Source organism: Pieris brassicae, chromosome 10, assembly GCF_905147105.1.
Source record: "Pieris brassicae chromosome 10, ilPieBrab1.1, whole genome shotgun sequence".
Taxonomy (NCBI): domain Eukaryota; kingdom Metazoa; phylum Arthropoda; class Insecta; order Lepidoptera; family Pieridae; genus Pieris; species Pieris brassicae.
Window position 1 is genome coordinate 9,206,847 of NC_059674.1, and position 72,089 is coordinate 9,278,935.

The window sequence follows — 72,089 nt, forward strand, 5'->3', positions numbered from 1 at the left end:
CAAAAGTCACTTAAATAATGGAGGCAATAAAAATTCTAAATCAATCATTCGTATAGGTAACAGAATGTATGTATGTAATGTAACTTATGAACAAGAAATATATATGAAATGTTTCTAATTTTACATTTACTGCCATTTCTCAAATCAAGGGCGGAGAACGACAACAACTAGCACATTCTCCGCCACTCTTTTTAATCGCCAAGTGTTTTGTTTTACACATCGTTTGTAAGGAGGTGCAACCATTACACCATGTTCCACATGGCATCTTAAGTGTTTAATAATAATATAATAAATTAAAAACAAAGATTTGTCCTCTATCATCAGGAGGCATGGTGAAATAGGAGCACGCACTTACAGTCTCGCGGGAACAACCCTCAAATATCTCTCACCTTGAGATGGTACCATAAATAGATTAATAATATAAAAGATAGAAAATATGATACCACTTCTACTCTTTCTTTCTTATTATCATGAGTGGTCGAGTCAAAAGTATTGGGAATCTTTTAGGTTTTATGTAAAGATTACTAAATGATACGTTTTTGGTATTGAAAGTGTTACAAGACTTTATGAATTAAAACAATTATTTACAATTTTTTAATCTACATTGTAATAATAATATTTAAAAATGTATAAATGGAAAATTAAAATAAATTTAAAAAGTTTGGTCCCTGTGGTAGTATACCTTTAACGCTGGCAGCATTTATTAGCTGTATTGCGATACTTATTCCGTACTATCTTAAGGCGCAACTTAACACCTGTTTGGATTTAACTTTATACTTTAATTTTAGTAATGTTTGGCAATTTAGGTCACGTGTCAAACTCGAAACATTTATTATTTTGCCGAGAATCCTACCTGGACCTTCGGGTTATATGCATTAATCACTCAAGTACGAAAAAGGTGTGTCTAAGAATGGTATAAATAGAATATCGTACAAAAACAAAACAGCACTCCTATAACGACCAAAGCAGTAGAGAAACTAAAAAAAACTTTATATCAATTGCACAATACCGTTACAAACGCAAGATTCAATAATTACTATTGGTTTACGTCAAAAGAATTTTAGGGCGAGGCTCTCGAAATTGCGACTAGTAAACACTTTCCATTTAATTGTCCAAAGGGCCCCGAAACCACCATTCAAAAGCGAACCTTATTTCCCGTGATTAAACTCGAATATTCCTCGATGGCCATTCAACATTTTCAACGGGTTACAAAGCCTTTTCCCACGGCGGTCATCCAAGTATATTTCTTGTTGTAACATACAACCAATTAGCTGTTTTATATATATCGTAACAAGAATGAAATTAGTTTGAATGGCGTGAGTTTTCACTGTGTTCATTTCTCGTAGACAAGCACTAGGTACCTTGTATGGGCGTAGGTAATTAATGGTTGGCCGTGCTCCGAACTGGCATTTCATGCACGGTTTGATGAGAAATTTTCTATACAGTCTGTCACTTCTTATTATGAAAAAGTTGCTAAATGGTTTGTTTAGCCTATGGCAGAGCTACGGTACATATTTGTAAAGTTGTATTCGAAAGGTAATATGGAAAACAAAAAGGTATGCATGATGATTTTCTCGTTTACGGCTGCTTTGTAAAAAGGGTATTAATTAATTCTGTGCGTAATGAGGTAGCCATGCTTCACTACTATATGGTATTACGAGATTGTATTAGTATAAACTCAAACTCAAAATTAAATTTATTCATACAGGTAAACAAGTACACTTATGAATGTCAGAAAATTCATTGTACATTTACTACCAGTTCGCAAGTCAAGGGCGTAGAGCGAGCAAGAAATATATAGTTTGGAAAGACAACTTTACAATCTTGCCTCTAAAGATTTATTATTTTTTGTTTTATTCCCCGACTGTAATGTCGGTGGAGGTTAAATTTATATATAGCAAAATAGCGTTTGGAACTATGTAAGTACTACTTATTTCTGTTAACAACTTGCTTGATTTTATTTGCAAGGAAGGTTACTTTGAAGAAATAATAATCAAAGTATAGTATGTCACATTATTGAATCGAATGATTTATAACGTAATTCGTATCACCTCGACGTCCGTCGTTCCACAACTGAGCGTTTCTTAAGGAGGTTTTTGCCACCGTTCACCACCATTCTCACTCTACTCCATTGAGGCCGAGCTTCACTCGCCAAAAAAAGGAGTTAGTTTCACAAGCCCCTTATTAATCAGTTGGACTGAAGTATTTGTTTTGATAACTTATGGGAATCGAAATAAGCTGAATAAAATTGCGTTTAAAAAGAGGATGAGTATATTTCTTTATTAAGAACTATGTTTGAAATGTAAGTTTTGAATTATTGAATTGGATTGGCTTATCGTAAATCAACGTATTCATCGTCATTCAACGTCAATCAACTTTATATAAACGGGATAAAATTGCAGTCAAATTAAAAAAAAGCTCATTTGGGGTATATATAATCAATTAATAACACTTTGCCTAAAACTTGGACTAAAAAGCATGTAACGAACTTTTATTTACAGAATTTTAAAAATAGGTTTCTTTAAACGCATTCCTACATACCCTACAACCTTGTACTATATGATGTCCATTATGGCCATGCTTTATGCACTGTTCTTGTTAGTTCCTTAATTCGTTATTACACAGCATTGGCCGTATTTATAGCTTCATTTAATGTAAATCAGAACAACATATAATATATGGTTTGAGTGTTATGTACCTAGGTGCTTTATGAGTCACTTATACTAATTAACATATTCAAATATACTTATAATACTTTGAACTGATTTTCAAGGCATAAATACTTTGCACTATGAACTTGAACAAAAAAAACTATTTTATAATTTACGACTGACAAAATGTTAGTAGGGTAAGGACATTACGATAATATTTTAAGTACATTAATATAAATATATATATATATATATAGAAGTTTGATATTATCCATATTTTTGTACGAATCATGGTCAATTTCTGTAGCAGACCGGATAAAGATTGAGATGTGGTATTGGAGGAGAATGTTGCGAATACCATGGGCTACAAAAAGAACAAACCAATATAAAAAGTCGATTCTCAACCAATAAAAAATCACCACAAAACTGTCGACTATCATTTACAAACGGTTGCTAAAAGCTAATTGAATCTAAAACATGAAGATTGGACTTCTCAATTTATTTCCTTCACAGAGTAGCGAACATCAAAACGACATCGCGGGGCAAGTCCGATTCCTTTTGTATTAGAATCTAATCTTCAGCTTGACTTATGTATGTCAAATATGTATGTTTTAAGATACGGGCGTCCTGCTTCGAGCATAGTATTGACCCTGCATCCTGCCTTACGCACTTTACCATAGTTTCATCAAGTATTCGAATTTTAAAACTGTTTCAAATTAAGAAGCAAGTTCGCTGATTGAGCGCTTTTTAAGTTTCTCTAAAGCTTTTATAGCTATTCGATCTTGCGTTTGTAATATACTCCAGTAATCACTTATGCGAATTAAGTCAATCAATCAATATCAATCAGTGGTATTAAGTATTATCAAAGTCTCTGGACCACAAAGCTGATGTTGACGCTGTAATCCCCTAGTATTGAGCACTTAAGTGATTGTTTATCGGATAAATAGTAGTGTCCACAACATAAGGGGCAGATATGAGAACAGTTCGATACACAATTTCGTATCAATAAATTTGTATGGAAATTACCATAGCTTTGTCAAGTGAACATTCACTCGTTAGTGGCTCAAGACTGCCGAAAATTTTGTTCCAAGCAAGAATGTTTCTCGTCTGTTTGTATATTATTGCTGTATCTTATCTGTTTGTATATTATATAGACATTTCCACACTGCCACGGAATTCGAAAATTTTCTAATAGCAATAGTAGAAAATATAGAATTATAACATTGTATCCCGTGATTATTTTAAACCACAGACTAATATAATTTTAGTGACAATAAAGTTTCTTGTATGTAATTATGTGATGATATAGCGCTAAAATTTACTATGATTGTATATTTTACAACCATCTTCCTTCTTACAGTTACTTTGTTTATCTTAATGAGGTCTAAAAAAATACTATAAAAATCTGTAATCGCGTGCGCTGTGGAAACTATTTATGATACTCGTAGAAAAAAATACTATACATGTACTGTATTCAATATCTACAAAAAGAAAGTTTTAGCCATGGGCAATTGTATGCTGAACTATCCCGACTGGGAACTCTAAAGCATGAAATTATTTTGCTGCCACAAAAGATAACTACGTCTGTCTAATGTTGGTTATAGGGAAGTTCTAAGACACTGTTATTATTCCAATATAATTGATGTGTATGTGTATATGTGTAAAATCCATGGGCGGTATCACTTAACATAAGATGACCTGTTCGTTGCTCTATGAAAAAACAAATTTTTCATCTTATTGCCATATAAATGCCAGGAAGAATTATCAGTAATGTAATTATAAAAAAGATTTTAATCTACAAAGTAATAAAATGCAAACTGCAATTTTTATTCTAATTAGCATTAAAATTAAATTCAGGAATTTTCCTCAAATTTAATTTAACCTCATTGTCATAATCATGGTTAAAATTACGATCGCTTTGCCACAGTAATATGAATTTTATAAAGATTTAATAAAGCTGATTTTTAAATGATAACATCGTGTGCATTGAAATCGTGTCAAAAAAATCAGGTCATTGTTCGCGAGTGTCCGATAATAATGATGAATGAACCCGCGTCCTGTGTTGAGATTCCGTTGTGGTCTGATTGATGGCGATTTTGATGGGATTTCGTATCAAAATTTCACGCATGGACTTCGCTTATATTTAATTTTTAAACAATATGATAATTGTATTGTCTTTTGTTGAAATAGCTTTTATACATTAAGAAAAACACTTTTTGAACGGATTAAGCTATATATTATTATTAAAAACTTATAATTATTTACATAATTCTAAATGGTCACCGTGACCACGCACGCTGAAAAGCACGCGAAACGTCGGAAAAAATAAAATTTAGAATTATGTAAATAATTATAAGTTTTTAATAATAATACATATCTTTAATCCGTTTAAAAAGTGTTTTTCTTAATATGATAATGCTATGATTTTTACTATTGTTAAAATCATTGGCTAATATTTAAATTTCGCAGCTATAGACATTAGGATGCCAATATTTCCATATAGTATACAAACAGATATGACAAGAGACATTCTTGCTCCAGACAAAATTTTCGACAGTTGTTAGCTACTAACACCACACGAGTATGAAAATGTCACTTGACAAAGCCATGGTCATTTCCATACAAATTTATTAATTATTAGCAATGCCGCGCCGTTTCACTCACGTGGATACCGATCTAGTGGTAGTGGAAGGTCTAATAAGTCTGACTATATTTGTTAAAATAAAAGTGTTACTGTACTTAGTTTTTAATTATTTCCTTTCAGATTATTAGATACATACTTAGATTTCATGAACTAATCAATGTACATATTTTACTTTCATGAATCTAATACGATTTAAACATTAGTAACATCATTTACATAGAATCTACAGGTATTGGAAAATTCTTGAGTCCAGGAATTTTAGCTCGATTTTAATAAATTGTTAAAAATAAAATGGAAAGTAAAAAAGTTTCTTCTATAATGTAAGAGAAACTTCAGTGTCTTAGAACTTACGTATGGCACGGAAGATGATATGGAAAAAAGTTAAACAGTTAGACATTACTTAGAACTACGTCCGAATGAGGGACTTAAAACCACGCAGCCAGGTATAAATAAGTATAAAGTGGAAGTGGAGTGAAAAAATTAAAAAAATTGCGCGGAAAAATAGAAAATTTAAGAATACATTTCTTAGGATAGCAATTTTTTTTTCATTTAATTCGAACTTTTTTGATGTAACGTTATGGCGGTTGACATAACATTAACAGAATGCGTGCTGCAAATATCGTCAAAGAGTATGTAAGAAAAATGAATATCGTTTAAAACAAATGCTTTGATCGAAATTATTATATTGATAAAATACATATAAAATAATTACAGTCTCTAATTGTTTGTGGCATTAATCTTGAACATCCATGATTTTCACATGGCCGCCGCCATTTTACGTCGCCTGTTCCCATGTCGAAATACTAACAAAACTATTTATATGTATATCATAAAGCATTTTTAGTTAAATATACCAATTCGAAATCAATATTCATAGCTAAGACTGGACAACGTCTCTCGGGTCCGCTAGTACGATATAAAACCCGCTAACATACGCGCTGTACGTATTATAAATGCATTTTGAAATAAATTCACATTAGCGATAACGTGTGCAGTAGCAAGTTTGACAAATGATTCCGAATCTACCGCTGCATCTTCACACCGCGGGTTACCAGTAATTACATCCGGTCTGTATGGATATTTTGCTAACCTCTATAAACGAATGAATTATGAATATATTTTTACTGAGCTTTTTATTTCATATACTTATATATTCTGTTACGGTAGTCTTGATTCTCAGTGAAATTATGTTAACGAAGACTTTGCTCCTTCTTCTTCTCCGTAACACTCTTGATAGAGAGGTTGTGATCGCTGTGTGGTAGTACAATTAGAAGGGGCAGATGTGATGCACTCCACGACGTTTCACCATCGTTGCCTATTAGAGGTCATCGAAACTGTTACCACTAGGCTACCACTGCTACCACTGAGCTTTTCTCCTGTACGTATTACAATAGAATATTTAACGTATACTTCGAATCTGTTATTTCTCATGTAATTTATTTTGATGAACCTTCTTTTTCTGTTAACCATTTCTCAGTAAGTGTTTAACTGATATGTTTTTATATCGTCAGGTTAAAAATACATTATTTTCGATTTACGAAAATGGCTGATAGTAGTGAAATACATAATGCACGGTGCCTCGAGAGAACCGAAAAGTCTCCAGAAATAGGCGATAGTAAGCAGGACTGATGGCAAAAGTCGGGATCGATCGCTTACTCGTTTGTCTGACCAAGTTAAGAAAACTATGGGTCTGAACTTCCCTAATGCCACACACGCTACGGAGTGGTGAGTAGGCAGTAAGTCGATGTTTCCCTTAGAGCTCTTCAAGACCTTTAGTGGAAGTAGGAAGCTTTAAAAATAGAAGGGAACGAAATAATAATTTTAAAAAAAATGCTTAACTGAAAATGGGTCCAACTCAGCTTTAAGATGCTGTACAAGCAACTCTGATTGTGTGGCCAGAATCAAAGTCAATCTTCTTCTTCTTTTAGTACCTCGCCATTACTGGAGGTTGGCCGTCAGTCTCTTACAGCGTGTCATGTCCTCTGCCAGATTCAGCAACTCTTCACTCCCTAACGTTGCGAAGCCATGATGTCTTCCTTTTACCAAGACGCCGTTAACCCTGGATTATATCCATTATCATTAATTGAAGGAGGTTGTAGCGGCCATAGTGCAACCTTCTGGATCCAGGTTATACGAAGCATGCGACGATAGCAACACATCTCCAAATGCTTCTACGCGCCGGCGGGTATCTTCTCCAATTGTCCAAGCTTCACAGAATAATTGGTCAAAGGATAACTCGAAGTTGAAGTGACGACAGCACAAAACTTACTTTATTTTGTTGAAAGATCTATCTTATGGTGAATATGATTATATATCATACACATGTACAACAGATTTTTAATGGTGTAAAATGCTATGCTAATTGAAATGCTTAGGAGAGCCTGTGTCTTCCTAATTATCTCTGACCGTTAAGGTAAACAGTCAAATAAATATATAAAAGATGTGGTTGTCCAATCAAATTGGAATGGAGAGCGCAAAATGTTTTTTTTGTTTTACATACTCACTTGGCCACATAAATGGACCTGCCAAGAATGAAAAAACATTCTTAGAACTTTACTCAGATTTATCTATATTTTAGAAAATTTACAAATGACGTTGCAATATCTGATTTGATCACATAGTCACATTATGTTTCAATATCTTAAACTTCCAGTTCCTTGCGATTTTTTATACAACAGATAGAAATAGACAGGAGTCTTCCCTGATGTTAAGTGATGCCGCCCATGAACACGCACTCTGCACATTGCCCGCCTTCGAAGAATTGGAACTATCTGTTTTAAAGGTCTTTCTTTAGTCGAATTTGGTGTGTCGAGTCGAGTCGAGTACACTGACTTGACACTAAAACAAGGCGAATGAAGAGTGGCGAAGAGATTCATGTCAGTTCTACTTGCCCATGACGCCTTTAATTGGAGAACTGGTACTCAATTTAGATCCTTCCTTATTTTATAGACGTTCATAACTTACCAATATGATTTTTAATAGAACAGGAGGAAACCGGGCAGGGGGCTCAACTGATGTTAAGTGATACCACCCATGGACACTCTCAATACCAAGTGGCTCGCGAGTGCGCTGCTGATCTTTTAAGAATTGTAAATAAATGTTGATTTGATAGAAAAACCCATGTGATTGTGACCCATTATATAAATACTATAAAAATAATAATAAACTCAATTTGGATTGTAAAACGTAATAATTAGTTTTTCCTTAAATTGCAACCCAGAATAAAGCAGTTAGCAAGACAAGTACAGCAATTAAAAGAAATAAAATTGAGTGTTTCCACTTTTTATTGAACATAAAGTTCTTGAGACAAATTCATAAATGACTAATTTATATTGTTTCTTCTTAAGTAATTATACCAAATATTGAGATTTTGATAGGGTTACTACAAGTCATGAATTTATAGGATAATTTAAATTACAATAATGAATTGCATATACGAGAAGACTTTTAATTTGAATAGCAGTAGAATGTGAAATAAATAGTTGCAATATTCGTAAATATATCTCTATAATAATTTAGTTATATACTGCATTGTATGTTATAACACCATGCGCCTAGTTTACTTTAGTATAGTAATTTTTTGTTTTACGTACGTGGCCTAACATATAATTTTTCAAATCAATGTATACAAACTATTATGAGAAGTAAGTATGGTGTTTCTTCTACATATGAAACTACCTTTTAGAAGATGTTAACTTGTAATTTTTACTTCCGAAAGTGCCTAGTACCTAAAAAATAAATTTGTTCAAATTACAATTACTTTTATACAAATTGTTGTTATTGTACAATGTCTTCAAAAATTGTTCTTATTTGAACCATAAAACATATGTCAATTAAAGAACTGCCGCCACACACTCTTTTCTATACATTATCTATACATGTTAACAACACATTCTTTTTTATTATGTTTTTTTTCTATAATATATTGCCACACAAAAACTTAATGAAAATAATCTTCGCAAATATTAATTTCGGGACCACCCTACTCTTCATAATATGAACAATGAATTGGCCAGTAATGAGAACGATCGATTACATTTCATGAAAATATCTCGAATCATTTACAGCTAACAAAGTGCAATTAACGCTGTAATGAGTCGCATTTTGGCCTTTATTTTAACCGCGTTTTAACTTTATAACTTTTACCAAATTAGTCTAATATGAATTGTAATAGTGTTTGTTAGATGTTTTACTAGCCCGTATTAAGACTATAAGTTTGACAAAAATCATATTATGTTATTATTAACATTATGTTAATATGATTCTAAATGATTGAAAATAAATTATGTAATTATTTACCAATCAACTTGTTAATGATAGACCTCATACTCGTAGCTAATCAGTTACCAATAAAACCTGTAACACGTGGGGTATCAGGTTCGATTCCTGTACGTTGGAAAGGTTATAATTGATTTTGTAAGAGGTTTTAATCTTTCATGCAGTAATTTATTTAAAAAAGAAACTGATTTTTAATAAATCAAAGGTCTCATAAAATTAAGCAAACTTATCTTTAAATAATATTGTTACTTACTTGACTAAATTTCCATCCCTAGATCGGGTTGAAGGCGTCCACAGTGAATCTCCATAGCGTTCGGTCTTGAGCCTCGTATTTAATTAAAGTAGCTACAAATCTTTTTCGGCTCTTTTTGCGCCATCTGCCAGGTTTGCTTGGCACGCTTACGCTTTCCTTATGGGTTCCAATTAAGCGCCTACTTAGGGATATAATCGGAATCTCTTCGGAGTTTATGGCCTATCCATTTCCACATGCGTCGCTTGATCTGCTGGTTAATCGGGGATTCATCGGCAGCGCTCCCAAATATTTGTAGCAAAAAAACTCAGTGTTCTCATTTCTTTTCGCGATTTATGTAGTACATAATATCATGTGTACCAAAACAAGGGCAATAAAGAGATCTATTTCTGTCTAATGAATGTGAATTGCAACGAATTAGATTATGATTAGAATAACGTAAGGTCAGGCGATGCGCAGGCGCCGGCGGGTGTCATTGTTCACTGTAATTATGCCATCAGCCGCCTCGGATTAATTGTTAGGATACGCTAACACTGGACCAGATGCCCAGAAATCCCTTTATAGAAACGTGGTAATAGAAGCATTTGCTGAGTGGTAGGCTAGTGGTAGCTCGGTGTTTTCGGAGGCATGTTAAGTTTCAAAGGACTCCTTGTGAGAGCTACTCATCACCCGGACCACTAAAGTATATAGGAGCAAAAACTCGTTTAGAATATTTTTTTTTACATCGCCTATCTTGACCACTTAAACTCCTCGAATCCAAGAAGGGCTCGCTTCAGCAATGGCTGACAGCGGTTTTTGCAGCACTCTAAGACATTTATATTCAGACCAAATAATAGTTTAAAAAAGAAGTTCTTCTACTGCTAGGTATTCGTTTCCAACACAGCATTATGTTCTCCTTCCACTAGATGGACAGATAACCTGGAGATGACTAGAGGGTGGATGCCGCACTGGAAATGGGAAAAGTCTATGTGTGGATAAGTGGAAGTCGACAGGCTGAAACGAAAGACGTCGAACTAATTTTAAAAGGTTTTTACATTATATTTAAATTGCACCGAAACGGTACTTTTAGACATACGTTTTTGCATTAGCTACATGTAAGTAGCTAATGCAAAAACGTAAATTTAATTTAAACAATCATGATGTGTGTATGAGTAGTTTCATAATCTTTATATATAATTATACTGTACGTGGGAATGAACTCTTCTTAAACGGCTGGACCGATTTAATTTTTTTTTGTATGCATTTGGGTGGCGTCCTGGATGGTTTAGATTCAATAATGGCACTTCAGTTAGTATCTAGGCTATTTATAAAAGCAAATAAACAGCTGGAATATATACGTAGATAAATCTTCTGTGCATGTGTTCGTAATTAAAGTCCTAAACGGATGGAAAAATTTTGATGAAATTTTTCGTGTGTTCAAGTGGAGTTGAGAAGGGTCAGGACAACGTCTGTCGTTGAGATATCGCGTCGAGCCGTCCTAGCGACAACAGTGTTTACTTGCGCTCCGCGTTCTAATAAAATCCCTTGAGGGCTTCTACGGTGTTGGAGATCAGCGAAGGGTTTCATAGGATTCGCACTGGTGTGCTGAGTCTTGTGATAATTGTTTGAGTTTATATATTAAATATTTATTTTAATATGTAAAGAACAAGAAGTGTGGGAAATTGACCCGGTGTTTTTGTGTGTTTTGTGTCGTTTTTGTCGCGACGACATATTAGTTCTCGGTGGTTTCCTTGTGTATTGGGTTGCCACGTATATGTGAGTACTTTTTATCTTAAAATCGGCTCACGGAAGTGGCCAAAAATATTTTTACAAAATATTTTAATATCTGGAAGTGGTTGTACAACCAATTTGTTTCGGAGGGAGGTCTGAGAACCTGGAGAATAGAACCACTGTCTTCGTCTGCATTAGGCGGTTTGAGTGGTGGGAAGATATCTGTGATCGGATCAAGAAGAGAGGAGATATTGATGTTAGCATCTTTTATGATCAGTGTATAATATACAATACTGACGTCATCTTGTTGTTGAAAAGTTTGGTGCCAAGTGCGGGATATCGCCGTGAAGCGTCGGTCGACGGACATCTGGTGTGAAGTGGATTGGGACAATAGTCTTAGTTTTAATTTATTTGATAATTTGAATTTAAGTTAGAATTAAGATTGTGTTTTGTGTATTTGTCTAGTCATTTATATATATATATATATATATATTTATTTAGTTATTTATATGTTCAGGCAGAGTTGGGGGTAGAGTCTACGGTAGTTTTTCGACTCTACCGTAGAGTTTTTGGTAGAGTCGGAGGTAGAGTTGGTGGTAGAGTCATCGACTCTACCGTAGAGTTGGAGGTAGAGTTGGTGGTAGAGGCTGGCTGTCATGAAAAAAAGCAGGGAAAAGCCTCTGCTGTCCTCGGACAGCGAGGGCGAAGATGAGGTCAGGGTCCGCTCAAATTTAAGGAAGCGGGCCTTTTTAAAAAACCCAATTAGAGGTGGAGACGAGGACGTGTCTCCTCCTCCTAAGGGTAAGCCGCCGAAGAAAGCGGCCTCCCACAAGGAAGGACTAGAGGAGGCAGAGAGAGAGTTGCGTGCTCTTGAGGCGAGCTCTCTCCCTGGTGAGAAAAAAAGTGTAGGTGGGGGCCATCCGCAAGGTGGGGCCTCCTCAAGTGCAGCTGTGGCCCCGAATGGGCCCCCGTCTTCGTGGGAAGACTATGAGGATGATGTGGTCCTCCTGGGGGTGCCGCAAATCAAGGAGAGATCGGTTGCTCGGGTTCGCCGCATCATAGAGATTGCGACGAAGTCGGGTAACCTCAAGGGCACCTTCATCCGCGACCTGAAGGTTGCGGCTAGGGAAATCGGCGAGATGGTGGAGGATCTCGCCGATAGATGCCTGAAAGGGGAAGAGGGTAGGCGCCTCCAGAGGGCCAATAATCTCCTGAGGGCCCAAGTTAAAGACCTAGGCCTTGAGCTGGCGGCTCTCAGAAGAGAATTCAATGAGCGCACTGCGCACTTTGCGCAGTCGAAGGAAAACCCTGTTCCCAACCCGGCGGAGAGCTCCTTCACACCGGATGCCCTCCGTCAATTGACGGAGGGCCTTTTAGACGGGGTGAGGGAGAGCCTGATGGGGGAGCTGATGAGGGCTGTGGGTGGCATGCTCGATGCCAAGATAGCGGGGATCGGGGACAGGCTCCTCCCTGAGCCTGTGATGCGTCCGCCTCTGGCATCAGCCCGCGGCCCCCAGGGGGCTCAGGTGGCTTCAGATCAGTCGGGGCCCCGGGGCAGGAGAGCCCCTGAGGGTCTCGCAGGGGTCGAGGCCCACGGGGTCTCAAACGTCTCGGGGCCCAAGGGCCCCGGAAGAAATATTCCGGCTATGGAGAAATCGGCTGGAGGGGTCTCTCTAGAGAAGCCTCCAGTGGGTGGAAGCTGGGCGACAGTGGCCGGGAAAAAGAAAAAGAAGAGTAAGGGGAAGAAGCCGGAAAGTCTTCCCGCTGTACCCGCTCTTACTGCTCAGGGTGGTATAGGTCCTCTGGCGGGGCAGTCGGTGGTTGCGCAGAAGTCTGTTGGGGTGCGGAAGTCTTCCCTTGCTCCGCCGACAACTGCTGCAGTGGTTATCACACTGCTGCAGGGGGCGGTGGAGCGGGGAGTCACCTACGCCGCTGCTTTATCCAAGGCCAGGCAGGCTATCAGTCTGCCTGACTTGGGCATAGAGCGTGTTGGTATCCGGGTGACAGCGACCGGAGCTCGGATGCTGGAGGTGCCTGGAGAAGGCAGGGAGGAGAAAGCCAACCGCCTAGCGGAAAGATTGAGAGAGGTGCTGTCGGAGGAGGCCTTGGTGGGGAGGCCCGTCAAGTGTGCGGACCTCCGCATCAGAGACCTTGATGACAGTGTCACTGAGAGGGACGTGATAGAGGCGGTGGCTGCCATGGGGGGGTGCCCAGTGACCGCCATTAAACCAGGGAGGATATTGCGGCGTGGGGAGCAGGGAATGGGGGAGATGTTCCTCCTATGCCCGGTTGCCTCCGCCAATAAGGTAAAGAACGGGAGGCTCCTCATTGGGTGGAGTTCCTGCCGGGTGGAAATCCGGGAGGACCGTCCATTGAGGTGCTATAAGTGCCAAAAGCTGGGTCACGTACGTGCGACATGTGACTCAGTGGTGGACCTGGTGGAGGTTTGCCACCGGTGTGGGACTGCGGGCCATAAGGCCAATGAATGCAGCTCAAAAGAGTTGCATTGTGTGGTTTGTTCAGAGGCTGGGAAGCCGGCGGACCACAAAATGGCAGGTAGGGCCTGCAACCCTCCAAGGCTCAGGAGGGCCCCGTATGCCCTTAAAGCGTCCAGCACGGTGGTAAGGAACACTCCCATGGAGGTTGGTCTGGAGCTGTCAAACAAATAAAATGGTTGACAGCGACACTAGCCTCTTACAAGGGAATTTAAGACGCTCCGCTGCGGCTCAGGACTTGTTCCTGCAGTCGATGGCGGAGTGGGGTGTGATGGCTGCCGTCGTCACTGAGCCTTATTATGTGTCGCGGCAGAACTCGTGGGTGGGGGACCTTCAAGGTGATGCGGCTGTGATTGCTCAGCCGCATGGACCTCCTCTCTCTCTAAGAGAGAGAGGTTCCGGGTTTGTTCTTGCTGATTGGGGGGACTGGACGCTTGTTGGAGCGTATTTTTCCCCCAATCAGCGTCTAAGCCATTTCGAGGATTTCCTTGACGCCATGGGCTTGGCCGTACAGAGGGCACTTCCGCGCCCCCTTATCCTCATGGGAGACCTAAATGCGAGGTCTCCCACTTGGGGTGACAGGGTGTCGTGTCGGAGGGGCCCGGTTCTGGAGGAGTGGGCGGCGGAGTTGGGCCTCGTTTTCCTAAATGAGGGAACGGAGCCCACCTGCGTCCGCCCGCAGGGCAGTTCAAGGGTCGATGTGACCCTTGCTTCTGCGGCGGCGGCCCGAGTTACGACGGCGTGGAGCGTTCTGGACGAAGTGGAGACCCTATCGGATCACCGATATATCCGGTTGTGGGTCTCTACTTCGATGAGGTGGGGAGTGCGGGGCCAGACTCCCCAGAGTCGGAAGAGCTTCCCCCGCTGGTCGGTACGTCGACTGGACCGCCAGATTGCGGAGGAGATGGCCATTATAGAGGGATGGTGTGCGCCCACTAGTGTTGTGGATGTGGATGAAGGAGCTGGCGAACTGGGTCTGAGTCTCCGAAGGGTGTCGAATGCGGCAATGCCCAAATGGAGGCCGCCGAAGGGGAGGAGAGTGGTCTACTGGTGGACGTCGGAGATTGGCAATCTCCGTGGCGCATGTAGCGAGGCCAGAAGGGCCTACTACAGGAGTCAGAGGAGGAGGAGAGATGGTCCCGATGTCACGGAGGGCCTTCGCTCTATCTATAATGATCGCAAGAGGGCTCTCCGGGGCGCTATCTGTGAGGCAAAGGAAAGGGCCCATCAGGAGGTACTCCGGGGACTGGATGATGATCCGTGGGGGCGCCCCTACCGATCAGCTCGTAAAAGGCTGAAAGGTGCGGGAATGCCTCTTGTGGAGAGTCTGGAGCCGGCCTTTCTGGACAGAGTGGTGGCGGACCTGTTTCCTTTGCCTCCCGACATTGTCCCTCCGTGTATGGCGGCGACTGTAGTGGAAGCGGCCGGAGAGATGGCTCCGGAAGTCTCTGACATAGAGATGGAGGCTATCTTGACCCGTCTCAAGGCCCGCAAGAAAGCTCCTGGCCCGGATGGTGTACATGCGCGTGTCCTGGCAGTAGTCCTCCCTCATATGGAGGTCTCCGTCCGGGAGCTGTACACTGCATGCTTACGCAGTGGACGGTTCCCGGTGGCTTGGAAGACGGGACGACTGTGTCTAGTGCGTAAGGAGGGGCGCTCGGCAGACAGTTCGGCGGCTTACCGCCCTATCGTCCTCTTGGATGAGGCGGGCAAGGCGCTGGAGTGGGTTGTGGCGTCTCGATTGTGCCGGCACCTCTCTGCTGAGGGGCCAGATCTGAGCGAGGCGCAGTACGGCTTCCGAGCGGGACGGTCGACGCTTGATGCTCTTTGGGACCTGAGGTCCCACACAAGTGGGGTGGTGGACGGGGGGGGGAGGGCATTGGCAGTATCGTTAGATATTGCGAATGCCTTCAATAGTCTCCCTTTTGGTGTGGTCAGAGAGGCACTTGAGTTTTTCGAGGTCCCACTGTATCTGCGCCAAATAGTGGGGGACTATTTTGCGGAAAGATGGATCGTGTACTCCAACATGGAGGGCACGATCTCCTACCACCCTGTGCGGTGTGGGGTTCCTCAAGGCTCAGTCCTTGGGCCGCTTCTGTGGGACATGGCCTACGATTGGGTGTTGAGGGGCGCGCTTCTTCCGGGATTGCGCGTCTTCTGCTATGCAGACGACACCCTCGTAGTGGCCAACGGGGCAAGTTATGGGGAGGTGGCTCGACTCGCAACGGTCGGCACCTCTCTTGTTGTGAGACGGATAAGGGCCCTGGGCCTTAGGGTGTCTCTTGAAAAAACGGACGCCCTATTGTTCCATGGCCCTAGGAATGGTCCACCTCCTGGGGCGGTCTTGATGGTGGAAGGAGTGGGGGTTCCGGTGGCGTCCAAGATGAAGTACCTTGGTCTCGTCTTGGATGGCCGCTGGAACTTCGAGGCCCACTTTGAAGCTCTCGGGGGGAAGGTTGTAGGGGCGGCGGGGGCGCTTGCAAGGCTATTGCCGAATATTGGGGGCCCTAAGCAGAGTGTGCGGAGGCTGTACTGCGGAATCATACGCAGTATGGCATTGTATGGGGCCCCTGTATGGGATGATAGGCTGAGGGCGAGGAACCGCACCCTACTCAGGAGGCCACAGCGAGTGATGGCGGTTCGGGCGGCTCGATGCTACCGGACCGTCTCGTTCGAGGCGGCGTGCCTGTTGGCGGGGACTCCCCCCTGGGAGTTAGAGGCGTTGGCCCTAGGCGACCTGTATCGTCTCAAGTGTGAGACTAGGGCAGGTGGCCGATGGGCTGAACTGGTCGGACCGGCAAGGAGGCAAGCCAGGGAGGCCACCTTTAATAGATGGGCCCATGATCTGGCTATGCCTAGGGCGGGAGTACGCACCGTGGAGGCGATTCGCCCATGCCTACGGGAATGGGTGAATCGCCCGAGTGGAGCCGTGTCCTTTCGGATGGCGCAGATACTGTCTGGGCATGGGTGCTTTGGGCGGTATCTGCACAGGGTGGCGAGGCGGGAAACCCTTCCCATCTGCCACCATTGTGGTGCCCCAGAGGACACGGCGGAGCACACCCTGGCCGATTGTGCCACTTGGTCGAGGCAACGCCATGACCTAGTGTCGGTCGTCGGGACGGACCTCTCGCTACCGAGCGTTGTTGCAGCAATGCTTGGTAGCCAAGAGGCATGGCGTGCGGTGGCCTTCTTCTGTGAGCATGTCCTGCTGCAGAAGGAGGCTGCCGAGCGTCAGCGGGAGGTGCGTGGCGATGGCCGAAGGGGTTGTGCTCGGCGGCGGCGAGGCGGGGGTGCGGGGGCAAGACGCGAGGAGCGTTTGCCCAACAGTATCCCCCTGCGCCGTCGCTGAGTCCGTATGCAGTCATATTCGCCTGAGTTCCCTGGGTTGAATGCCTAGTGCGACCCCCGGGGGACTCAATGCGGTGCCAGACGTCATTCATTCAGAATGAATGTGTCCGGCATAGCAGGCGATATGGAGGGCTCAGGAGGAAATTTTAGTGGGTCGGGTTTCTCCCCTCTGATTAGCAGAGGGATAAGAGTTAACCATCCCCACAGTCCCCGCGATAGCGACTGCATGCGCTCGCGGGCCTGCAGCTGTGCATTTTTACCTCCTTCATAAAAAAAAAAAAAAAAAAAAAAAAAAAAAAAAACGTCTGTCGTAAAGTTTTAGTGAGAGTCTACCTTTAACTTCTCAGAAGTAAATTGAAATAATGTTATGATGTTGACGACCCCTTGGCAAATTGCAGAACTCGACACAGTTTAAATGTTTTCAACTACATATAGAAAAGACACATTTTGTTGTTTAAATTTTTTTATAATTATTTTTTCGAAAAACTATGCCAAATTGTCATTAAAAAATCAGTGGCGCTACAACCTTGGGTTTAGGCTTCAGATTTCTGTATCCGTTTCATGACCATTTGTCTAATAGGCAAGTAGGTGATCAGCCTCCTGGTCACCCGCCGTCGACTTTTTAGTCTAAGGCAAGTCGATTTCCTGACGATGTTTTCCTTCAACATCCAAAATTATTCAAAACATTCAAAGAAACTTGTCTTTATATACCGAGGGATCCAACATGGCTGTTGGTCCCTGCATACTCCACCACGACGTATACAAAAAGTTGTTACGCCATGGCTATAAAACTGTTTAATCACCTTCCTAGAAGTTATAGATCACTGCCGTGTAATTCTTTCAAGTGGATCGTGGTTAAAATTTTAAAGGCAAAGTGGACCTTGTGGATTTGGACCATAGATTTGACATTATTTTATGTTCTTAATAAGACATTGTAAAAATTTATTTGCATGCATATTTATAATTGCGGATATTTGTAATTGATCGATCTAACCACTGTACCACACATCTTGGCAAATAAACGATTATTATTATTATTCACCGTTCCAGTGAATGTATACATAGAAAATCCATCGGTGCACAGCTGGCGTCGAACCCACTAGTCACCCAGTTGCTTGCTGAACCCACTAGACCAACACTGCCGAATTGACTTTTACAGGTATAAATAAAAAATTTCAAGTCCGTTTGCACTCCAATAGGACATGATTTTGGCATATGCAATCATAATATATTGAATTAATAAGTTGTAAGCCGAACCTATGTAGGTACTCCAGGTTTATTCAACTTGCTGATAGTGAGGCAAGTGTTGGTGATCCAGGTTGATGATGCAAGTCTTCAACTGGCAGAAATCATTCAAAGATAACAATGTAATAAAACTTATTGACCAACCAACACTGATCAGATGTCTTGACTTCTCAAGGGTCCTCAATTTGTAAATAAGTAAATTATGATGCCAAGGTTAAGTAACTCTCAGTTGAGGGGGTCAACTTTTATTATAGGGGTCCGAATCGGGCCCGTATCATTAATCGTCTTTAAATAAATGTCTTTGTTTTAAGTTTATTACTTAATTTGATCATACTTAGGCTAATGAAACGAAGACCAAAATAGAGAATCGCGCATTATATATTAGGTATATAGGAAGAGCGACTTTCGTCTGTTATTTTGTTTTTTACACAAGCGTTGTAGAATTAAATATAATAAAAAAGGATATTTAGTTAAGAGAGCAGTGTTGGCTTAGTGGCTTTAGCGTGCGACTCTCATCTCTGAGATCGTGGGTTCGTGTGTATGTGTGCATTTAACATTCGCCTGAACTGTGAAGGAATACATCATGAGGAAACCGACTTGCCTTAGATCCAAAAAGTCGACGGCGTGCGTCAGGCGCAGAAGGCTGGCCTATTTGCCTATTAGATGAAGAAATGATCATAAAACAGATACAAAATCTGAGGCCCAGAACTAAAAAGGTTGTAGCACCATTTATTTATTTTTATTTTTTATCTTTTTTAGTATAGGAAAGCATGGGACAGGTTGGAAAGATGTTGTTTAAGATTTTAAGAAGTTAAAAAAATAGATATATCATAGTTTTGATTCGTTAGTGAAAATTTAGTTTTTAAGAAAGTCGTTTATAATGATATTTATATATTCTTATTTCTCTGTCACAAAAACATATTGTTACTATACTTCATAACGAAATAAGCTAAATAGTTCTTAGCAGCATTGTTTGATAATTTTATTTTGTATAAACAACAATCTTCTATGCCATCGATTTTTGGATTTAAAGCACACCTTTGGGTTTTAGTTTTAGGAGTAGATCCGTTTTAATTGGGCTAATAGGAAGAAACACTAGTCTTCTGTTAGAAGAGTCTAAAGTTTCGACATAAGTGATGACTTGCGAACTAGTCTCATACAAGGTGAAACCACGTACACAGTGTGGAGTTAATTCCCTCAATTGGCGCGTTTACACTTCCTGTAAGTATGTTTTAAGATTGATCAACGTTTTTTAAGGTTATGTTATGTTTTGAGATCTAACATGGGAACTATTTTCGAATATACCAGAGATGATCCTCTCACTTCGCGAGGTTCAACACTGTACTACCAGTGCAGGTGTTTTGATAGCTTGCATTTATTTAATTAACAAAAAAGGATCATTTACAAAGTAACCGAAGACAAAGTGTTTTATCGGTAATGAGCGACAAGCAACAAGTTTTCATAGTTAATGGCAGAATACAAAAATTTGCCAACAACACATGTAAAATAGTAAAGTCTTATTTTAAAATTAAACTTGAAAAAGCTCGTTTACTTGCTTTTTTGATCGTTCTTGTTATTGCAACTAAACTAAACTTTAAAAAATTTTTAACTAACGTCTGTTCCATGGCATGTTACGACAATATAACAATGTGTACAAAACAAAGGAAACATTGATCTATTTGGTAACTACTAGTTAAGCAAATCAAACTGTCAAAGGTATAATTTTAATAGAAAAATAACGATGTATGTGGATAACTTAAGAACTAAGCTCTGTGGATGTATTTGGAACTGGACAACCATACTTTGTTATGTGTCAAGTAAAAAAAAATACATTATCGCTCTAACATATATGAACAGGTCTACCGCCATGTCTTACCAGCGATATCATCATCTGTTCTTGATACTCCATTACTACCTAATTATTTTAAATAAAGCGTAAAACCGGGTTAAAAAGCTATAAGGTAATTAATTATAATTGTTACTTTGTTAATGTGTAATTATTTTTTATGCTTAAAATACATTACTGCAAAAGGAAAACAATGTGGACGCATAAGAAATATCTTAAAATATTACTGGTATTCATATTTTTGTTTACCATTTATACCAGAAATGTTTTTAAGGTCAATGAACTGTATACCTGGCTTTGTTGTTGTCTTTGTGACAGCTGTAATTATAGCTTATTGGTTAGATTTATTTCAAAGTCAGAAGTCCAGTTATCGAACCCGCTTTTGTAAGATCGATTTTCTATATGCGGAAATAACACTTGTTTGTAAGACATGCACTCAAAATTGATTTATTAACATTAAAGGCTGGTCTATTACTAGTCAAAAACATCAATAAAACAAACTCAGATCTGTGTCTAACCTATTTTTGTTATGTACTATGTAGACGTTAAAAACTTTCTTGCAAAGTAAAGTCACACAATTTGTCTACATTCCTAATATAAACTTTTCGACATTATGACATTAACAAATTTACACCATTCATTAACATCGTTTTGTCTCTCTTCATCACACTGTAAACACTACTTGACAGAAACAGATGAGTACTTTTGTTAAAACATCGGCTTATTATTCATATTAGCGGTCATTCACCTGCTACTTGCAAAATTATTAGCATTAAATGAATTGTAATTAATGCATCATTTTATATTTAGAGGTGAATTAATTTTTTTCAGCAATGATGGTGAGGAAGAGTGACAATCCACGTTAATAGATAGATAGCTTTTCAATATTTGTTGCCAGAGGCGAGAAGATGCATTATTCATAACGTCGAGGCGTACAATTAAAAAAAGGCTGTGGCTTATTAATTCTATAATGTAATAATCGATAAATTGTGACGATAGCTAATAATTAAAACATAAACGATAATCGTTATTTCTGCGTCAAAAGTTATACTAATTGAAAATCTCAATCAACGCAGCAATATGGCGGCGCGATGCGTCAGTATTCTCGCGTATCGTAATAAATTCTTTGATCATTTAACTATCCAGTAGTATAATTTTAACTTTTATACTAACTACTGAAATCATCGGGATTTATGTGTAATTTTTTAGTTCTTCGCATTGTCAACATATGTTTTAATTACTTTGTTTTGTTCCATTCTTCATGTCTAAGTATTTGTATTTCTTATGTAGTTTTGCTTGCACTTGTGATTTTTCTTTCCTCACAGTGGATTTCCCTCCTTTTTATTTAACTATTTTAAACGAAATTTCTTGCAACGAAGTGTAAATGAATAAATATAATTTTTGATGAATCTTTCCTGATTATCTTCTGATACTGTTATCATTAAGTTCAAGTGAAAATCGGGAATTTTTGAAGTTTAAATTTCATAACGCTAGAACAATTTTATGAAGACACGGCGAACTGGTCCCTTTGAAGCTGTGTTCTTGTCAGTAAATATATGTATGAATGACTCCCGTATGTCAAAATCCAAAACGTTTTGACGTAGGACACTTACCGCTAAGCTCATTTCTGAATCTTACCCTTACCGAGGTTCTACTTGAACCAATTTATTAAAGATTAAATAATATAGCAAATTACGTACTTAGCTTGATCACGGCTGGCTTACTTCGAATAAGGGCGACAGTGAAATCCAATCCGCCATGACGGTGGTCATCGTACTTTGTGAATTAAAAATGTGTTTAATCAACTATAGGGTTTCAGTGTCGTTAAAAATATAAGTTGATACGTGAATTCCGTGAAAAATATAACCACTGAGAATCGGGCCATGTCCTTAAGAGTGACAAGCCAAGTTTTGTGTCCGAATCCCTGTGTTAATGGTATCTTCAGGCACCAAGGTGGGTTTAGTGTGTTTTTGGTGACTTCTATAAATTTAGTATTTATATAATATATTAAATATGATTTAAATTAAGTTCATGTGCCACTTCAAGTAATGACCATGCATTTGCTGTTATTTGAACGCTTGTTATCTTTGAACATCAGTATCATGAGTCATTAACCATTTCATCAATTGTCCGATCTGCGCCCGTAGTGTGTACTCTCCAATAGTGATAGCGATACCCTGACGTTTTTGTAAGTAATTTTGATGTAGTTCTATAAGATATTAGACATAACATGTAACACATTACATTCACTCATACTCTCGCGTGTAAAGCTTTTTTTTTGAGATAAGGTTGTAACTAATTTTGTTTTTTCAAAGAGAAAACAAAATTGTAGTAAAAAACAAAGTAAAAATTGTTTTGAAATTGACTATTAAGTTTGTTGTAGACCTGCGTACTCTAACATTGATACTTTTAACTCAAAAGGGTTCCCAAATCTTACACATAATGCATGATGAACACGTGTTTATGTAATGTAAACCTAATCAGATCTTTCGTATTAAGTGAGCACAATTTTCCATAGTAGTTAATAAGCTCTTTTTTTGTTTAAATTCCCTCTATTGTTCATAAATATAATTAAATTATCAGTTTTACCGGAAGACTCTCGTACGTTCTTTACAATATATATACAATAAAAGTAGCATTTGAGTAACAGCTGTTTCTTAAGATTTTGATTCTTATTTGAAAACTGGCTCATTTGTTAGGTCACAGTACACCGTAACGGTAAGCTAGCTTCAATGATATATTTAGTTAAGTTTTTCCGTTGTATGTCGAAACTAATTGTTTAAACAAAATATAGTACAGTGAAATCGATTAGGTGTAGGCGCGACTCGAGTCTGATAATAGCGTGCCGCTGTACGTCGGATTACTTCGAATTGAATAGTACAACGAAAAACAGACAGTGTGTTTGTCTTTTGTTAACATGGCATTTAAACATTAAGAAAACACTTACTAAACTGATTGAAGCTCACCGTGATTACGCGTGAAAAGCACTCGAAACGTTGGAAAAAATTAAATTTAAAATTATGTAAATAATTATGAGTTTATAAAAAAATTACATAGCTTCAATCCGTTTAAAAGTGTCTTCTTAGACAGTAAGTTTTTTAAATTATTTCCTAATACATTCAGATTCAAATAAACTTTTAGATGTTGTAATTATATTTGTACTTATAATTAAACTTAAAATAAAAATATCTACTAAAAAGTTTTATTTACAATTTTTATAGCTTTTAGCATCGCTTAAAACGTGATCGTTTTCATCAGTCATACATTTCATCTATAAATGTATAACCAGGATTCAATATTTTTCACTATAAATACACGTTAATATAATTTAAGATTGCCAAACTTTAAATTTTTATAAAAACGCATCTGTTTGTTATATCTATACTATCATAAGGTAATCCTATCTCTGGGAGCAGCGCTCACCTTTCGGTTTTCGATCAAAGCCTACTGCATTTCAAGTCTCACGCTCATATCCACACAAAGTTATAACAATCTATGTTTTTAAATCCCTAAGTTGACATTATATTGTTTTTAAGTTCTAATTTAATTGAACATAGAAATGGTTTCAGCTCTGACAGTAGTTTGGGTCCAATGGCAAGAATATTCTTTCCATGTTAACTCCCTCGTACTATGAAGGAAAAAGTGTAGAACTTGCCTGTGCCAGACATAAAAGGCGGATCACATAATATAACACTTTACCTCATAATAACACCAAACCGGTGAGGAGTGTTGGCGTTGTCGCTTCTGAGTGCGACTCCCATTCCTGAGGTCGTAGATTCGATCCCCGGCTGTGCACTAATGGACTTTCTTTCTATATGCGCATTTGACACTCGCTCGAACGGTGAAGGAAAACATCATGAGGATACCGGTTTGCCTTACACTCAAAAAATCGCCGGCGTGCGTCAGGCACGACAGGCTGTTTAAAGTCTGAAGTACTTGCCTATTAGATTAACAAATATCATGAGGCCCAGACCTACAAAGGTTGTAGCACCATTAAATATTTTATTATTTATTTATAACAAACCGGAGAACATGAAAGTTTCATACACAAATCGAGAAACTTACAGAAATTAGCTAAACCAAAGTTTATGAACAGAAAATGAGATTTTGATACAAATGTTTAGAATCAAGCCCGGCGATACAAGCTTTGGTCATGCCCTTTTTATCAGAAACGTTTCGTTTTTTTTATTCATATGCAAGTAGGAGAGCCTTCTGTGCCGGGCACATGCTGGCACTAGGCCAATGCCAGTAAAGACGGCTTCCTAGCTGAATGCCGATGTTATATCATATATATACCCATCAAAGACAGTAAATGAAGATCAGTTGAAGCTTATGACTTAATAACACCTTGGCCACAAATGAAAAAAAATCCTGACCGCAACTACTTATTTGCAAAATACTTTGTGAAAGCGCTGGTACATTATACATCTACTAATTTGTCCTTTAGACAATTTAATTTTAATTTTTGCATTGCTCAAGCGATACTAAGGCCACGACCTTAGTATACTTTTTATAAAAACACCAAACCGGACAGAGAAATAAATAAAAGAAGAGAAACGTTTACTGCTGAAAGTTTCATACACAAATCCAGAAACATACAGAATTTAGCAAAACCCAAGTCCATGTACAGCAAATAAGTTTGTGATATCAATTGTTAGCATCAACTCCGGCGCTACAAGCCTTGCTTTTTCATTTTTGCATTGAAAATTGCACGAACAAGTGAGAGAGAAGAAAAAATTGTATACGGTAGAACTACGCGATGTTTTTTCTAGACACTGGTATTTTTTCTGAGTAATATTGCGGATTTTAATGTTTCCCTCATAATGTTAGTGAGACATAAGGAAAATAAATCTATAACATTTGTTGAAGTGATGTCTTACATATATTTATTGGACTTTTCAGATTTGTTTATAAAACAGGGGCTAACAGGGCACTGATGTTAAGGGATGTTAGCGGCGTTGGGTTTCTTAAAGTCATTTGTAAATGGGGTACGGGTATTCTGAAATACGTTTCCTTATTATTATTGTATAATAATAATAAGGAAACGTCAACAATGATAGCAAGTTTAAAGAGTCTCCCGTACAAATAAAATAAAGCCAATAGTGGGATTGACATGCCCCATGGCTGTAGGGTAACAAGAGACTGGGCTATAGTGTTCGGTTTCACTAACATTATTACAGGGCAGTGAATTTTTGCTTTACTTGTTTTAACGATGATTCAGTTCTAATTGAACTTTAAAATGGAGTTCGATTGTGGAATGTACTTTAGATGACCAGTGTTGGTTAAAATAAATATTTAATATATAAAAAAAAGTCGGTTCGAACATTTATAACTTGAGAACGGCATGTTACTAACACTGTAAAATTTACGTTCAATTCAACGTTCAAGGCTTAGTATTTGCACATATTTTCGATTTTATATATGAAAGAGGATTGACATATCTAATGGTTTTCAAATACGTGCGTTCAGATGCTTATATTTGTGTTAATTTCTTTATACAGTAGTGAAGTTAATGTTTATTTTGTTTATAATATTACTTTCGTAAAATCATAAATTACAAAAATCAATGGCGCTACCTTTTAGGTCTAGGACTTAAATTTCTGAATCTGTTTCATGATCATTGTGATTCTAATAGGCAAGTAGATAATCAGCCTCCTGTGACTGACCAACGCCGTTGACTTATTAGGTCTAAGGCAACCCCGCTTCTTCACGATGTTTTCCTTTACCATTCGAGCAAACATTAAAGGCGCACGTAGAAAAAAGTCCATTGATGCACAGTCGGGGATCGAACCTACGACCTCAGGAATGACAGTCGCCGCTGAAGGCACTAGGCCAACACTGCTCAAACAAACACCTAAAACATTTAACCATTATTGTTTTAATGTCGCCCGAATCGTGCTCTATATAGCGAATATAAAAATGATTTTTGCTGTCAAATAAGATAATGATAGTGTCGAGTCTATTATGTACTAAAATATGGCACAAGACGCCTTTAAATCAACCATGAATTATATAACTGACACACATCAATCTTTTCAATAGATCGTAGAAATAATTTATTGTGAAAAGTGTATAATTCATGTACAATGGCCTAAGGCTGTGTTTCCACAGCCTATAATGATTTTTGTATAGGAATTAATTTATGTTACTTCTACCCTACCGCTTTGAAGAGCCTTTTAAAATCGTTGCTATTATTGATTTGTCTTTTGTGAATGTACTATAAACTGCTGGTTACATTTTTTTATTATTGATAAAAGCTTGCCAACGCTCGGCACACTGATACATTGGTATATGAACCACAATATACAATAATTAATGTGACAAGTACTTATAGACAAAAATGACATACACGACGAGGTAACAAATACAAATTTCGGACGTTTCTACTTTTCACTTTCCACCCGTATCTCCTCGACTCTCCTGCCCGTTTTCTCTATAAAAAAATAATTATACAAAACAATTTCTAAGCCAGATAATTTTCTTTTCTTTTTAGTTATATCTACTAAAAATAAGTATCTTATCTGTGAGAAAATTTAAGGACATTTCTATTATTACAACTTATATATATTTCTTTACATATGTATTTTGTGTTGTGACATGTTTCCGTATTAATAAATAAATAAATATATCCAGGGTTTTAATAGAAATAAATACTATTTTATACATATAATATAACTAATGTAGAAACAGTAATATTAAGTTATTTTAGTTCAATTAACCATATTAGGCTGGCTTAAAGAAAATTTACTTAGATATATAATATTGAGCAGTGTTGGCCTAGTGGCTTCAGCGTGCGACTCTCATCCCTAAGGTCGTAGGTTCCATACCCGGTTGTGCACAAATGGACTTTCTTTCTATGTGCATATTTAACATTCTCTCGAACGGTGAAGGAAAACATCGTCAGGAAACGGGCTTGCCTTAGATCCAAAAAGTCGACGGTGTGTGTCAGGCACAGAAGGCTGATCACCTATTAGATTAACAAATGATCATGACACAGATACAGAAATCTGAGGCCCAGACCTAAAAAGGTTGTAGTGCCATTGATATAATATTTACAATACAATTTATATAGTTTTTACGCTAAAGAAATCGTTTATAATGTAGTAACTACAAACAACGCAACAGTACTGTATAATGATTTATAAATAACCCTACAGAAAACGAGAAAACGAAAGTTCAGTGAGCTTTGGTGAACGATAAAAACGTTATCTATCTGGGATTTAAATGGTTTAAAGTAATACTTCAAAACGCTTAGATTAAAAAACAGTAAATGTGGCAATATATCAATAGTGTGACAGCAAAATTACCGGCGTGCAGTTAGCATAAGTCTAGCTTCCAAGAATGGTGCACTTCTTATAACTCTTGAGAAATGTTAGAGCAACCAAATCGTTCCACTTTTTGTTATATTCCGTTATTGACAGATGACAGTGTCGTGCGCGTGATTGTCAGATTGACTTGTTTATGACATTTGCATAGAAGTAAAAAGCATCTGCAATGCCGCGCTTCTTAAGTTCTTTTATAAATAAATTATGAACATATCCGGCTTCTTGGATATTTTATATTACATCTGGTGATGTAACGCTTAGAAGGTTGTTTACATTTATTAGTTTAACAAAAAATACTTTTAAGTTTCTACTATATATTGTTAGCTTCTAATATGAATTTAATTAAATTCTAAACATTTTTATGAAACATATTCTTAAGAATCTTTCTACAAGTGCGCATGTGCAATAGTTACTCATTTGACTCGTTCGGTTGTTTACGAGTTGTTACGAATTGACTCGATCATTTTCCCGAAGTGGGATGGTCGAGTCGGAGGAGGGAGTTGTGAATATAAAAGAGGTTGTGACACATGCGCACGGGCCTTTTCTTCGTACAAGTTTGAGATTATACAGTTCACGTAAAATCAGTGAAGTAAATTATAGTGAATTAAGTCATCATTGAAGTGTTTAATTTCCTACCCTAAGAACTAAATCAACTACCGCTAACAATATACTACGAGTATTATCAATAGTCGCGTTAACCGAATACAATATTTATTTCATGTTCATCACATATATATCTACAGTATATGTCAAGCTTCTAAAATACATGACAATTATGGTGCACATATACGGAAATATTGAATAAAATATTACTTCCAATTTCAGATTTTACCAGTATTTCTTTGGTTATTGTTAAGCCTAAAATTACAGAGTATCAGAAACTCAACAATTTATCAGGCCACTACCGAATATATCTGGATTAGTTGTGTTAATTCTGTTGTCGCGAATATAAGCGTCAAGAGAGATGTAATGACCACGATGCCGACTTGAGTTGGACAATCATGAGAACCTTTCCTACACAAGTATTTATATAGGAAAGTTCGCATGACCGAACTCACTATCACCAGTCTAACATACCACAACACCACATAATAGCAAGCTAATTGAACCAAAGGATTTAAATTCAGAAGATTCTATGCTATATTAGTATAATAGTACAACTTTGCCGTGTCTAATGGCATCGCTATTATCGTTTAAGTTTTTCAAGTAATCTATCTTGATGGAAATGAAATTGGGAAAATCGTATAAGTTATATAAGTAGTCTTAGATTATATAGATGTATCGTCAGTGCTCGTAGACTTGACAATATAGAGTCGGCTAAAAATATATGCAAGATTAGACCTAATACTCCGATCTGTTACATAATATTATGTTATTTCAAATTTATGTCATAAACGTGATTCAGTAACTTTTATTACTACTGTTTCAATCTCACTACATGAGTCTTTTAATACGTGTAGACGAAAGATTTTTTTTGGACGCAATGATTTCCTCCGTATGATTTTAAATAATAAAAGTCGCAGATCGTAACTCATTGCACTAGCTGTAATGATTTATAAATTGTTATTCGTTCACACAATAAATGAATTGTAAAAACGTTGGTATTTTTCTCGTGAACTAAATACGGTTATGTCGGCCATAGTTTTAAAATTACCACACATCTAAGAAAAGATACCGACTCGCGATAATAAAAAAATATGTAAGAAAATAAATCGCGTATACGTTGAGTATTGGTGAAATATCTGAAGTTTTGATAAATGTCATTTTTTATAGAACAGAGGCCAAATGGGCGCGCTTGTCTGGTGTTACGTGATACTCTCAATGTCAATAGGCTCTCGTGGGCGTTGCTGGCCTTTTACGAATTGCACGTTCTCTTCTTGAAGGACTCAAGTCGAAACACTTCAGCGGGCAGCTGGTTCCACATAGTGGTGGTACGCGTTAAAAAAACGGCTTTATTATTTACCTTTACCAATTAATTTTAAATACTAATTTATTTTTAATTTAACCCATTGGTTCCGAGGCTCACACTCACGGTTAGCCATAACATTAACACTTAAATTCAAATAAAAAATTAACGAAATCTAAAATTAAATTATACGAATTATTATAAATTCATATAGTAAAAATTATTATCTGTTACCAACCCGCTACTCCACCCTTATTCAGGACCTATAATTATAGAACATTTTTAACTTATACAAAAATTCATTAAGTTACCGAGCGTAATAAATCATTGGACTTTATACACAAGCTAAAATCAACCCTATTATAGTACAGTCAAAGATCTTGTCAAGTTTTAAGGTGTAACAATGTTGCAATTAAATTAGGTCATAAGAACTACAATTGAAAATGCTACTTACATTTTTTATCACGATTTTAATTGAGCTGGTGCCAGCGATGTCGTCCATGTATTTTAACATCAGAACTTATTCAATGTATGCTTTGTAACGTATATATGTGAAACTATACCAAAAAGTACTTGCCTGGGCTTTCTGATCTGCCTTGATGACTTGCAAAGAACATATTGGAAATATTTTTTAGCAAATCATTGCGTCGACAAATAAAAGATATCTTTTATTTATGTTCGCAATGAGAGCACATAAAAATGCTTATGTAGTAGATATAAGTAGTAATATATAAAGTTTACATACTTATGTTTTATTATGCGATTATTATATAACTTTATACTATGTAACAGTTCAGATCATTGGGTCTATTCTTGGTTATATTTTAAAACTTCATATTGTCGAGTCGAGTAAAACTTCTTTTGGAGTCGATAATGTGTTCCCTCGATGAAGCCTCGATGAATGTGTGGCCAGAATTATACAACGCATAGCACGGACACAGATGTGCTGCGGGATAGACTTTCCTGACCCTCTCCGCTTCTTCTTTATGGCGCAAGACGGTCTCGCTGAATCAGCCGAAAAGAACTTGCATCAAGATTCCCTACCACGGCTCATTCGAAGAGATTCGAAGCCATTAATAAGTACAATATATAATTACGATAATAATGATAGTAATTATTCTATTACAATTAATAAAATTCTGTAATAAACTTAGTAGTAATAAGGTAAAATTAAATAATTGTATTATTTGTATTCATATCTATGATAATAAAAGCCTTTTGTTAAACTTTATCTAATTTAACTTTATTTAACCAATTTCTGTAAAGTTGAATATAGTAGATCATTTTCCGAAAAATAAGGCCAAAAAGAAATTTCACGTCTTACGTGTGTCCACGCACACATTTTTTTGTGTATTACTCTCGTATTGGCTTAGTACTGTAAGGATAGTATGTTTTTGTGAAAAAAATTAATAAATATATACGAGTTCGCTATATGACCCCAGCTTGCTCTTTAGCACCCTTAAATAATTGTACTTTCCACATACCAAACGAGTTTGCTAAATTTATTCACATTTTCGTCCTTTAACGAAATTACGAACACATGTCTCATTAAGATATAATCATTCCCCAAAGGAAACGTTGAATGGGTGACATAATTTTTTTTATATACTTAAATTCAGATATACAGTCGATAAGAGGACGATGTTTTAAAACAGCCTGTAATTGGCGATTTAAAGGCAACAAGTGCATTCATTTTAATTACATTATAATAATGTATAAGAAATATACTTGCGACGGTTACTTCCCGACTTCCGATTGAAGAGAACGATTAACAATTTTAATTGTACTTGGAAATTGGTTGGTAGTGTTTTCTATATATTTCTTATTTCTCGACTATTTTGGCAATAGCTATTGAGTAACCAATATTAATATTAAATACGTTAACAGTATGTATTCCTTCGACGAAAAATCACTCAAATTTCCATTATAAATCGAACTATAACTATTGCTGAAGAAAAGCTTGCTCAATTCTCGGCGTGTTGTTTTTTTCTCCAGAACCGAACAGACTTTGGCCACAATCCCAGCTGATGTTAATTGAGATGCAGCCTAGTGCAGCCCAGGAAATGCCTTTGTTCTTGTAACTGTGTTTAAACTGTCTAGGGAAGATGGAAAGGGAGTTCCTTTTCTTTAATATTTTTACACGAAGATGCAAACTGTGGAGTGGGTCACCTTGGGATGTCAACAACGAAGGGGTGAAACATCAGAGAGACGTTGTTTGAAAGGAGATCGCGGGATTATTTTCCAAATTAAATAAATCCAAAAAAATTGAGTATGAAATACTCTCTAACTTTCAAACGGCATCTTACACGATTATACGGAATTCTCCCTTTGAACAACAGAAAGCACAATCTTCAACAAATTGCAAAGATAAGGTCGGAGCAATTTCCGTGACTACAGGACATTACAACCATATTCGAGAAAAGAGCGATTTGCATGGATAAGGAAATGTCGATCAGAGAATCGATTCTCGGCTATCGAGTATGGAACCTGTATCGATTTGATCTAGTCTCATTTATATCGGAATGATTTAAGGTACCTTTCTATATTTATGGAAGCTGGGTCAGGTTAGTCATTTAGAATGAGTCCTATGCTATGAATAGGCTTTAGGAAATCCGATAGTAAAGTCATTATGGATCTCGGATTTATTAATATTTCTTATTTTTTTAATATACAGCTAATGCAAGGTTCTACATATGCCACTGCCGCTACAATCTTTTAGGTCTGGTCTAAGATTTCTGTATCTGTTCCTTGACCGGACACACGCCGTCACCTTTACTCTTTGGATACACCCCCTTTGGGTAAGGACCTGCCGGATTCCTCACGAGAATTTCCTTCACCGTACTAGTGAGTGTTTGAAAGTCCATTAGACAGCCGGGGATTTAATCTACGATCGCGATGAGTCACGCGTTGAAACCACTAGGCCAACAACTCTCAAAATAATATGGTAAGTTTTAAGTATACTTAAAAGACTGAAATGTCCTTAATTATACAAAGCTAAGGCCGGATGTAGAGGAAGGCAACCGGGGCTACAGCCCCGGGGCCTCCACAATAGGGACTTCGGAATAAGGTGTATTAAATTCCGACTAGTAAACACTAGAAACAACTTTTCTTTTATTTTTTTATATGTTTGTTAAATACTTAAAGGAATTGTTTCGGTTTCACAATAAATTATTGATTCAAAACTCGACTAATAAAAATCATTTTATTTGGAAAATAATTTGGAGCCCGGGGCCTTTCCTGCCAGAGGCCTCCAGTCTTCCAATTCCGGCCCTGAACTTTGCGACTGTTAGTAACTTGTTACTTTTAATATCCGTCTAAGTACAGGTATTATTCATATTATTATAGGCATTTTTATATATTTAAAGATATTATTTTACGATTACAATATATAAAAATAATGCGTAGCAATACCAAATAAGTTATAACACGGTGGTTCGCTAGTGTTTTTAAACATACTACATGATTAATATGACCGCCGCCAAGTTTTATCTGCGCTTGTCAACGCTACACGCCGGTCACGAAGTTTAAATTAATAACGTTTAACAGATAATTACATTTATAATTAATATTGACCATGGGTATTAAAGATTTCGAAATATTTAGCACTTAACCAGTCATTTATATACCACTTATTGCAATTCTAGCGGTTCTTTGATAGATTTGAGTTTTTATAGGTAATATAATTAATATTAGTGTTGACTAGTGGCCAGTTTCTTCCACGATTTCACGTGAAGTGACGTTACCGAAAGGTATTTACTTAATTTATGTTTGATTTTATTTGATAATGAAAGTAAAGCTCATTAAAAGATATTTTTATTTGTATACTGTACAGCTAGTCAACTAGCTAGTTTTATTGTTATATAGACACTATAATTAACAAATTTGAAAATTCTATTCCACAGCACAATCGACGAATAGAATATTAATTCCGTTATGATCGACGGAATTCGAAATAAAACAGAACTCGACTGTCAGTAGGCTTCAGTATTGACCATTCTACTCACAACGTTTCTCTTAACTAATTACTTTAGACTTATGTTTTTTTAATAACACGCTCATTGCAATTATTCTAATGCATTTGAAGGGGGAGCTAATTTGACTCCTATCGCAATAGACATAAAGCCTACTTCGAAAGTACGTGTTACAATGCTTTTAACTAATTTATTTCTAATTTGTATAGCAGTTGCGTTTCTACGTTTTGTTATGGGTAAAGCGTATGAGCACATCGCGATTTATTTGATAAATACAAATAATGAAGAGTAACATAACGGGAGCAGTGAAAAAACATACTGATAAAGTATACGAAAGGGAATGCTTAGTTGGTTTCGTCATGTAGATCGAATGAATGAGAAGCGGCTTATAAGTAGCATTTATACCACTGTGGATGGTCTAGACGGGTTGGGTAGGCATTGACGAACCTGTACCTAGAAAAAATCCAGAAGGTACTAGAAGGGACAAGTTAAAGTACCCATAACCGACGAACGTGTGTGATGAATGTCGTGAAAGTGGATGAATCGGGAGAGGTATGTCAGGAACGTAGCAAGTGTGGTCTCTGCCTACTTCTTCGGGAAGAAGGCGTGAATGAATATAAGTAAATATTAATGAAATTTAAAGTAGATATCATCTAACATGTTACGGAAAGAGAATTTGGATCACTTAAACTGTTGCAATTAAATAAATATTGTGAATATTTTGTAATTTGATTCGATTGGCTAATTACGGGTGTTAGTTTAAAACGTTCAAATTATTTAATGATAATTAGATAAATAGATAAATAGATTTTTTTAAAGTATAATTATAGATTTAGTTTAATCAATGTTATTATTGTAAGTGTATCTTGTGGATTGGGACGACCTGCTTTTCAAAAACCGGAGTAAAAACCTAAATTTATAACACCAAATATTTTATATAAGATAATTAATAACTTTTATTTGACAATCTGAGAACTCTTCTTATTACCACTATTGAAATGGGTTTCAGACAAAATGTATATTATAAAATTTATACAGCAAAAATTATGCCTTATTTCGATTGCGGCGTTTATACTATACATCGCTACGTTACTAAACAGCCTTACCGTACAAAATACAGTTTAGTCATGCTATTTATTTAATCTGTATCGTCGCTTGCATCTAACGAGGACTAATCAAAGGTAATTTTAAATTTAATTTATTTAACACTGGTTTTATTGGAATCTAGTTGCCTTTTTACTATTATTATCACGCACGCATTCATTGCGATTGGTGTTCCAAAGGGTCGAAATTTTTAAAGATGAATTAAGATAGGCTTTCGATCCCGGATAGCATACGTGATTATCAATTATTTTCGAAAATCTGGTACCATGACCATCAAATAACTCAAGCGCCGTTTAAATTTATTAAAGTTATACTTCTTCTGGCGCGTTAGGGAAAAATTATTAGAGTCAATTTTTACGATGCGCACGCACACCGTCACAAAAATACCGACACTGATTAAGCTATAGTCAACATTTTAGGTTTTTGAAGTTATAAGTCTTTTGGCGCGTTAGGGAAAAACGATGAGAGTTTTTTGCTATTGTTAGTGTCTAAAGAAAACACTTTTTCAACGGATTGAAGTTATGTATTATTATAAACTTTTTAAATTTTTTTTGAAAAGATTTTTATCTTGTTACACCAAAGAAGTATAACTTCTAACGCATATACATAAGTACACACACTTTTTTCTTTTTTTTAAGTTCATTCTCTAACGGCAACTTTTTGAAATAATTTGAAGTCCAGTGAGATTAGTTATTACTACCGTTACTGATTTCAAATTCATTTTGTCAATTCAAATTTTAAAGCAATCTTCAGGAAAATGTTGGGATAATTTGCTCTTAGCATAACTTTGTAAAGACATGTGAATCCCATCAGGAAGGTAACCACAAACGACAGCGGTTACGTTGTCCACAATTTGTGGCAGCCACCAGCGAACTGTAAGCTTAGGTATTATGTGTATGACTCCATCACGGAGGTCAAGTTTTTTTGGTCATCTTACGTTCGTGACACAATGAGGATAAGAATTTTCATTCTATCTTTAAAATGATATATATAGTGGCTGTTCGCGGTATGTGTTGTGTTTCCCCGAGGGAGTCGGTATGGAATAGATTTCAGGAACTAAATATTATGACATTATCCGGTCAATATATTCTTGAAGCCTTGTTGTATGTACAAAAAAACTCAAACGATTTTTAAACAAATGGTGACTTTCACCAGTATAATACGCGTAATAGAACTAAGTAAGATTGGCGGAAAGTTTCTTGCCAGTTCTTCTTAGCCGCTCTACGCCCTTGACTTGCGAACTGGTTGTAAATGTAAATTTACAGTTAATTTAATTTGTTTTGATTTGATTTGATTTGATGTTTTAGGAACCTGGGGAGTTATCAGCGTAGGTTAGTATGGTAAGTTACATTGATATTTTCCCTAGATTTATTTGTAGTGTAACGACTGGATTGGAAAATGATGACTATTTACAAAATACTCAATTGGTCTAATTCAATTACCGTCTCTTATCATCGGAGCACAAACATAATTTGTCAGAAATATTCAAATGACCCTATAGTTGAAACAACCACCCTATCTCATGATATAAAACCAAAATGAAAAAATACTCATTCGTCATCATTAAAATATGAATTTAAAGCTTCCTTAGAGGCCCTAGATAATCTCGGACTTATCTTATTGTCACAGTCAGCAGAAAAGAAGTAGTCAAAGTACCTACATAAAACAAACGAAACGGCTATGACTTTCATTCTATCTATCTGTCCATATACTCACGCCTTTTTCCATAGTAGTAGTGTACGAAAGCAGAGCTATGGATCTCCAGTTGCTACGGTCCTGACGTACCTGCCTCTGCATCTACTTTCATGACTTTCATCATGCTCTTTGGTTATGGGGAGTTTTTTCTCTTCTCTAGTACATCCTGGAATTGGTCCATTTGTGTACAACTATGTAGTGTTGTTCTATGTAGAAACTCCACACTTACTCTTTTAAAATAGGATTTACAATATCTGTATACATTAATTAAATACTATGTACTCCTTGAATAAAACTACTCTACAGGTCAATTATTGAATTGTTAGTATATATGTTCCTCACATATTTTGATTTTGTCAAGACTCTATGATTGTCTTATGGAGCAGGACCAGCATGTTTTCAAGCATTCTTATCTTGAATCTCAATATAACGAAAAATCTAACATCTAGTATACTGTATGTCTCAACCTGTTTCTCTCACCATAGTTGTCGACTGAAACACTAAATAGTTAATAACTGCACTTTTCCTAGTTGAGGTTGTCTGCGGTTACACCCTAACGTTGGAAACCTTTAAGAAATTGCGGAGCGCATGTAAGAGCATTACGTTTTATTACGATATAGCCGTACCAACAAGGGTCAGTCTGCTAATAGCCTTAACAATTTAATTGCACCGATACATTTTTGTTTTTAGGTCTCTGTTACTGTAGCGAATAGCAACTTAGGTCCCGGTCTTCCATTGAGAGAGATTTGTCAAAAATATCGGTCAATGCAGAATACAGAATACCATTCGTATCACCTCGACGTCCATCGTTCTACAACTGAACGTTTAAGGCAGTTTTTGCCACGCACCACCACTCTGGAACCCACTGAAGTATTTCCGAACAAATTCGACTTAGGGTCCTTCCAGAAAAGAGCGTACCAATTCTTAAAAGACCGGCAACGCACTTACGAGCCTTATGGCAATGTGAGTGTCCAAGAGCGATGGTTTGACTTAGCATCAGATGAGCGTTCTGTTCGTTTACCTCCTATTATATTTAAAAGAAATTGCATACAAAACCGTCAGTCAGATGTAGTTGCGCTGCTATGTTTAGTCTTGTAACTAAAGCAATTGCAATTTTATAAGATTTTTAAATTTGAAAGTTACTTTTTTAGAAGCGGTTAACCTAACTAGGTATACAATTCTCAACTCTACGGTCATGTGTTCGAAGCCCGTCTGTGCTGGGAGTGGTGTGAGCGACATCTACATTTCTAGGCTACAATGATGATGTCATACTCTGAATCGCACTTAAAAATTTATTCCGACCTGTAAGTCTAGAGTAGATCACTTCTCAACCATAGCCACTGGGGATTTGCTCAAGGATCCTCCATTTAGGCTGGATGAATAGCAGCACGATCTTTTCTCATACTGATAAAAACATTTTGATGATTTCGATTTTTTATATAGAATAGAAGGCAAACGGGCGGGATTGATCTGATGTTAAGTGATACCGGTAAGTGAGCACACCAAGCTTCGTGGAGGCTTATTTAGCCATTCCCGCCAAATGACCGAGAAACTGAACGTCGTTCGATATGTCAACGCCGAGCATTTCTACTCTGGCTTTGGCATTTTTGGCAAAGAGTATCTTCGAAAAGAGGAGTAGCGACAAAGAGTGTTTTGTAGGGGAAAATTTACGGCACGCACAGAAAAAAACAATAAAACAGATACTAAACAATCTATAGCAAGATTTATTATCTTTGGCTCAAACGCATTTTGTTGGACCAATGATTGTAGTGCCACGTTTTTAAAATAAAGCTCAATGTTAGATGATTTTGCTTATAGTCTGTACGAATTCACGTATAATATATTCTAGACTATATGTCAGTCATAATATCACGTGCATTACCATACAATGGCGGACGCGTCAACCGATAGAGAACTGTCAATCAAGCTACCACTGTTGAATATAATGTCTCTATTAATTGACTAGTTATGCCTCGTGGATGCGCATTGCATGTGAAATAAATTCTAGAAAATAATTATAATAACCCTAATTCGTTGATTTTAAAGTATGTTCCCCAATACATAATTTTGTACCGATTTCTTTGACTTCAACACTTTTTTATGACGACTTTGGTTAAAATATTAATAGTAATTCTGTGGCGGTATAAGACCTGTTTTTTCAAGATATTATTAGTTACATATTAAATCCACGTGGAGTTCGACATGAGCAGAAAATGATCAAATGCGTGCGGAATTATAATGCCATAATTTACATAATGACAGTTACTCGTGTTACCTTTTGTCACAAAGCAAATTTTTTTAAATTAAATCATTTATGAACTCGCCTTATTCATAATTATTTACTTCCACTGTAAGTCAGAGATATAGGTAATACATATTATTATAAATTTCTGAATGCTTCCTTAAAATATATATACATAAGCTAAATGTAACTGGGATGTAATACGGGAGTCGGATGGGGACGGATGATTTACAGTTAACAACTAGTAATACATGAATTTTAACTTCGGGCCAGGGTAACATGGTACTGTAAACACTGAACAAACACCGCGGTACATTCTGCTGGACTGTCCGGCGTATGGCGCGTAACTAACTAAAGCAGAAAAGAAACGAGGCTCTGACAAAAGCTTTATTGCCCCGAAGACAGAATACACCTGGAGGATCTATGCGAACGGATACTTCAGCAAAAAGTTGACAATATTTATATTATTTTTCGTTTTATTTGTAACCAGTGAAGTTATACTACAAAATTCAATCACAAACCTCTCAATACCTATACTGTGAGCTTAAAATTCTAGTTTTTAGATGGACTCTAATGGAATAAGTGTGTAGAACGGTTGTGTGATATTTTTTTTTTATTTTTTGTCATGTACGTGAAAGTATGTTTTTGTTCTTAAATATATAATACTTCTTTAAACGTAATTTCCAGTTTGTCACAAACAAACATATATGTTTTATATAGATACTTGATTTAAGAAACATTTCAGACCAATCAACTATAAAACGGTCAAATGATTAATTCAAAGCGTATTTTAAAAGCCATTACCGTAAGTAATAAAAACTTATATAAAATAAATAGTAAAACCCGCTCTGAGCTGCGCGGACGCCGCTGATCGGCTTCTACATTATCATAATGTACCGATCAATATTCAATGTTTGCCTCAACGTGTAACATTAACATGCTGATTGCAATGCTTCTCTTTATTAGGATAACCATATTTTATATGGCTTCTAGTCATTAGCAACCTCAGTGGCTCAGCAAGCTACGTACTTGGCTTGTTTAGAAGTTAAGCGTCCGATTGGATACCAATTAATCGTGACATGCAAATGCCACGATTAATATATATGTTGCCTTTATATTTTACTTGAGCGTGCGACTCCCATCCCTGAGGCTGTGGAGTTTCTTTCTATGTGGGCATTCGATAGAACGGTGAAGGAAAACATCCAGAGGAAACTATCTTGCCTTAGATCCAAAAAGTTGACGTCGTGTGTCAGGCACCGGAGGCTGATCAACTACTTGCCTATTACATTAACAAATGTTCATGAAACGGATACTAAAATCTGAAGCCCATACCTTCTTTTCAGTTAATTATTTATGATTCCGTTATGATTCTCTTACTTAACCTACCCTTTAAGTAGCAACATGCATATGGAACATTTTGCTCTGCTACCCTATTACACTGTTCGCTTTTTCGGAATAAATACATTGATTTTCTAAATTTTCTTCATACATTCCTCAGAGTTCCTCAAGGAATAATTAAAAAACTACTCGTATTAGTCCAGCCGTCTTCGAGTTTTGAGCTTAGCGACATAGATTATAATTTTAATGATATATATGTTTAGATAGATATCAGATGAGTCACTATGTCAGGGTCAGGGAATGGGAAAAAATAGTATAAATAAGTTTACAAAAAGCTCCTCCAATAAGCTTCAACCATCATTCCATCACCACGATGGTTCATCATCATCATGGACTCTTTATTTGATCCATGTCTGGGGATACAGTACGCCCTGCACTGGCCTCTTGGCATCGATGATACTTTATTAAAATTGTGAATATACCATTTTTTTTTGGATTTTGAGTTCACAATATCGTAAATAGACTATAATAATTGCTATGAGAATGGAAAAAAACCTTGCATATCAAATTCAATTCGATATCAAGCTTTTATATATTAATTATTATTAACAGTAAAATAATTATTTAAACTCACGGAAGCACAAAGTGCATACATCCATAAATTTATTTAAAGTTTACGAGAAAGATATATAATTTGCTGAGGCTTTTATATAAATGTCCTGATAAAGCTTAATGTCTAATAATTTCCTGTTGTAATTATAGTTTGGTTATCTTTAGCAATTTGTATAGCGCCATCTTGTTTTAAAACTAGACAATTATATTTTATCACTTTTGTTATAACACGTTGGACAAGATTAGTTTTTAGAATAATGAAGTATAACTGTAAGTTAATGGAAATTTTGCTATAAAAATTTGCATACTAATCAACGACAAAATTGTGGTCACTATTATAGTGGCACTAGCGGTCGCTCACGATTCCGTCTGCGAATACTTTATTATGTATATATTTCGCATGACACCCAGTAATTGTCGCTCTAAAAATGTTAATTAAATAGAGTATATAAAATTATTAATCTAACTTAAATAATACCTATTAAATTACGAGGCCGAAAGTGCATCTCTAATATTTCAAGTCCTAGTACTATTTAAAGGCGAACGAATACATCGATCCTGACCCAAGTCCACCTACGAACTCGAATGTCTAACGAACTTGGAAAAACGTATTGTAGTATTGTCTTTTGTTAAAATAGCTTTTACACCTTAAGAAAAACACTTTTCACACATAGCTTTAATCCGTTCAAAAAGTGTTTTTCTTAAACTTATTGTAGTTGATAACACAGAAGACAAAAAATCAGGCGGCCGTTCACCAATCACATAGACCGATCAAGTGGAAGACTCATCACGTGGCGGCGTCCATGCGCCGGGTTGTCTCTCTCCCTGAAATATGGCGAGGGGGCCGATGGCTGGCCATGCGTGATACTAGTGAACGAGTGCTATTTGTGGTGACTGGTCGTACTGTACTGAATTCGTGTATGCGGTGATGTTAGTTATTTCGACTATGTGTTTGCGTGTTGTTCTCACGAGAATGTAAGTACGTGCTCCTATTTCGCCATGCCTTCTGCTGATAGAGGATCTTTGACAATCTGAGACAACTTTTTGTTTTTAATTTATTTTATTATTATTTATTACTTAAAATATCATGTGGAACATGGTGTAATGGTTGCAGCTCCTTACAAACGTTGTGTAATACAAAAAAAAAACTTGGCGATTAAAAAGAGTGGCTTAGAGTTTATTGGCAGTTCTTCTCTACCGTTCTACGCTCTTGATTTGAGAACTGGCAGTAAATGTAAAATTAGAAATAATTTAAATTTTTTTTTGACGTTCATAAGTGTACATTGTGTTACCTATTTGAATAAATTATTTTTAAATTTGACTACAAGACAGGCGCTGGCCAGAAACCGGTGGAAATAGATAGTCGGCTCCAGATGTTTCCTTGCTGACCACGACGCTCAGACATTAGATACCTATGACTATAAAGAGGGAATAGTATTTAAGTAAGTTTTCCATATAATGGAAATCATTAAAGATATTTTATTTGAAATAATAATATATTTCTATCGTAAAAGCTCGAAAACTGGTTAACGCATTTGAAAGTGTCGAACAGAAAGCTAAATCTCAGTTACTAATGTTCGTTATGATAGCTACTATTACGAGTCGTAGATTTCTTTGCAAAAGGTACTTTACTGTCAAATAATAAAAATGCAATATTGCAGAGTTGGTTAGGCTCAAATCCCAGCGCAGTACTAATGCATTTTTTTTTCATTGCAATTAACACTTCTCGTACAGTGAAGGTAAACCATCAACTCAAAAAATGAAACCATGAAACATCGGCGACACGTTTGTGTATCTCAACTTGAAGTTCCTCCTCCGGAATATGAACACCAACTTATCCGTTACGGAATCTGAGGTCCAAGATTATTTACCGTTACCTTACCTACACATATAAAACAGGTCCATTATTAGACAACGGGAGACCCTATCGCTAAAAAGCGATTTCTTCCAGTAAACTTTGTATGGGGAAAAAAGAAATACCTACTGAGCATAAAGGTAAACAAGTGTTCAACTAAACTGACAAACAATTTCATTAAAAGTAATATTAGCAGAGCAGTGGTAGCCTAGTGGCTTCAGCGTGCGGCTCTCATCCCTGAGGTCGTAGGTTCGACCCCCGGCTGTGCAGCAATGGACTTTTTACGTGCGCATTTAACACTCTCTCGAACGGTGAAGGAAAACATCGTGAGGAAACCGGATTGCTTTAGACCCAAACAATCGACGGCGTGCGTGAGGGACACGTGAGGTACCTACTTAGGTGATCAGCCTTCATCAGTAGGTGATCAGTTGTTAATCTAATAGGCACTTGCCCTGAAACATATATAGACATCTGAGGCCTAGACCTAAAAAAAAGGTTGTAGTGCCATTGATTTTATTTTAACAGAATTATACAGCGATAAATAATAAAGAAGTTAAAGTCATAAAAATACATCAATGTTATTATTAGTAGCTTATTATATGGTAGAAGAGAAATGCTCATGAAGGGGATTCTTAAATTCATTTAAAGACTGAGGTCGTCTCACTTCAAGAAGTAATAAGTATTATTGGTAAATTTTTCAAAGCTCCACTTTCAAACAACTGCAATTTTTTTCTACATATTTTCGTCACTCAGCATGTGCCATATAAATTAATTATAACATGATATGTGAAATGAATATACGAAAGCACAAATTTTTGGCTTTAACCTAACCTAACCTAATTCACTGGGAAATGAAACAATATCGGTCATCTTGATTTTTTTTAATTTTTTTGACGGGTTCAAAGCCATGCGTCTCCACACAAAATCTTACACAGATAAAGTCGTGAGTCTTACAAAAATATTTAAAATAACTCGAAATTGTTACAATCGTATTAAATTACAAAAGATTCAAACAATGGAAACGATATGATGTTCCATCGTATGCCTGGAAGAGCAGAATTAGGCAATTCGATATCTTCCTTATCGATTACTCCAATCGAAAAATCAGTAATTGTGAGCATTCTTGATGTGGTTGACCGAGGAATCTATTGTTTCATAAATTGACATTTATTTTTTAAATTGTCTCTGATCAATGACATTTGACATTGAGCCTAATTTATGATATTTTAACTTTAAAATAACCATTTTAGTAAATTACATACTGAAATTCATAATTTATAATGTGTCCAATATCTTGCAGTCTCCATATAGGGGAAGTTCTCTGTTCTTGTGTACTATTTTTTCCACGTACCTCTGTTTAATACTTAAGACTAACGGTTTTTACACTAATTAACTAATCCGAATAGTTTTGTCCTTTTCAAGCATCTTACTGGGCTCGGGGTGTCAAGAAGTTTATTATAGTTTCACACGACTTATATTTAGTATTTTTTGGAACTACCCGCGCCTAATACGAGTATTAGACTAGACTAAGACTTTTCATATTGCATGGCTCCTTGAGTAGATATCTGAAGCCTTTTTAGGTCTGGTTCTCAGATTTCTGTATCTGTTTCATGATCATTTGTCAATGTAATAGGCAAGTAGATGATTAGCCTCTCGTGCTTGAATGTCCATACTAAAAATCGACATTGCATTGGCATTTCCCCAAGTAAAAAAAGCCAGGATTGAAGCGACCCTAGTTCTAATGAGCCAGACGGTAACTTTAACGAAAGCATAATCTTCTCAGAAATTATTCTTCGAGAAACAAATCTGAACATGGATGTTAATCAAAAGGGCTGGCCAGGCCATACAATACTTCGTTATCAACATCTTAACTTGTCAAAAACTCACGTGCTAAGAACACATAATTTTTAATACAGACATAAATTCACGATGGAATTACATTAATTAAATGTAACCATTACTTTCAAGCGTTTTGACGTATTAACGTTGTAAATATTTTAATGCAATTACCTCTGTCTCTCTCACTCGTATATGAAGGAAAGGGACACGCATAGGTGCTCCAAATAAAATTTGTGATGATTTATTTGATCCAAGAGTTAAGATTTTGATTTACAAGTCAGCGATGGTATTTGTATAGGGTTGATAAAATGTTACTAAAGTAAAATAAAACACAAAACTTTTTAGAGTCCTTCATTAATTACTTATTAAGTAAAACCATAATATATCTGATACTACTATAATATATCTAGATACTTTTACACTTAAACACATTTAAATTTCTATCATCTCATTCTTTTTACATATCTGTGTTTTTGGCAACAAATCCCGCCATTTCTGTCTACACTGTGCCACTCTCTGCCATGTACCACCACCACCAGTACCACCATGTATTGTTTCCTTAATTTGTTTTCTCCACCTTCTAAAATGTCTTCATCTATTTCGTTTATTATACACCAGTTTAGTATGTGCCCCGCCCAAGTTCATTTAAATATACTTTATTTTATTCAATCAGTCGTTAATAATCTAGTAATTAATATCATAGCTGAGTGGCACCATTTGACACCATTCTTCTATCAGAAGAGAAGAGTATATCTTACTGTTGGTATGAAGTTCTTTCAATATACTTATGATCTGCCAATAATGGAATCACACGGTTCAAAAGTCAATTCGGTGTCACTGTCATTAGGTATTACACATTTCCGGCGCAGGATATGAATCGAACGAACGAGTGAAAATGGTTACGGAGACCCGAATTTCTTTATTTATTTATTTCTTAATCATTAGCTAATAGTAATGATGTACCGAATAAACAATTATACGATGGAATAAACGATATATACAAAAAGGTTTAAATTTACGAAAGGAAAAAATCAATAAAAAATATTTAATACCCACCTTGATATATCTAAACAAAACAAAGAAATCTAGAAATCCGACTTTAAAAACGTAAAGTAGACAACCCTTGTATTATACATTGTAGAAGTGAAAATTTTGTTTGTAACAGTAAATACGGTAATTATGTATCAAGTCATTTGGTTTACACCTGGCACTAAAGCTAGATGAAGCCAAGCGTAGATTCTGATACACAACCTACAAACAAATGTATACAGAAAGCCATGTTGATTTGTAAAACATTAATAATTCGTTTTGAATACCTATAGGTCTCAATATTTAACTGACAACCATTTTTTCCATGAACGTTGATTTTTCAGTTCAATTCAATCAAACAAATATATTCTTAATTCTAAGACATCTGGAACGTTACGATCAAGCCTAACTTAAGGCAAATAATTTAAAAGTAACTAAAGATAAGTAAAGATATTTAACATAAGAAGGTGTCCAACTTACATTCTCTATTATCAGGAAGTCAATCTGTTTTTATGTTCAATGTTTCACATAACTCACTAATCCGAATGGTTTTGTCGTTTTCAATGTTCTCACTAGGCCTGTGGTGTCAAGACCTTGAAGAGCCTCAACATTCACCCGATCGTGGAGCCTATATTCGTGGGCTCCAGCAGTCAATCAAATATAATAGTATCCGCGTTTTTAAATAAGTAAAAAAGTAATAAATACTTTAGTAAAATAAAATAAAAACTCAGATCTGTAATTGTTCCCTTGTTATTAATAAGAAAGTAGAAGACTGCCTGTCTTTTTAGTTATTTTTAAGTCATCACACCAAGAAGTGGACTAGGCTTTTTTCTTCTTACATTCAAAGTGGCGTTTGTGTTTTGGATGAGCTTATAGGCTAAACAATAATGTTACAAACATTAAGACGCCAGGAAGAAGTGGCTATGTGATACCTTCTTCGTTCCTTGCATCTTCGTAGCTTGGAACGTGGACAAAAAGGACGTGGATGTGATATTAATATAACAAATGTTTGACGTCGAATATAACCTGGAAGGCTAGGTGTTAGGCAAACAATGCTTTCATATATAACACGTTTCAAAGAATCACTACACATTTAAAAAAGGAAATTATTCCTGGACCAAAGGACATTTATTACGATAAACATTAAGTATATGTGTCGAATAACATATATATGATAATAACATATCCGTCAATGTACCGAATTAGTAATGAGAAATGTTTGTTAGTAATAAATGTTTCCATTTTTTGAAGCTGACGAGCAAAAATATTCCACAATATTCACTTTTTCTTTGCTACGTAAAATGCGATTCAACATTTTTTTATCAAAAAATATTATAAAGTGTCAAGGCATCGATGTTTTTCCGATCGTATGACAATGTTCGTATAAATAATACATTTTATTGCCTGTTTCTGATATATTTTCGTGTATGTCCCTTGTTAGGGTATTTTATTGCGATTTATGTGTAATAAAGTAACTTGAAGGACATAATAAAATTTATTATCTTTTGTAAGTTTTAATTCAAGACTTTTTGGAAGACAATTTAAAAGATTGCAAGTATTTTTTTAAATTAACACCACCAGAAAAGAATAATAAATTACCGTAAATTTATGTTTAAAAGCATTTTTACGTAATAAATACCTGTAGTTAAAGATTACACAATTATATAATGGGTTCTGATTACTTACATTTTTGTAAATAATAAGCTTTTGTAAATAAATTATTATATTTACTTTAATATTTATCAATTTATGAACACTTCCTTGCACAAGTGAAATTAGATAGTTAAGACTAGAAAGACAACTGACAACCGCTAACAAACGAACTCCAAGCAACCAAAGTAAGAAAAAAGTACTAAGGAAAAAGTGCAAATAGTACCTAAGTGATTCAACAAGACATTTAGCTTGTTATTAACGTAATTTTTCGAATATTTTTCTTTTCTTAATATTAAAAATGCTGAATGTGTTGGAAACAATTAGATTCATATTTTATATGAATTTTTTCAATGTTAATTAATTTTTAATATCCCGTATAATTAATTCAATTACTTTATAACTTACGTATATGGTGTGTTTGAAAAACACTTAAGTTACTTAAAGTCTAGGATAAAACTAACGACCATTGTAAGGAAACATAACTTAGTTCCAATGCATTTAAACCGTTTTTAATTGCCCTGTGTTTATGTACTATTGCAATTTATGAAGATAACACCAATTTGCATTCTGATAGCTTGTAAAATAGATTTTCAATTGCTGCAATTAATATATATTTATCATCACAGTTATGGATATCAATTAGTGGCATGGGCACGTGTTTTTGCTCATATATTTGTACTGAGCTTATGTAGGTGTGTGGTGATTTGATGACCTCCTTGCTGGGCTTTCACACACACTTTATACTTTCCTATAAAAACGTTGAGTTTTTATAAGAAAGCTTTTGTTTTTAGCAAAATCTTATAACATTAGTAAAATAATAGAAAGCTTAAAGCGTTGATTAAACCAATGAATAACGGAGTATCTATGGTGTAGACACCATGCCTCCTGCTGATAGAGAACAAATCATTATTATTAATTACTTAAAATTTCACGTGGAACACGGTATAATGGTTGCAGCTACTTACAAACGTTGTGTAAAAAAGAAACTTGGCGATTAAAAAGAGTGGTGGAGAATTTATTGCCAGATCTTCTCTTCCGTTCTACGCCCTTGATTTGAGAACTGGCAGTGATTGTAAAATTGGAAGCATTTCATATACATGTCTGTTTTTGATGTTCATAAGTGTACATTGTGTTACCTATATGAATAAATTATTTTGATTTTTAAATTTTACTCGTCGTCTTACTGTATAAAGCACTTTGGTCGAAAGTTTTGTCGAATATATCTTAAGGTTAATTTGACAACTTGTTTGGTGAAACTACGACAAAATAAGTTCTAAATACAACATGTACCACGAATTATGCTTTCGATATCTCCAATCTAAATTTTACAGGAATACTGTAAATTCTAATCATTTTCTAGTAAACTATTATTATAAGCTTTATTAATGGATATGTATAATAGACAACAATAGGTTAGTTTATTATTTTAGTATTAGTAGTGTTAGTATTATTTCGAAAAAGTTTTTAAGTGGTCTAGTATTTTCATAGGTCCTTTTAGAATATAATCCCGAGCTGTTAAGCAAAATAAACCTACGTACATATAACAAAACTATAAGACACGTGAACCTATTACATATACCTAAAGTGAATACAAATTATATAGGGAGGAACTTTATGGTTAGAGCAGCGAACAGATTTAATGAGTTGACTATTGACATTGATATGTTCGCCACGAGTGTAGTGACAGCAAGGAGAGCTTTGACACACAATTATTTCGATCATGATGAATGACCTATTGTCAACTAATTCAATTTTCTACAACCAAAATAATTGGTATGTTTTCCTGCTTATTTGAAAAAAAACCTATATGTGAAGATTTTTAATATATGATATATATACATCTATTTCTGTATTGTGCTGTTAATCTTCTTAATAAATAAATAAAAGGGATGAATGTTGCTCAAGGCAAGAAGAAATGAAAAAAATATGAAGGAGGCTTTTCCCTAACAGCACTACAATTAATCTGTTCAATTTTCTATGCATTGGCTTCAAATCCTTAATAGAGCGAGCAAATATTCTTTAAACTACAATAGCACTTATCGGAATGAGCGATTCAAAAAAGAAATCCGGTAAAGTAGGCTCATTAGTGACAAACAAACATGTATGAATATAGAGTTAGTTAATATTTGTTGTGGATATTTGCGAACGGAGCCGGAAGAGAGGGCGATGACCTTTGGCGCGAGCTTCAACGGGACGGACAAACATACTGACGTGGTGTATCGCATGGACTTTAGCGGGGGTAATAGATGGAGTCAAATTGGTGGCATCTGTTCTGTAGCTTCTTACTATTTTGTTAGAGAGTGAGAGACCCTGATTCCGCTGACCACAATTGCTGAAAATCATTTGCTATGTCGAGTAAACAACATATTATTAAACACCCGTCATATTGGTTCGCGACTTAAAAACATTTTCACCGAATGAGAAACGTGTATTTGTCAACGTGTACCCCTAGTAACCCCAGATAAGATGCAGGTCGTTAGACATGGAATATATTCGCATTTATATTAGTTTAGTTAACTTTCTTAATCATGCAGCGCAGTACATCATATATCTGATGTTTCATGATAAATGTAGACTCATAGATCAGTGAAGTTGGATCTTTTACTTCAAGGGTGTAAAACCAAACTTATGGTCTACATTGTTGCAATATTAGTACCGACTACAAAAACCCAAAGGTGGAACTTATCCACGTGTAATTTGTATTAGTGCGTGACAATTAATACCAGCTGAACTATTATAGCATAATCGTGATAAACAGCACACCAGTACTCACTCATGACTTGGAGATATCGTTTAGTGGACAGTGCCAACAGGTTGTGTTCATCGTTCCCACGTACCGGTTCCGTACCTTACAGATTAACTGAATACGATGGACTATTAGATATCGCGGGATGTGACCCGTTATCTTGACGTTAAAACAACTGTGTTTTACGAAACTCGGATTTTGAAAGTGGAATTCGAAATTTGAATACGTACAAGTCATGGATACCAGGCACAAGAGATTTGAGTTTAATTGTTTTTCAGTCCGATTCGGCCTCGACTAATAACTCTTGAGACTGGCCAGCCAAAAGATGCGTATGTGCGTATGCGCAGATTTATATTTGCGCTCCCTTCCATACGAACTGTTTGAAGTCAGTTGTTCAGTCAATACTTTGGTTATATGTTTATGACATATATACGTATACAACATTCTCGGTCTAGTAGGCATGCAATGTTGGCAGGAGTTCGCCACCAGTAAGGCTTATATAATGTATGTTATTGGAATATGCTGTAAATTAGATTAAACATATTTTAGTTCCTTTCCCTTAACATGGCCATTACTTAACAATATAATAGAAAAAGTTAGTATACATAGAATAATAAATGCCAGCTTAGTATTTAGCAACTTTAACCGTAAGAGAATCTAAAATCGAATAAATCAGTGGCCTTACAACCGTTTTAGTTCTGGGCCTCAGATTTCTGTATCTGTTTCATGACCATTTGTCATTCTAATAGGCAAGTAGGTGATCAGTCACAGACACACGTCGTCGGCTTTTTGGGTCTAAGGTAAGCTGGTTTCCTCGCATGTTTTTCTTCACTGTTCGAGCGAATGTTAAATACCGGGAATCGAACGTACTACCTCAGGGACGGGAGTCGCATGCTGAAACCACTACGTTGAAAGTGCTTCATCGTAAGAGCATGTATTTTGCATAAAGAAATCAATAAGTAATATCGTGATTTGATCGCATGACCTCATGGTCGCTCGTTAAAACCACTAGACCTTTGCTCTTATTATAAACAAAATTCTTGTAAATTAGCCTTTTGAAGCTTTTCGAAAGGACATCGAGATAACGTCATTTGTAACATAATATTCAGACTTTATTCTCTTATTTGTAAATATTTAACTTAAAGGTGTGAAATTTAACTGACACTATCTGATTAACTTTTCAATAGATTATAGGTTTAACTTTTATTAATAGCCTGGTGAAATGTGTTTAATTTTTTTGTTACCATACACTATACTGTGTTTTTGTTAAGCGTTTTAGGGAATAAACGATATTTAATTTATCCTAGTACAGATACCGGCAATCATCAAATGTCCTTTGGTCCTGGAAGAGTGACGTGTCGGTCGCGTGATTGGTAAATCAGTTGACGCTTGTGTCCCGCGCTGTGTTGGATGCGCAAACTTTCTCCCACTCCCTTGTTTAATGCTCAAGAAGTTTGCCGGTATCTGTATAAAACTTAAAAGATCGTTTGAAAGCTCGATTCCCGAGATCACTGTTTAAAATTAATTTTTTTTTTGCTGTCCATTTATTGCGTGTGTCAGGTACACAAGGACCTACGTGCCTTTATAAAATTCAAATGACGTAGATATAGAAATCTGAGGCCAAGACCAGGGGTACCAGGACCAGGGGGGGGCAGCAGCGGTTTTTATTTTTAAAGTCCATTTATAGACAATATTTCTCGACTTAATAAGCAAGTGAAAGCTAGTATAAAGCACGTCATTATAGAATCGAGACAATCAATTTATAAAAACAAAACACAACTCTGCATAACAGTGTAGTAGCGGTACGCAATGAAACCATGTTCGGAAATTTCTCACGAGAAAAATTATACTAAAACGTAAGGTTTCGCATATGACAGGAGAGGTGTTAAACTATATTTTAAACTTGTTTTTAGTGATATTGGATAGGCCTAGATAGGTGTTGCCCGAGGTGACAATGACCAATTGCGTGTCACCCCAGGACATGCAACATTGTTGCCTTCATCTTGCCGACACCGTCAGTTTGAAATACAATACAGCGGTACGCACTTCCTTGAATTTTCACCATGATAGTTATATTTAGACGCTTATATTTAGGCGAGCAAAAATATTAGGACATTCATAATTATTTTCTTCTGCGCGTATTATAGAATTTGTGCTGTGGAGTTTTTTAAGTACCACAGCATAGATTATATAATAGTCATGTGGAGTTTTTTTTAGAACAGCGGGCAAACAGACAGGAGACTCTTAACATTAGGCGAGCCTCCTGCCCATGTGCATCTTGTTACATAAAAAATATAAAACAGACAAACATAAAATCATTTAAAGTACAATCAATAAAGCGTATTAAGTGTTTTACGTACTAAAAAACTCAATAAATTAAGTCATTCAATCGCAGCTTGTTCAATTACAGAACAATGGCTGAATAAAAGCCTTAAATAAAGCCAGTTATCGCTGATAACGATATCAATGAGATGATAAACAATACAAGTGTGACTTGTCCCACCTAAGTAGTAAGAGCAACAACACACAACTAGCGGCAACTACAGACGTTGACGTCGACCGACTGCAGCGTCATCTGCCGGGTTGAATTTGAATGTAAACCATGCAAGGCGCCACCCAAACGCATACAAAAATATTCATTCAAATCGGTCCAGCCGTTTAAGAGGAGTTCAGTGACATACATACGTACAGTAGAATTATATAAATAAATATAAGGATAGTAATACTATCTATCTAACTAAAAGGGCATTGCTAAGCTTGTGTTTTTTTTGTCTATCTGCCAGTCTCAATAGTATTCGTATTGGCCTGGATAATAATATAATCAATACACGACCAATCTTCACATAAATTGTTTTGGTAAGTTTATTTATTTTCGGATTAACACACAATACATATAATATATCCAGTTATCATTGTTACAAGATATAGATTATCCCCATATATGTACCCATAAAAAAACTGTGTTCACTTAGCATAGTCCTGTGTGCAACGATGTAGCAGGTATTTATTCCATCCAGGTATTACTACTGTCACCAATAATAATAATAATACTTTATTCACATCACAATAACACAAAACAGAAGACGAAAAAGTTAAATAAATAAAGAAAAGCGAGGAAAATGGATGTAGTTACGACTAAAAGACAACCCGAACATAATAAAAACATTTAAAAAATACCCAAACAACTTAAAACTAAATATAAAATACATATAGCTAAAATAACAAAGTATATACGTATAAACACGTTCCTATTTCAATTTTCTTTCACGTATCTGTGTGCCCTTTTTTGACAAAGGCCTCCTTGATACCTCTGCACTGTACCACTCTCTGCCAAAAACTGTACCTTGGGTACCAGTTTAGGTATCATAAAAAATAAATGGGTCAATTAGACCTATTTATTCCGACAGCTATTGGTACTGTTATTTATAAATTAGATGGAAGACGTGTAATTATTTTAAGTGTTATAGTACGAGTATAAATAAGATATATACATATGTGTAGAATCTTGCATGGTATATGCAAGATTCTTGAGATACTTTTTTTTAATATTATAATATTTTTTTATTGTATTATTACTATCGTAAATAAAACGCTGGTCGTCTGATGTGACAGAATTGTCGAATTGGCTCGCTATTTGATATCAAACTGATAGAGATCTTAGCCGTTAGGAGAGAATGTTATCTATTGCTCTCTGAGACAATAGCAGTCAACCTTGTCGCATTCATGCTTACTCAAACTTATTAGGTATTCGATTTCAAATCTTCAAAACTATTATATTATGTGCTAACTAATGAATTGGGACATGAATTGGGACAGATAGGGGCAGAGGCATTAATCGTCCTTGAAAAATCTCCAAAAGCTTTTCCTGTTAATATTGTATGCCTCTGTTCAATTCGGTCACGTGATATTTTATTTCTTCATCATTATCATTGTCGACACCTATACAGCGCCATTGCAATCTATTTCGTGTGTTTTGCGTTCAGCTTCAAACACCTATTGTTTCGATGTCTTTGACAACCCACCCACCAACGCCGCCTCGGTTTTTTCTTGCCACCAGGAGGTAAGTTCCGTAAGGACGTTGGGGTGCTGATGTCCGCCAATCAGTGTACATGTGCCTGTTTCATCTCATTTTTTTATTTTATTTTTTTATTTATTTACATTTTATATATTGAAATTTAAGGTTTCGCACTTTTGCAATTCGTCACAAACTCTTTATATTTTTGTTTTCATTAAGTTTGCCTTGAAAAGATCGGTCAATAGCGGTAGGACTATGTAACTTTTTTAAATTCTTTGTATATCTTATATTGTACCTGTCTTTACTTATTGACTATGATTGGCGTTTAAAATTGAGTTTTTGATAATTGAAATAATGAGATTGTTATCTGAGTTCTCTATTCGAATGATTGAAAACTCACTGAGAAACTTATCAAGATCAAGATTGTCATGGTTGTCACAACGCTGTCTTTGTCAGTGCTCAGGTTTTAGATTTATTTTACTTGCCTGTCCCGGCTTCCCATGGCTTACCAATTATTTGTCGAATATTTTGGACATAAATATATACTGTTATTTAAATTTTACAGCATTGAGCCGGCAATTTGATATAGAAATTTTACGATTTTATAAAAGTTCAACTTTTTCAAACCATAATGAATGTTCCCACCCACAGTTAGATTAGAGATTATAGTATTTATTTGGACATGACAATAGGCCCATAAAATTTTAACGTAGGCGCTTATAGCCTTATGACACCGAATCACATTAATGGTATTTATGTCGTTGTAAAGTTTTAAATTGTTCCATTGTGATATCTCTTATCAGTTTATAGCGTTAGCGGTTCGTAAAACACTTAATATATTGATCCATAGTTGTATCCTAGAGAGAACGATATTGTCGCCAGATATTTGTGACTATTTATTAATTGAATCGAAATCAAAGATTGTTTTCACGCTGGTCTCTTTGTACATTTCTTTAGCCAATAGTATTTATATTTACATTATAGCCAGTTCCAAAGGGTGATGAGGGATCTCGAGGGAGTGTGAAAGCGACTTTAATGGACCCTCTTCATGCGGTTGTTTCTCTCAGTGCTCCTCTTGATATCTGTTTCTTTTAGTGCGGAAGATGAGTAAAGGTAAAGGTTGTCTTGGTTACCAAAAAAGGGCGTAGAACGGCTCTAACCGACTCTTTGCCACTCGTATTACTAGCCGAATATTTCGCTTTACACGTTGCTCTTAAGAAGCTAAAACTATAAGAACTTACTCCGTGTTACATGGAGTGAATTTTAGTGCAATGATGTCAGGAAATAAAGGGTCAGGATTTAGCTGCAGTGGGCATGGCGTAGCACGTACTTACGTTGTGGTAAGAATGTTATCCTACAGTACCTTGACATTTTTCTAGTAGTTTTTGTTCGTCGTGTTTAAGTCCAATTATTCCAGAAAAGAAAAGCTTTATCAAATGGTAAAATTAATGCCGGTTCCTTATATTTTACATATATTGGTAATAAAGGTTAATGTATATATAGGAGCCAAGCAGCGTTTCCGTAAAAATACGTGTGAAGCTGTGAATGGCTGTGGAGTGTGAGTTCAGTTCCACAAAACAACAGTAATATGCTTTATACTCATTTATTTAAAAAAATCCAAACACTAACACTCGTAAAATTTATCTTATATCTTTCTTTTCTTTCCATAATTTTTTGTTATTTTTTTTCATTGTTATTACTTTCTGCGTGTGTTTTGTTAGTAATAAATATTATGTCTATGTCTACAAATCTTCATGTGTCTGTGCCCAATATTTGAAAAAAAAATGCATCGAGTACGACATAATCAGGTTTACATTAAGTCCATGTGTTTATGTTTATAATTCATCCGCTTGTCGCAATCTCTCTCTCTATTTCACCTTCCCAAGTCTTCTAGTGGGTGTGTGGTGTGTATTTTTTCTTCCCACTGTGCTATTCCAAGTACGAGTCAATCTTTACATTACGTAATTCAAAACGATTGGATGATGAAGAAATTGTACATATGAAAACACTTCCATTTAGAGCGGTTGAGTAAGGTGAAGTTCGTTGTGATGCAAACTTGTAATTGTATGTAATATATCAAATGCTTTAGGCGTCGGCAATCGACTAACAATAATTAATAGTTCGACTTAACATTTAAATTATTATCTGATTTACTGCTAATACTAATTATTAAAATTCGTATATCTTATTTCAAAATTCGTATTTCAACTTTTTTCGTGTTAATTATCAAATTGCGATATGATGCAATTACAATTGAATGAAGTGTTAAGAAGACAGGAATGCAGTGATGGCCTTGCCAAAGTGACTATGGAGATATCGGTCATATTGCAGATACAACAACAGATACAGCAACACTTCGTCTGTCGAAAATGGATGAATGATACAAAACACCTTCTTTGGCCATACGCATCTGAAAAGTACAAAAATATCCTCTTTATCTATAAATATGCTCTCAAATAACATAGAAATCGTTAACGAAAGGAGCGTACCAATTCTTAAAGCCCATCACGCAGTTGCGAGCCTCGCTCCCTGTTCTATAAGAGTACTACATACACAAAAACCGCGCTTGAAAATATCTATTTACTTCGGTAAAACCAAACCCTTCATGCCTTCAATCTTGTTCTATCACACACTGATTTTAATAGCTTTTGAAGCTTTACAATTGATATAAATCTATTGAACGCTTAATAAACTGTAATTAGGCGTTGGCTGTTATTAACTAATAATTTCACCTTTAACCCACTATAAACAGTTTTATAGGTGAAAGGTATGTTATTGATGTGTTTTATTATCAGCTTTCGAAAGTTGCGTACCAGTGTGAAGATTGAGTGACAAGTGGGATTAGCTGTTTACCTAAACAATTAAACATTTATATTGCCGTTTATTTACGCAAGATCAGCAACACTGATTCTCAGTTAAGTGATTCTGATTTGTTAAGTTAACAAAAATCGTGGAAAGAGATTGAAGAATATTGTCTACAAAAATATCCCCATAAACTTACGATTAGGTCATAGACATTTTTATTTAGGCTAAGAGAAGTATTGGCTTCAGCGTGCGACTATCATCCCTGAGGTTGCAGATCGTCGATCGTCGATCGACCTAGTGGCAAACGGTAATGAAACAGATACAGAAATCTAGCCCAGGCTTAAAAAGGTTGTAGCGCCACTGATTTATTTTAAAAGCTTGAGTTGTCTTCTTAATACTGTGCTGACTGAGACCTCTGAGGTAGGCGAACACAAAAACATATTAGACCGTATGTATCACTAAAACGGCGCCAGTATTGCAATAATCCGGTAAAATCCAGTTGTAATTAATAGTGCGGTAATTATAGTTATAATAAACGTCAAAAGTGAATTAACTAAATTATCAAGTTCGCCTTGTTGAGTGAAGGGTAGTTTTAGATTTAATGGTCTTCAACATTAACCTTCATTAGAATTCATTTCCAGATATATTTACAGTTAGTTATATTCCAGTTATGTTTACGTTAAATGAGCAATGTTATCGCTAAGTAAATTGTTCTATCTATAATCAAAAATTTGCTTGTCTCGGAATAATCGCCAAATTATTTTTGCTTTGAAAACTTTTTATCAGTAGGGATAGGCGAGCCGAGTCAATTTCGGCTATGCGTTATGTGTCTTGTACAATTAAATAAATAATGAAACAGACGTATTAATGTACGTCAGGCTGGTTATCAGATTCAGAATGGGGTCAGATTTCTGTATCTGTTTCATGATCATTTATCAATCGAATAGGCAAGTAGGTGATCAGCCTCCTGTGCCTGACACACGCCACGACTTTTTGGGTCTAAGGTAAGCTGGTTTCCTCACGATATTTTCCTTCACCATTTGAGCGAATGTTAAATGCGTACATAGAAAGAAAGTCCATTAGTGCACGACTGGAAATCTACGACCTCAGGGATGAGTGTCACATGCTGCCCACTAGGCCAACACTGCTCTCATTTCACACCTGCTTAGAGAATTATTAAGCGAACACATACATTATTTTTAACACAGTTGTTAAAGGATAAATTATATGAATACGAATATTTTATACATACACTGTACACTGAGCACATTTTCTTTTACATGTGTCCTTTTTTTATTATTGCCCTGTCCGTGTTTTAATTGCTTTGAATTGTTTTGTATAATAACTATATGTCTTATGTAGTTTTGTAGTTCTTGCGCTCACCTTATATTTAGTCGTTTTTTCAGTGATTGCCTGGATGTGATCACTCGAAAGCGACAAGGACCTTTTTATATTAATGGTACTACTTTTCTGTATACTTGCATCGAAGTGTTAATAAGTAAAACATTTCCTACTTTTAAATTAATAGTTCGATTTCTAAACCAATCCAACACGGAATTATATATGATTTATTCACAGTTTTGAAATTAGCACCAACCCGATACCAATAAAGATGCAGACCTGTTGAACTCAACCATAAAGTGCCATACGTTCCTCTAGCAATTTAAGTAAGAATGCTATCAGAAATTACAGTTAGTTTTATTAGTAATAGCAAGTATTGCAATAATCTTAAATCGTGTATTATCTTTTATATATTTGATTCCTTAAAGGAATTTTGATTCGTATTTTCAATGTGTTTTAATTTGTCATATCGTGTTTTAGATCTCGTACGAATGACCACTGTTTTAATGGAGTCATGAGTCACCAATTCCGCAGCTGGTTTTGCTGCTTAATCGTTTCATTTCCGCGATAAGTCTCCAAAAAGAAAGAAAAGAAAAAGATAAAGTGCACTGGCCCCAACACTAGGATTCCTTGTCTTGTGGGCAGCCAGTCTCTTCTTTTTAACACGTAAACTGTATTTACCTTTATGATATCTACATAACATAAATTTATATGTTAACTATTTTTATACAATAAGAATATTTTGAATATAAGAATATGAGTTTTGAAATGTTAGTGATTATTTTGTTTTTAAGGTAGTGGTTAAAGATGAAATTGCCTCGGAAGGAGAAAAAGCGTTGGGAGACACTGAGAGAGAATGTAGGAAGTTTACGTTTAAATAGTAAAATAATTGTTAGGTGGTTTAACGTAGTGTGTAGTTAATTAAATGATGTGTTTGTTTAAAGAAATCAGCCGTTTCCATATTTCGTTTTTATATATCAGAGTTGCTCATGATTTTCCAAACAACTAAGTTTGTTTTTGAAACAAAATTGCAGACACCACTGAGCTAGTATTTTACAACCTATAGTAATAGCGACGGCCTAAAATTGAGGTTATGTACAGTCCTATACCAATTAATCAGTGATATGATAAACTGTATCGAAGTTCGGCTATTGGCAGTCATCGGGCTCGGTATATAACAAATTCTATAAAATTGTCGTCTATTTATTGCTCATAAAACCTAGTCCAGAAAAAGATAATATCGTCGTAATATATTCGAGAAGCCGTAACATAAATCACAACCTGTACGTTTAGAAGTCAAGCTATCAGATTACTGCGTAGAAAGTTTAAATACATAAATATATATATATATGTAAACGGTACTTTTTATTTATTCAAGTTTCATCATACATAATACTATATCTACGGTACAAGCACTTTTATCTAAAATTTGATAAACATTAATAAAAATTGTATATACAAAATAAAATAAAGAAAAATTCTTAGACATAATAACAATTACCAGCCGTATAAGTACCTATTGTTTAAAATCTGGAATAATCCGAAAGAGAGGTTCCTGAGCTTCTTGATCTGATGTTAGAACAGTTACAGTAATTATAAGTGGTGGAGATGTCTCTCTGTGGACCTACATTGTTCATTTACAGAATGGTATTTGACGAGATTTTAAACACATCATAAATGGATGTCAATCCACGCACCAGTCCCTGACGTACCACGCTTGTACACACGTCAACAAAAGTCAAGCTTATAATGTGTTAATTCTCATTCAGACATATGACAACAATATTGGTAAGTCATTGTTAATTCGACTATTCTGTGGTGTCAAGTGACTGACGTATAAAAATCAATGTCTAAAAAAACCATGTTTTTTACAGGTTACTCATTTGAGTAATACCTATTTAGGTCTTATCACCCAGAGGAAGGCACTCAGCGGCCGGCCCCGTTTTATATATGATATAGAAATGCTTATGCGCAGCCACTGCCGCCGACAGCTTTACGTGGAGTTGGGGAACTCCCTAGAACCACTGCTATTTAGAGACTGGCTGGCTACTATAACCGCCCAGAGGAGGTACTATATATATTTATATATAAATATGATGTCGATAATTAGCGCGTATTATTATAATATTATGAATAATAACATCTTGATTATCTTAACGCATAGAATCACTTAGTTTAAGAGGTCTAACCGTTATAATAAGTACAGTAACTTGGAGGAACACATATAGAATGTTAACAGAAAATTTCACCGAAACAGATATACGTGATTTTCGTCTTCAAAGATTAGCATTAAAACTAATATTGTTTTACTCTGAATCGATAGAAAATGTTAATTAACTAAGGCACTAAGACGGCTTTGTCAGTACAGACATATTTTGTAGACAAGTAAAATTTCGATTATTCGCACACGAACCTAGGGCATAACAAATCATGGGTCATGTCCGCACCTTGTCCCATCTAGAATTTATGGCTACTGGTGCCAAAGGTGAGGAATTACATATGCTTGGGCTGGAAGGCTTTATGTTCAAGAGAACCTGACAACACATGAATCCTGTTTATAAACACAGTATGGATGCAGTAGTTGCTTCATGTTCAGCGAAATCAAAGTAAGGCCTGAAGCAAAATATAATGTTTCATTATTTAGGCCAGCGAGCAGAAGCGATACTTAGTGGGATTTATCTTTGCCTGGGTTTGCATGTGCGTAGCGGGCTTTCCCTTGAAAAGTAGTCTAAGTCATTTTAACTTTATCTAAAAAAATATATTTATTTATATAGTGGTGTCTAGAAATGTGATTGTTTTACGAATTTCGCATATCTCCATAGACCTTATGGTAATTACTCTCTCTCCAAGTTACTGAACTCATTTTAATTATTACGGCTTGACCTCGTCAGATAAGGGAAAATCCGTAAAATTTGATAGAAATTGTTATATTTGTTCAAGATATAGATTGCTCATTAAGAACATTATAAAATTCACATGAGAAAACATATTTAAAAAATAAGCATTTTATTAAATGTATTATAATAGAAAAAAAAATACAACAGCAGGCAAGAAACCGAAGGCTTATTAGATAAAGATACAACCCTAAAAATTACAACCCATAATAATAAATAGAAGTGATTTAACGAATAACACACAAATCTATAATTTATTGTCAGTCATAAAACACGCCGTTATAATGGATTTCTATATAATAAACAATTTATTACTAAGTGCTATTTGTGTGTAGAATGGATTTAGTCCCCGCACTTAGACGCCTTCCAGAAGCTACCTGGGCCTGGCTTCACGGAGCGACCTCATTTCTCAGAGGATTTCTGTTCGTTGGGAAGCCACGGCCACGCATTCCAGGACTACGTGCGTGGTGTGCACAAGGGACTATCTGTCGCGCAAACAAAGAGATATTTTAAATAAGTAGGCAGTGGCCTTATCATTATTTTCAGAAAAATCTTACTGTTGTAATTAAACTATGTGAGTCCTCTAGACGGTTGTACAGAGAGCATCATAAATATTATAACTAAGACTTCTTGATTTAATTAAACATAAAATTATATATTGAAATAAAGGAAATAAATATTGAAGCAGATATATCACAAGTATAAACCAATCTAATAAATTGTCAATAGACAATGATACTGCAAATAAATATATTTGCAGTATCATTGTGTCGAAAGAAGCTGGAATGACCTGAAGTGAAGTCGAAAGAGCTGCTCTAGACTCAACAGGCTGATTTATGCTGGATGTCTTCTTCCCCAGGACGTAGAACTTTAAGTTAGGGATGTTATTTATTTGCAATGTGACATACTAACGTGTTTCTTTCTGCAATCTTTTACATTTTTATCGTTAATAAATTCGAACTTAGGACTATTAGAACGTAACGTAACGTCTACAATTATGTTTTTGTCAAATTACGTTCATCCCAATTTTTACGTATTTTAAATTAGATACCTTGAAACATGTACACATGTGTAAGCGCATGTGGTGTACTTTAAATATAATAGTGGATTTAAATACTAAAGCAGATTTTAGATTTTATTTTACTTATTATTTATGTTTAAACCTACACAGATATATCAAGATCATTAGCCAAAACGGTCCAGCTTCTCGAGTATTAGCAAGAAAAAAGAAACTAATTCATTTTTATAAATATAGATTATGAAACTTATCTTCGACAACCTGTCCTATGCTTATACAGACAATATTTTTAATGTACATAAATAGTTCAATTATACAATTGTGTTATCTACTAATCTATTGTCAAGTACACTTACATGCCATAAGAGACTGGCTGACCACAACACAAGGAATGCTAGTGTGGAGGCTAGTGTACTATATTTTACCTGAATATCCTGTTATTATTATAAAGTGTTCTCTTTCTTTATTTCTTTACATTTTGTATGATATTCTGACACAACGAATTGTATTTTTTTTAACTCTACACTGTTTAAGTGAACATGAATATTTCATTTTCATGTACACATCATTATTGGTAATACAAAAATATAATGAATCTACCTTACATATAAATAAAATATCATTACATTTATTAGAACACCTGTTACAATAAATTTGTGAATAACCATACAATAGAATAAAAAGCAGGTGTGTACCCACCTTGTGTTTTTTTTTAATAAATAAAAACCGTTAAAACGCCATTTCTCGGTCCCAAATTGAACCATGACGATTGATGATCTAGTCGCCGCTCGTTCGACGAATTCGGCAAATCATTGTTTATCCAGTTATTAATAGAAAAATTTATATTTCATTATGGGTAATTAGTTCTTTGATTTTTCGGATCGCTGATTTACGATCCAGAAAGTAGGTCAGGCGGTAATCATCCGATTAACTTTGCGTTACAAAAAGCTTGAAAATTTAATGAGGAATAAAATATTTGCCAAATTAATATATAATATTTTAAACTAGCTGAAAACAAATGGATATATTTTAGTAGCAAATAAAAAATATGAAAATTGTCTCTGTACTAAGATATCAAATACTAATAAGTAATTAAAAACTAACCTTATTTACTAAAAATGATATTTAACATAAGAAAGTGTCCAATAAGTCTACTTACAGTCTCTATTAAGGGGAAGATACTTCTTGTGTAGTTTTTTCATCTACTTACCAGTTACCACTTAACATTGACGTGCACTTACACTAATTCGAAAGGTTTTGTCCTCTAACTTCTCACTAGGCTCATGGTGTCAAGAAGCTTAATAACCTCGATTGGCCTGTTGTTGAAACCTGTGTGTGCGGGCTCCATCAATCTTTTTTTGATTGTGGTGATGTTTACATTAAGGCCCCGATGGAGGTCGTCATTGTGAATGTACCAGGGAGAATTGACTTTTTCTCTGAGCACCTTGTTTTGGAATCGATGGATTATTTTAAAATAATAAGATAAATATAAATAAATCTAAATAAATCAATGGCGCTACAACCTTTTTAGGTCTGGACCTCAGATTTCTGCATCTGTTTCATGTTCATTTGTTAATCGAATAGGCAGGTAGGTGATCAGCCTTCTGTGCCTGACGCACGCCGTCAACGTTTGGGTCTAAGGCAAGCCGGTTTCCTCACGATGTATTTCCTTTACCGTTCAAGCTAATGTTAAATGCGCACATATAATAGAAATAATAGTAGTGCATAGAAATAATTTCCATTGTTGCACAGCCGGGGATCGAAGCTACGATGTCAGGGATGAGGGTGAGAGATTTTTAAACAATACAACTTCATAATTTCTGGTTTCTCAATGACATACCTTAAAGTTAATTTAACAACCCAGCCGGATTTCAATCTACCCATCTTTATGGACAACGATGACATCCTTCAATTCGAATAGACAAGCCGATAGCTCAATGACATGTTCAATTAATTATTTTAATCGTTTATTCTTTCTAATGGGCGATATTTACCTGAATGATCACGTTGTGTTAATTTACGAATGATACTTCTTAATAAAAATTAAGTTTTCTCACCTTAAAATATTCGTGGACCTTGGGTTAATAAATTAGAGGCGAGATAATTGAATTAATAAAAAAGATTTCACTAGACAGCTATTGAAAATTTTATTCGTAGTTCATTCGGTAAGATGTTGTTGTACGATTTCTGTTTGCTAATACATTTATTAGATAGATTATGGGTCTTATCATTATTATTATTATTATTATCTTATTATTATTCAGTTTAGACTGAACTATAGTTCAGTGATGGGGGAATTATTTTTGAACCAATTCGACTTAGGTTTCTTCAAGAAAAGAGCGTATCAGTTCCTAAAATGCCGGCAAAGTACTCCTAAGTCTTCTGGCATTCAGAATGTCCATGGGTGATGATACTTAACACCATGTGAGCCTCCTGCAAAACAGGGTTTTGGTTTTGTAAAATGTCTCGTTGTTCAGCGCGCCAATTGGGAACATCCTCTACATGTACCATCTCGAGGTTACCAGTGTGTTTTCAGTTGTAGGATATTCCCATCTCAATAATATTACGAACGTATTTATATTATAATAAAAAAAACAATTAAATTGTCTATGCCTATGCTAAGTGGTTTTCTAAGCAATGTGCTATTTTAAGTTGACGTATCGTAGATAGACCTCCTCTAACCGGCTTCATATCTCGCTATGTTGAACATATTTCTACGAATCCTTCCCACCAACCTACTCAGATATATAAAACAAAACTGAAGCAATAAACAAAAACACGTCCAGTCGTATTTATTTATTTCTAGGGATCAACATAGGTACCTAGAGGCGTTTTTTACTATCATTTTATATCATTGGTACAATCTAATGTGATATAGATAATAATGTACGTAAAATACGTCTAGAATTAATATTATTATTTTTTCAATGAATCATTACTCATTATCACACATAACAGATTGAGTATAGAAAAAAATCTCGTTTAATATTTACCAATCTCTTTTATTAAGCCTTTATTGGTGACCTTCAGTATAATATATATATTATTAAGTTACATAACATAACTTAAGTAAAGATCATATTAGCCGGTTTTGGTAATCAGCGTGTTCTGTGCCCTAAGTCCAATCTTTCAAATGTTAGCTCTTCTTGTCCAAGTTGTGCTTCCTCTATTTATCTGCCGGAAGGTGAAGACTTTTTCCTTTTTCCATCTCGTGGTCGACATTCTGATATAATTTTTGTCCTATGCAACCTGCTATCTCTCGTCATGTGCCCGGTTCAACGCCATTTCAATTGCAAAACCAATATCTTTTAAATTGTACTAAATAATTAGTTATTGAAGTCAGATTGCGTTGTACCAATTGGATTAACTTGGTATTAATATTGTATAGGATAGATTTATGTGTGACACATTTCGACAGTAATTGAATAAATGGTGTATTTAAGTTCCTCTTTAGCAACATCTTTGCCTTATAAAGGCTATATTTGTTAAGCGTTAACAGTTACAACGTGTCACTTAGAATATAGCAAGCTGGTGTAATAAATCTTCTACCGCGTTTACTACGGAGTGTTCAGAGCCGTCGTTTGGATTAATATCTGCAGCTGAGTTACATCATCCACCTGTATTGCCTCGGCGTCCGTCGATCCACAACTGAGAGTTTTTAGGACAGCTGCTGCCGCGCATCATGTGGATCCAACTTCCCACTGAAGATTTTCCGAACCACTTTGACTAAGGGTCCTTCGATTTGTAGAAGACTGGTAACGCATTCGCGAGCCCTCAGGCATTAAGAGTGGCCATGGGTGGCGGTATCATTTAACATCAGGTGAGGCCTGCCCAAGGGCAAAATATAAACAAATTTAAAAAGTTTAGTGTAGCTTTATTGCGATACTTGGTTACACACTTAATACTTTAGTATAGTTTTATAATTTATATTTTTATAATAAATCTCTAATACAAGATAAATTTATTAGAAAATTTATGATTTATTTATTATTGTTTTTTTTCCAAATGCGAAATTATTTGGATGAACAAAATCAGACACATAATATTTTTTTTTACTTTTGACGTGAATCCAAAAAAACCTTATGAAAACAAACTGGTTTTACATTGTAGTTTCTAATTTATTTCCTTAAATTAAATTATGGCACTGCTAACACTAAAGTATCAAATAATTCATCACGAAAACAGTGACTCAACACTCGGTGGTGCGGCAGGGCAACCATTTTGATGTAGCTGCGTATCGAGATTTGCTTTGTGTAACTTTTCACTCGGAGAAGTTAAGATTTTCGTTTGAGTTTTAATCATTATATAGCCGTCGTCAAAATTCTATCGTTACTTATCTATCTATCTGTCACATAGCCATATTTTCTTTTTTGATTTCAAAACAATAAGGTCCGATCTGTCGTTGATCTGTCTGCGAATTCACAAATCTATGTTGTGTTTTGTTTATAAAAGTAGCTTATAATGTGTACATTTTGGCTGTAGGTCACAGTTTCCCAACGTCGGGCCCACGTCCCACAGTAGGGCAATTTGATTGTTATTCGAAAATTAATTGAAATTTTAAAAATATGCTTTTATTTTCCTTTAATTTTTAGATAAAATTTTAAAACGTTGAATAGGGGAGGAGGATAAGAATTTTAGTAACGCTAAGCTTAAGGTTAGCGTGGTTAACGTGACCAGACGTCCCGTTTTGAACAGGATTGTGCCTTCCAATTACGAGTCCCAGTCTCCCCGAAATGAACTGTGAGACGCAAAATTGTCCCGTCTTGGGAAGCCGCGCGTTAATATGAGCAGCAGAATGTAAAAAAAAGTGCCGAGAGTTTCATTCTTATTTGAAATCGTCACCAGCTATATTGAAACATATTTGTTCTTCTGTTCAACTAACTTACCGTTTTGGGTACATATTATGATTCGTAACTTTTAAGCCAACTAACTTTTTCTAAATAAATAACTTTAAAAGAGTCTTTTTATTGACTACTTATTATTTGACCTAAATTAAACCAATGTCCCGTTTTGAGTCAAAAAATAAATGGTCAGTTTAGGCATTACAACTTGGGTTACACACTGTTTCACTGTTGTAGGCCATTGAAACACATGATAATATACGTTGATGAATATATGTTAAGTAATCAAAATAAAATAATAATTTAAAAACACTTTGTTGTCTCTATTAATATATTATACTATTATCATTAAGTAATTTATTTTAATTTACAAAAGGTCGTAACGTAAAAAAACATAGACATTGATAATAATAGGCGTCCTTTTGAAGTATTTTCACATATCTTTGGCACATGCTATGCGCCTACGCACAGTAAAGTTTCCATAGTTACTGAAGTGTCAAATTTCAAACCACTGTGTTAACTGCCTATACCAACGACTTTGTCAAATATCACACTAAATCCTTTTTTAATCAAAAAATCATAAAGTAACTTCAACACATTTTTGTTTTAAAAAGACTTCATCTGAACAATAAAAATGTGGATTTCAAAGGCAACTTTACGGAAAGGACGAAGTGGAAGAAGGAGAAGAGGGTGCCCCAAAAAATGGTTGATAGAAGATATAGAAGCGATAGCAGGAAGGGAATGGAGAAACAAAGCCATGGACAGCGAGAGTTGGATAAAGCTGGATACTAAGAAAAATAATGTACTAGCGTGTGTAATGTAGTGGCAATCGGGCAGTAGGCTCGTCTGATGTTAAGTGATATCGCCGCCCATGGAAACTCACATTGCCAGAAGTCTTAGCCAGGTTCGGAAATACTAGAACACTGGGCAGTTCCACATAGTGGTGGTGCGCGGCGAAATTTGCCTTAAAAACGCACATCGTGTGGCAGATACTTGCATGTGCAATGCCCGTAGGACCATTTTTTGAAGGTTTTTTGACTGCAAATGGAGAGTACCACCAGGTCATAGGCGAGATTGTTAAACAAATGCAGAATGACCCTCGCTCTTCTACCTTAAATGGGCATATTGTTGGTAAGGTACTAAGAAAATTCAACTTGTCAATAGTCTCTCCATTGTAGGTCGTTAAACATGGAACAGTCGTTACATTCGGTTAAAGGTATTAAAATTGTATGCAATAGGCGTCAATAGAAGTTGTGCTTTGCTAATTCAATACTAAAAACGATTAAATTTATATTAAAGGATGTGTAGTTCAAAAGTTTTTTTTTTAATATATTGCTGTTGGTCTGAAGAGCATGAAGAACTCTGAATAGTAGGGTTTGCCACATGGAACAGCTGATATATATAATAATAATCAATAGCGCTACAATCTTTTCAGGTCTGGGCCTCAGATTTCTGTATTTGTTTCATGATCATTTGTTCATCAAATAGGCAAGTAGGTGATCAGCCTTCTGTGCCTGACGCACGCCGTCTACTTTTTTCTTTTTTTTTTTGGTCTAAGGCAAAGCCGGTTTCCTCACGATGTTTTCCTTCACCGTTCGAGGTAATGTTAAATGCGCGCATATAAAGAAAGTCCATTGGTGCACAGCCTGGGATCAAACCTACGACCTCAGGGATGAGCCTCGCACGCTGAAGCCACTAGGCCAACACTGTATATATATACGGTATACGTGGGTAAAGCTGAAAATGTTTAGAACTGGCCAGTTAGAAACATTGCTAATGGAAACTTTTTTTTTAATTTTGGAACTCTTTGGTACCTAATATTGCATTCCTTTGTTATATGTTTTTGTGAATTGGCAGCTATCTAAAACTGTTATTACACGTTAAAATGAACCTAATGCGAGAAGTGTAATTATCAAAGTTTATGTCAGGTCACCAGTGTCATGGGCCTTCAGTAGTGGAGCTGGTCATTATATAAACATTTAGAATAGTATAGATTTGTATCTATGTACATTATGAACTAGGTATATCTCAATTCCGCACTTAAATATAACGCGAAATCTAAATTCAATTAGTGGGTGAACAAACGTACTTTATGGCAACACTTGGAAACGTCAATTAGGGTTTTATGAGTACTAAAATATCGCCGTCCTTATCTGTCGTATGGCTTACGAAAGTATACGATAACCTTAGATCTTTAGTGAGAGATATTACTTAGAGTTATATTAATATTACCTAATCTGTACTCGGGCGAAACTACAAAATGGGTCTTAATAGAAAATTATTAGTTGCAATAGTACCACATTTATATATTGGTGGTCGAATATTAGTCGATAACTAGCCACCCCCGCTAAGTTTGTTTCGCCTCAATGTTTCTTTTAATTTAACCTACTTTTATCGACATGAGACTGTTCGCTTTTGCGGAATAAAAACCTTTTTCTTACATATCCGAGGTGAAAATGAATCTGCACCGTGTTCTCGAAGGTTACAGGGGTATATGGTACTCTACCTGCACCGGAATCTCTGCGTTTCAGAGGCGGGGTGAGCAATATCCACTAAAACCACTTCGAGTAGTTCCTACAAAGCCGCGTTACATTCTACTGGGGCTTGCAATTACTATCATCGGTCTGGGATAACTGTGATAGATGTCATAAACTTCACAGCCAGGGATCGCAGTTACGACATCAGGAATGAAAATCGCAAGCTGAAGCCACGGCCAACAATGTTCTATTTATTTAATTTATTATTCATAAACTCGTACAAAAATAATTTCGATGTTCAGGTCAAAATTTTTATATAGTAGCGAGAGAAATGCTTTATGCAACAATGTTGCTAATTGAATAATCAATATAATGGCTCAAAGGCGTTTAATTACTTGCTATTATCGACCTTCTGTGTGGTTAACATTCTTCATTACATTTGGCTTTTCATTCTTCATTCACTTCATTTTTTGGAATCGATCTATATTTATTTTTATTCATAATCTTCTTACAGACTAAGCCAGTATCATAGTGGCGAAAATATAATTAAAAATAAAAATATTTTGAACATCTATAGCAACGATTAAAGATTTAGGAAGTGCGTTGCTGACCTTTAACTTATGGGATGTTAACTTATTGCTCACAAAGACGTGGCGAATAGATATCTGTAATGACGTTGCTCGGCTGGTTTATGAAATGGTTAAAGGTACCACCCAAAAAGTACATTAATAAATTTTAACATTAATCAAAATATTAATTTTGCTTATAAATTGTTTTGCCAAAATTTTATTGGCACTAAGTTCTTATGAAAATTATTTTGCTTCTGACGTTTTTAAATGCAATTTCCAAATTTGCGGTTGTATCTGAAAGCTTATGATCGCGCGGTAGAATAACTGAACATTGAAGTCAGTACTGATTTTGCTAATGGGAGTAACAGAGCAAAGTAAAAGAAACATAATTAATATTTTGAAGTGGTATACTATATAAAAATACTACTAGAATAATACAAAATGTTTCTGTTTCCGCCCGGGATCGAACCGGGGGCCTTGTGCGTGTGAAGCACACGTGATAACCGCTACACTACGGAAACTTGACAGTTAAGTATAAAATTACCTATCATATTATCTTAAGTACGCAATAGTACTATGGCACGTAAAAATTACAATAAGTATTTTGTTTTTATAAGTTCTAAAACAACGTGTATGCATGCATAAAATTATACAGATACTATGACATCACAAATACCAAATTAAGAACATGATAAACAAAGTTACGGTAAGCTGGAAGATTGTTGTAAAATATATCACTATTTCCATCAATGTTAGTAATAAAATTCTTTTATTAGATATATGATACAATACATAGATGATACATTTATCATTTATCATTAAGCAGCATTTTAGTAATTAAGTTGAAAGATTGATTTGATAATCAAAATCGTATACAATACCTATTAAAAATACCAATAGACTAGATTCCATTAAACTAAGATTTAATACCAGATGTTTTTTTGATAAAAACTTGACAACGCTCGCACATTGGTAAAACAACCACAGTATACAATAATTAATGTGATAAGCACTTATAGACAAACGTGCCACACACGAAGAGATCATACAAATATAAAAAAAACAAATAACTTAACAAAAATCGATTTTAAAGTGTGAGGACCAACCAACCAACTATGGACAAACCAACTATGGATATCGTCGATGACCAATCCCTCTCCGAGCGTCTCGATCCTTTGGCGTTGCGTAGAGATGTGGGGTCACTCTGCATCTTCTACCGTTTCACGACTGAGCCTTTTTCAAGGCAATTTTTGCCGCGCACCACCGCTATGTGAAACCAGCTGGCCACTGAAGTATTTCCGAACCAATTCGACTTAGGGTCCTTCAAGAAAAGAGCGTACCAATTCTTAAAAGGCCGGCAAAGCACTCGCGAGCCCTCTGGCATTGAGAGTGTCCATGGGCGGCGGTATCACTTAACACCAGGTGAGCCTCCTGCACGTTTGCCCCCAGTTCTATAAAAAAAAACCAGGTCGTTTATTAGAATTCCAAACGCGTTCTTTGGAAAGGAGGGACAAATGAAATGGGATCCCTCTAGAGGGGAATATACACGAAATTTAAATTTTGATAAAAGATTGGGGCAATCTGTCAATTAATTTTCTATGATTCTCCAATGATAACACCTTAAAGTGCGCTAGCCTGTTTTCGGATGTTGGTGACATATACGTATTTAGGATTTATTTTATACGCTTCGTATGAAATAAATAAAAAATAATATCCTTTATTTCGGACAAGTTCCTCTTACACACGATAAATTATAAAAAAGCCCTTCCATTCTGCGCCTACGCCCCACTCTTGACCAAACCTTGCCTTCAATCAGTTTCACTTCATCTTTGCTTCTCTTGAACTGTCTGCCAAATTTGCTTTTTTAAATCATAAAAATTAGGTCATCTAAAAAAGGAGTACGCTCTCTGCTTCTTCTATTTGCTTTCTACGGGTTAGTTATATCAATATGTTCACAACAGTTAAAAATTGTGAATTTTCCACTAAAGAACATTAATTTATACTACATCCACTTAGGAACTGTTTTGTCACCCTCGCTTTAGTCAACTTCTAGTCGTAGTAGTTATAGTAATCTTAGAAGTCAAAACCATATTTCAGTTTGCTTGCACAGTTTTAACATATCCTTTCCTCTCTTTCTATCAATTGCCATTGATTTATTTTAAACACAATTAAAATAAATCAATCAATCAATGGCGCTACAACCTTTTTAGGTCTGGGCCTCAGGTTTCTGTATCTGTCACATAATCATTTATTAATCTAATAGGCAAGCAGGAGATCATCCTTCTATGACTGGCGCACGCCGTTGACTCTTTGGGTCTAAGGCAAGCCGGTTTCTTCATCATGTTTT

The 72,089-nt window shown here is 35.9% G+C and overlaps 1 protein-coding gene and 1 non-coding gene across 2 annotated transcripts; one reads left to right on the forward strand and one right to left on the reverse strand.

Moving 5' to 3' along the window:
- The first annotated feature begins 12,189 nt into the window (after window positions 1-12,189).
- On the forward strand, window positions 12,190-58,824 carry LOC123715086. The gene is made up of 2 exons (XM_045669904.1): window positions 12,190-13,839; window positions 58,738-58,824. The coding sequence occupies exons 1-2, from the start codon at window positions 12,190-12,192 to the stop codon at window positions 58,822-58,824; spliced, it is 1,737 nt and encodes a 578-aa protein (XP_045525860.1).
- Window positions 58,825-70,190: 11,366 nt separating this feature from the next.
- Window positions 70,191-70,263, reverse strand: Trnav-cac. Its single transcript has one exon. It is a non-coding gene; the product is annotated as a tRNA-Val (tRNA).
- Window positions 70,264-72,089: the final 1,826 nt, after the last annotated feature.

Coding starts and splice junctions, on each gene's coding strand:
- LOC123715086 (XM_045669904.1), top strand. CDS start 12,190: ATGAAAAAAAGCAGGGAAAAGCCTCTGCTGTCCTCGGACAGCGAGGGC. Junction 13,840..58,737: donor CGGTTGCCTCCGCCAATAAG/GTAAAGAACGGG, acceptor TTTGTTTTTAAG/GTAGTGGTTAAAGATGAAAT.